Source organism: Salvelinus sp. IW2-2015, linkage group LG23, assembly GCF_002910315.2.
Source record: "Salvelinus sp. IW2-2015 linkage group LG23, ASM291031v2, whole genome shotgun sequence".
NCBI lineage: Eukaryota > Metazoa > Chordata > Actinopteri > Salmoniformes > Salmonidae > Salvelinus > Salvelinus sp. IW2-2015.
In genome coordinates, this window is record NC_036863.1 from 40,279,973 (window position 1) to 40,352,061 (window position 72,089).

Below are 72,089 nucleotides of genomic sequence, written 5' to 3' on the forward strand. Positions count from 1 at the left end.
CTTCTCCAGAACATGAATATTGTTCGGTTGTCAAGTTCTGTGAGGTGGAAGAAATTCATTTGTTCTCTCTATGAAAACTCACTCTCTCTCTATACTGTCTGGCCATTTAGGAAGATTCTCCTCTAGGAATTTACGACCTGAGGTCGCAGCAGCCTGGGTGTAGGAGAGACAGAGGGAGGGGGAATAGTGCTCGCTGTACCCAAAGAGGGCAACGTCATGACACCCTTAAACCCATACTTGAGACCACACACCGACTCCACTGAATAGCAGGCTAGTGATTGCTTTGCAATGCTTGCAGTTAGCCACTGATTCCTTCCAAAACACTCATTTTTGAATTTGCGATATCCAACTTGTTGTGTAATGTTTATGTCCAATGGCCGATGAGCACCGATATGTTTATCTATAATTTATCTTCATGTGACAAGGATCAAAAAGGATTTGCCAGTAGATTGTCGGCTTGATTCATGATGATGACTGCTAGCTTGTTTGTTAAGATTTTGAAAGTATGATGTTGACATGATCAGTCCAATCAAGGCTGCTGCAGATATGTGATTTGACGTCATTTTATCTGTGGCCAATGACCTTGAGCCTTCTTGGATGGTCACTTCTAATGTAACTCTATGGTAGCACCCAAGGGGCTTGACTTTTCGAGCTCTACCCTTTTTGCTGGGCTCATTTGATGGTGACAAAAGTCTCCGTGTCCCTGTGATGTGATAAGGTTGGACCCAGGTGCAGAGAAGAGACCACACGAGAAATCAGTGGTTAAGGATAAACATAATACTTAATACTTTACTGAGATACGGTAGCCGCAGGATCACAGTACACTTGAAAAAACAACAAACACTAAGTCTCGAAAACTCACTCAGGAAACAAACGCACATGGTATACAATTCAAGCTTCTGCAAAGGACCACAGAAAACACACCTCAAAACACAACAGGGACACAATCATGAAATAAGACACATCTGAGGCCTATAAAAGTCTCTAGGGCGGTCTCTGCCGCCCTCTGGTGCCACGAGGAACCATGACAGTCCCTATGAGTGACAGAACACTGAGCCAATCGCAACGCAACTAGAGAACATTACCAACCCCTACGCTCTATTTTCCGATGGCTTCCTCACCACCACAGAAAGCACTGAGCTAGAAACACCTGGATTGTTTGTATGCAGCTTTATTAATAACTCAATGATTTTTTAAATATTTTTTTTACATTGTTTGCAAACTGATTGTGACATGCAAAACAGGCATCCCCCCTCAAAAACAATAAAAATATATGTATGTACACTACCGTTCAAAAGTTTGGGGTCACTTAGAAATGTCCTTGTTTTTGAAAGAAAAGCGCATTTTTGGTCCATTAAAATAACATCAAATTGATCAGAAATACAGTGTTATTGTATATATATTGTTAATGTCATAAATGACTATTGTAGCTGGAAATGGCTGATTTTGAATGGAATATCTACATAGGCGTACAGAGGCCCATTATCAGCAACCATCACACCTGATATCCAATGGCATGTTGTGTTAGCTAATCCAAGTTTATCATTTTAAAAGACTTATTGATCAACAGAAAACCCTTTTGCAATTATGTTAGCACAGCTGAACTGTTGTCCTGATTAAAGAAGCAATACAACTGGCCTTCTTTAGACTAGTTGAGTATCTGGAGCATCAGCATTTGTGGGTTCGATTACAGAATCAAAAGGCCCAGAAACAAAGTACTTTCTTCTGAAACTCGTCAGTCTATTGTTGTTCTGAGAAATGCGAAAATTGCCAAMAAACTGAAGATTTCGTACAACGCTGTGTACTACTCCCTTCACAGAACAGCACAAACGGGCTCTAACCAGAATAGAAAGAGGCGTGGGAGGCCCCGGTGCACAACTGAGCAAGAGGACAAGTACATTAGAGTGTCTAGTTTGAGAAACAGATGCCTCACAAGTCCTCAACTGGCAGCTTCATTAAATAGTACCTGCAAACACCAGTCTCAACGTCAACAGTGAAGAGGCAACTCTGGGATGCTGGCCTTCTAGGCAGAGTTGCAAAGAAAAAGCCATATCTCAGACTGGCCAATAAAAAGACAAGATTAAGATGGACAAAATAACACAGACACTGGACAGAGGAAGTTTGGAATAAAGTGTTATGGACAGACGAATCTAAGTTTGAGGTGTTCGGATCACAAAGAAGAAATTTCGTGAGACGCTGAAAAGATGATGGAGGAGTGCTTGACGCCATCTGTCAAGCATGGTGGAGGCAATGTAATGGTCTGGGGGTGCTTTGGTGGTGGTAAAGTGGGAGATTTGTACAGGGTAAAAGGGATCTTGAAGAAGGAAGGCTATCACTCCATTTTGCAACGCCATGCCATATCCCGTGGAAGGCGTTTAATTGGAGCCAATTTCCTCCTACGAGAGGACAATGACCCAGAGTACAGCTCCAAACTATGCAATAACTATTTAGGGAAGAAGCAGTCAGCTGGTATTGTGTCTATAATGGAGTGGCCAGCACAGTCACTAGATCTCAATTCTATTGAGCTGTTGTGGGAGCAGCTTGACCATATGGTATGTAAGAAGGGCCCATCAAGCCAATCCAATTTGTGGGAGGTGCTTCAGGAAGCATGGGATGAAATCTCTTCAGATTACCTCAACAAATTGACAACTACAATGCCAAAGGTCTGCAAGGCTGTAATTGCTGCAAATGGAGGATTCATTGACGAATGCAAAGTTTGAAGGACACAATTATTATTTCAATAAAAAATAAATAAAAAAAATCTTGTCAAGGTCTTGACTATATTTCCATTTCATCTTGCAACTCATTTCATGTATGTTTTCATGGAAAACAAGRACGTTTCTAAATGACCCCAAACTTTTGAACGGTAGTGTATATATTTATTTATTTTGCTAGAAAGGTTCTGCCCCACCTGCCCTGAATGACGGTTCACCACTGTAGTTACTCCACAATACTAACCTACTTGACAGTCAAAAGAAAATATTTCAAAATATGCATCCTGTTTGCAACAAGGCCCCAAAGTAATACTGCAAAAAATGTGGCTAAGAAATAAACTTTTGGTCCTGAATACAAAGTGTTATGTTTAGGGCAAATTCAATACAACACATTACTGAGTCATGTTATGGGTATGCTTGTAATCGTTAATGACTGAGGAGTTTTTCAGTATAAAAAAGAAAAAGAATGGAGCTAACCGCAGGCAAAATCCTAGAGGAAAACCTGGTTCAGTCTGCTTTTCACCAAACACTGGGAGATGAATTCACCTTTCAGCAGGGCAATAACCTAAAACACAAGGCCAAATCTACACTGGAGTTGGTTACCAAGAAGACAGTGAATGTTCCTGAGTAGCCGAGTTACAGTTTTTACTTAAATCTGCTTCAAAATCTATGGCAAACTTAAAAATGGTTGTCTAGCAATGATCAACAACCAATTTTATAGAGCTTGAAGACTTTTCAAAAGAATAATGGGAAAATATTGTACCATCCAGCTCTTAGAGACTTACCCAGAAAAACTCACTGCTGTAATTGCTGCCAAATGTGACTCTAACATGTATTGACTCAGGGGTGTGAATACTTATTTAAATGAGATATTTCTCTATTTAATTTTCAATAAAAATTTCAATAAACAGGTTTTCACTTTGTCATTAAGGGGTATTGTGTGAGATATTTTTTTAATCCGTTTTGAATTCAGGCTGTGTAACTGTCGGGTTCACCTTTGGGTCATGATAGGGGCTATACCAAATGTTTGATGTATTATAATAATTGACTATGCTTATGTTGTATTAATATAAGGGGAGGGGTTATAAGACCCCTCCCTCCTTACATTTATAGGGTCCTAGACTACAGATTAACTATATATATTCATTATAAAGGTTTAATATTATATAAAGAAACGGTCTGAGAAATGTGTGACTGTGAGACAGAATTCTGCAGGGGAGTGTAAGAGATAAGAAACTAGTCAGACATTCCACTGTAAATCAACTTGAGGAGTGGACATTTACTGCTGAGCTTTTAGATAACACTGAACCTCTTGTTTATATAGCTGTGTAGGCATGGGCTTGTTCTCATGAGTAGAAGGTAATGACGTAGGCAGTGATATCACTAAGATATATGACTGTAGGCATAATAAAACACCTCGGACCCTTTTCTATTTTGCAGAACTTACTCGGAAACATGCGTGCTATGTTCCTGTTGTCAACTTCTGTCTGCAATTGCATTAATAAAGGTTTTTGAATTATTTAATTAAAGATATTGTCTGAATGCTAATTTCACCAATGAGCCAATGATTGACAAGGAACAAGGAACAAACCCCAACATAATGAGGATGCAGGGAGTCAGGAAGCAGGTGCAGATGGTGAGTTTAATAACAAAAATGGAACGTTACAAAACAAGAGAAGTGTCTGGACATGAAAACAGAACCAATACTGCCTGACGACTGTCTTTTTCTTCTTCGATGAGGTTTAACGGCGGTTGGCATCCAATAAATGTTGCATTACCGCCACCTACTAGACTGGAGTACAACTCCATTATACTTTGCTTGAAAAAATTCATAAATAAACAAATAACATAAATAAACAAAAACAAATAACGTTCCATTTTCGTTATTATTAAACCTACCATCTAACACAACACAACACACACAAAAATAAAAATAAATACATCTAATAATAAAAAGGAACACCAGCCTCTCTCGCACGGGACATTTCTGATCCCCAGCCCCATGGGCACCCCTACAATTAACACATACCACTACTTTCCCCAATGGTACACAGTCCTTTGTCTCATGCCCTTCTGCACACTTCTCACACCTAGGAGCCTCCCTCCTACACACTGCTGCCACATGCCCATAAGCTTGACACCTGTAACAACGTAATGTATTCGGGTCAAAGGCTCGTACAGGATAACTTATATATCCTAACATCACTTTGTCGGGTAAAGAATCAACATTAAAACTCAAAAGAACAATGACTTTCCGTTTCACCACTAACGCCGCCCTGTCTGCGTCGCACCAAACGACGAGCATCACAAACACCAGGAATCGTCCCTTCAGTTGGTCAACTTTTACTGCTACCCCAGTAATCACTCCTTTCAATGGCGCCCTTTTCTTGAGAGCAAAACAATTCACATGTCTTGCCCCCATTCGTTTAACGCAGAGTGCCTTCTCCCTCTGTCCAGCAGAAACACAAACAATTATCACAAGACCACTTCTGGTTACCCTCACCGATTCCACAGCACCCAACTCTGTTTTCACCCACCCTGAATCCACAAATGGATCAGACAAAAGGCAAGGGTCCACTTTTTCCAAAAACTTCACTCCTACTGTCACAGACTCATCTTTATCCTGACCGCCAGTGCAAGCCTTGGACTCCGAGAACTTCACCACACCTACCACCTCCGATAGCTTTTCTTAAACAAAACGTGGAGGAAAAAACTGGGGGGAAAAATGTAATATTAGGCATATATAGTGCATTCAGAAAGTATTCAGATCCCTCACTTTTTCCACATTTTGCTACGTTAAAGCCTTATTTTAAAAATGATTAAATAATTTTTGTTCCTCATCAATCCACATACAATACCCCATAACGACAAAGTGAAAACAGTTTTTTTAGAAATTTGGGAAAATGTATTTAAAAGAAACCCAGAAATACCTTAGTTACATAAGTATTCAGACCCTTTGCTATGAGACTTGAAATTGAGCTCAGTTGCATCCTGTTTCCATTGATCATCCTTGAGATGTTTCTACAACTTGATTGGAGTCTACCTGTGGTAAATTCAATTGAACATGTTTTAGAAAGGCACACACCTGTCTATATAAGGTCCCACAGTTGACAGTGCACATCAGAGCAAAAACCAAGCCATGAGGTTKAAGGACTTGTCCGTAGAGCGCCGAGACAGGCTCAGATCTGGGGAAGATTACCAAAAAATGTCTACAGCATTGAAGGTCCTGAAGAACACATTGGCCTCCATCATTCTTAAATGGAAGAAGTTTGGAACCATCAAGACTCTTCCTAGAGCTGGCTGCCTGGCCGAACTGAGCAATTGGGGGAAAAGGGCCTTGGTCAGGGAGGTGACCAAGAACCCGATGGTCATTCTGACAGTGCTCTAGAGTTCCTTCTAGAACAATAACCATCTCTTCCGCACTCCACCATTCAGGCTTTTATGGTAGAGTGGCCAGACGGAAGCGACTCCTCAGTTAAAGGAACATGACAGCCCACTTGGAGTTTCCCAAAAGGCACCTAAAGGACTCTCAGACCATGAGAAACAAGATTCTCTGGTCTGATGAAACTAAGACTGAACTCTTTGGCCTGAATGCCAAGTGTCACGTCTGGAGGAAACCTGGCACCATCCCTACGGTGAAGCATGGGGTTGGCAGCATCATTCTGTGGGGATGTTTTTCAGCAGCAAGGACTGGGAGACTAGTCAGGATCGAGGGAAAGATAAACGGAACAAAGTACAGAGAGATCCTTGATGAAAACCTGCTCCAGTGCGCTCAGGACCTAACAMTGGGGCGAAGGTTCACCTTCTAACAGGACAATGACCCTAAGCACACAGCCAAGACAATGCAGTAGTGGCTTCGGGACAAATCTATGAATGTCCTTGAGTGGCCCAGCCAGAGCCTAGACTTGAACCAGATCAAACATCTCTGGAGAGACCTGAAAATATCATTGCAGCGATGCTCCCCATCCAACATGACAGAGCTTGAGAAGATCTGCTGAGAAGAATGGGAGAAACTCCCCAAATACAGGTGTGCCAAGCTTGTAGCATCATACCCAAGAAGACTCAAGGCTGTAATCGGTGCCAAAGGTGCTTCAACAAAGTACTGAGTTAAGGGTCTGAACACTTACGTAAATGTTTTTAATAATAATAATTTACATTTTTTATTTTTAATACATTTTCTAAAAAACTGTTTTTGCTTTGTCATTATGCGGTATTGTGTGTAGATGGATGAGGGAAAAAAGCTATTTAGAATAAGGCTGTAACGTAACAAAATGTGGAATAAGTCAAGGGGTCTGAATTCTTTCCATATGCACTGTAGGTGTTAATACACACAGGGTAAAAAAAGAGTGATGAAAGGACTCAAGAAGGTTCAGATTACCGTGACAGTATTGCGGCCTTGTTGCCCAAAAGCTAGGCGAAACATGCAATAGGCCTAGTTATTGTACCTGTATGGTCTCTAGGCCTTTATCTAAAAACATAAAGGAGTCTAACCTGTTCTAACATGAACTGAAGCGGCTCCTCTGCCCTGTCAAAAAACAGGTTTTTAATCATCTCCTGTAGAGAGATCACAAAAAAAGACTGCAAACACTGCATGCCCATGTTTCATGATCACCAACTTTTGTTTCACCTCAGAAGGTGCTTGTTTTTCTCACCTGAAAGATCTGAAGAAAGTTATGGCTTTCCATGTATTTTACAGAGCGCTCAGATGGGTTCATGTAGGATGGCACAGAACGGAAAGACAGATCAGCAGTATCGATTATAAGCACTTTGTTGTTCCTGCCATCTGAGCAGAGAAGTTATTACATTTCCATTTTGCAATACTGCATATGACACTCCAAAAAGTGTATAGGTCTAGGAGTTACAGTGATGCAATTGGCACGAACAATGACCTCTGGGGAATGAAAGAGTAAAATGGTCTGGCAAATTGTCCATAACCTATTTTTCCTCTGGTGGTCGATATGCATTTGAAAGTGACAGGTTCTGGGAAGAAAGAAATAATGGGTATATAATTGTGTCTTCTCTCATTAGCCTACCGGTATATCAGCACACAGCTTTATGCACAGTAAAACCAAATACCTGAAATTGACACACAAGTGGTCTTTTCTATGCCACTGACTGATCTTTTGGCACAGTGGTAGCTGAACGTTAACTCACGCCAAAGAAATTAACCTCCCCTAATGTAGGTTAACAGTAATAGTCTCTGAGACACCGACAATAGTGTGCAACTGCAGCCCACAATTCGGGCGTTCCTGAACGAGCACCCCACCCACCCCAATCGAGCACGACATCTTCATGCTTGTGACGCTTTTGAATGTGGGTCAAAAGGGAATTAAAATATTATCTGAGTTTTTTCCGCCTCCTACCAGAGTCCTCCTTGCTAGCTATCAGGAGTGACACTGGTAGACCGTGACCTTCGCTCCTACCTGCCGAACACCTGCCCTCACCTTCGTTAACAGAACTGCAGGAAAACAGTGCCCGACAGGCGGGGGTGAAGGACACTGTCTACTGGTCACTCCCGCCTACCACTAGCACAGTAGGCGGAAGGTTGGGGTGACACCATGTGCTAGCTAACTAGCTTGTTTGCGACACCGTGTCATGTGCTAGCTTGCTAGTTAGCCTATCCTACTGCTAGCACAGCAGGTGGAAGGAGGGGGGAGCGTGTGCTAGCTTGCTATTGTGCATTAACCCCACCTACTGTACTGGTGCGCCACCGCCTCCCGCCTGTCCTAACTTAAAAAGTTACARATAATAGTATAAAGAGCGGCTCCCAAATGCAGGAATGTCCACATGCAGGAACTCCCCGAATTGCACTCTTCGCGACACCGAGCAAGTATGGGTAGCTGCAGCCCAACATGGCGACCAGAGTAAGAGTGAGCGGATGTATCGAAAGGAGTGGGTTTATGGAAAGCGAATCAGCTAATTGGGCAAATTTGTTGGCACTCCAGACTATTTTGCGTGGCGGATTGGACTGCACAAGYCGACATGAAGTGCTTCCTACTCTCTATCACGGTCCTGTCACCGGCGGTAACTAACGTGGCAATTTTTCTCGCACATGATTTTATTGTGTAGGACAGCAGCCTACACAAGAAATAACTAATATTGATAACCATCTAGATGTCACCTTGATGCATACAGTACCAGTCAAATGTTTGGACACACCTACACATTCCAGGGTTTTTCTGCAGAATAATAGTGAAGACATCAAAACTACCAAAAAGGTGTTAAACAAATCAAAATACAGTATATTTAATATTTTAGATTCTTCAAAGTAGCCACCCTTTGCCTTGATGACAGCTTTGCACACTCTTGGTATTCTCTCAACCCACTTCATGAGGAATGCTTTCCCACATATGCTGAGCACTTGTTGGCTGCTTTTCCTTCACTCTGCGGTCCAACTCATCCCAAACCATCTCAATTGGGTTGAGGTCGGGTGATTGTGGAGGCCAGGTCATCTGATGCAGCACTCCATCACTCCTTGGTCAAATACCTCTTACACAGCCTAGAGGTGGGTTTTGGGTCATTGTCCTGTTGAAAAACATATGATAGTCCCACTAAGCAAAAACCAGATGAGATGGCGTATCGCTGCTGAATGCTGTGGTAGCCATGCTGGTTAAGTGTGCCTTGAGTTCTAAATAAATCACAGACAGTGTCACCAGCAAAGCACCATCACACCTCCTCCTCCATGCTTCATGGTGGGAACCATACATGCGGAGATCATCCGTTCACCTACTCTCACAAAGACACGGCGGTTGTAACCAAAAATCTCACATTTGGACTCATCAGACCATAGGACAGATTTCCACCGGTCTAATGTTCATTGTTTGTGTCCTTTGGCCCAGGCAAGTCTCTTCTTCTTATTGGTGTCCTTTTATTAGTGGTTTCTTTGCAGCAATTAGACCATGAAGGCCTGATTCACGCAGTCTCCTCTGAACAGTTGATGTTGAGATGTGTCTGTTACTTGAACTCTGTGAAGCATTTATTTGGGCTGCAATCTGAGGTGCAGTTAACTCTAATGAACTTATCCTCTGCAGCAGAGGTAACTCTGGATCTTCCTTTCCTGTGGCGGTCCTCATGAGAACCAGTTTCATCATAGAGCTTGATGGTTTTTGCGACTGCACTTGAAGAAACTTTCAAAGTTGTTACGGACTGACTGACCTTCATGTCTTAAAATAATGATGAACTGTCATTTCTCTTTGCTTATTTGAGCTGTTCTTTTTTAACAAGGCACACCTGTTAATTGAAATGCATTCCAGGTGACTACCTCATGAAGCTGGTTGAGAGAATGCCAAGAGTGTGCACAGCTGTCATCAAGGCAAAGGGTGGCTACTTTGAAGAATCTAAAATGTAAAATATATTTTGATTTGTTTAACACTTTTCTGGTTACTACATGATTCCATGTGTTATTTCATAGTTTTGATGTCCTCACTATTATTCTACAATGTAAAAATAAATAAAAACCCTTGAATGAGTAGGTGTGTCCAAACTTTTGACTGGTACTGTATATATAGTCTATTACTCAATTGGGAGGGCATGAACGGCAACAAGATTGGGACCCAGTGCCCTTCGCTCTGCTTGACAAGCACTACTGTTCTGCCCTTGGGAAGTAAATACCTAGTAGCCAATATCAGGGTGACAGCTGCACACGCATAGAACGCATTAAGTACAACCGCCATCAATACTTTTAATCAAAAATAAACAATTGCCAGTTTTATAACTTAAAATGAACAATTATTTGTGTAAACCAAACAGTGAAATACGACTCAGACTCATCCTCTGGCTTAAAAAAAGAAGTCCAAACTCTCACGGTAAGGTAGCTCAATGTATGGTAGTTGCATGGTAAGAAACTGAAGAAAAAAAACACTGATCAATCAAAACCATCAAACCTATAGCAGAGCACTTTTGACTTCACACACTTTTCCACACGCCCAATAATTTCCTTTCGACACACCCACTCGCCCATAATCCAGTTGCAATATTGGGATGCAGCATCCAAAGATTTGTATAACTAACCCAAGATACACCACAGCCTGTCGTTTCCAACGGGAACAAATGAGTCATAGTGGGCAGAACAAGCAAGAATAGAGGGGGGGGGGGGGGGGGCAAGCACGAGCTAGCGAGATCCTATTGGCTAGTTATTTCATTGATTTGCGTATTTCCGTTAGGGAACGCCTACTCTGTGAAGTGCGCATGTGCATTAACTCAATTCACCATTGCACTCCTGAACAACGCAATTTCTTAAAACTTTGGCAAAGGGTAAAATCTACAAAACTTAGTCCACTAGTGTTCGTATAAGATTGTAGTTTTGGGAACAGAAAACTGTATTGAGATCAAACGTTTACTCGATGAGAAAATGTGCATTAARTCGGCCAAAATCCATTTCGCTCCATCTTCTCCCACTACCGGCCACAGAGCTTCCTCTCATCACCATATTTGTTGGTGAGCGGAAAAGCCCAACCCGATGCTTCACACGTATACATCTCGTAAAATTTCTGGCTCATTGTTCTATCTGTGGCTACCCCTTCTCACGCCGCGGGTGTCCTCCCCTTAACCCGCAATAAAATTACATAAAACAATATCCGCCAGATGGCGCTCATAATCAACAAAAAGCAGATGTCTCACAAAATCCGGAAATCTACAAKTCGGGATGAAAGTTTACCATGAGAAATGGCGATTGTTTGAGTACGTTGTAGTTATGAGATGTGTCTTGCTGGACTAAGCAACATAGGAAATACGCGTATTTAATGTTAATGAACTACGTTTGCTCAATAGTTATCGTCGTGTTGTCTTTCTTAGTCTAATTTCATAGTAGGCTGAAGCACGCGTATTATTTATTATTTAGGCTATGAGTCACACCTAATTATCCTACAACAGAGCATTATGCATGAAACAGAACCTCCTGATAAGCATCATTCCAAGTGAGAACGTGATAGCCTACTTCGGGTTCTGCAGATATGTTCGACATCTCATGGTGTTGCCGGCAACGAATAGCCCATGATGTTTAGAATATACAATAAACATTAACTTCAGCTTTAATTAAGGCTGATTATTCAAGTCTAGACATCAGACAAGCGCGCTCGCACACACACACACACACACACCTGTCACTGTCTAGACAGGGAGGGGGAATGAAGGCCGGAGGGGGGTGTGGGGACTTGCACGATCCACTATTGCTTTATTTCATGCCAGTCAGAACATATCTGTGAACGCATTGGAGAACAAAACAATTTAATATTGCATTACTCAATCTGATTGGCCAGCTAAACCGTCAGCATTTTTTTTTTTTTAAATCTTGGCTTGAGGTCAGCTAGGGACGTTAAAAAATAAATAAATGAGAAAATAGAAATGCGTAGAAAGTCAAAGACACGGCAGCCAATCTAGCTTGTTGGTACTAAAAATGATAGGCAGCTACGTCATCCAATATGAAGCTGCAAACCAATCGGTAGCAGTTACTGACAACGACTTTGTCCAATGCAAAGTACAGACACATGATAGACATAATTCTTCAATTGACTGCCCTTTTGATCAATGGAATATTGAAACTAGAGTTATTCTCTTTACATTAAAAACCAAGCGTCATGATTCCAATATAGGCCTATATAATTATATATATWTTTTTTTTWATTAAAAGCGTGTAAGACGAAATTAACCCTCGATGACCTGAATTAAAATTATTTCCTTAAATAACATTCTGCGAAGACGTACATTCTTGCATGGATGAACATTTCAAGACACAGAGAGTGGAATTTCATTAAAACTACGGCCTTCGGTTGTTCATATTGGATCAAACAACCCTGTCTGGGTAAGAGGAACATTTACTATTTCGGAGCCACAATGCCATGGAGACAGTTTCACCGGCCCACTGCACTCCGTAGAGAGGGTGTACGGCTCAATGATTGGGGATAAACCACGCTGACCGATTTATGTTCCAACCTACATCGCTCAAGAGAGGCTCTGTTCCAATCGTAAGTGAAAAGGCGTGCCTGTCCAAAATATTCAACGTATAGTTAAAAAATGGGAGGGCACACTTGAACTCGTTGAAGTCCTTTATGAAGGTAGGCTGCAGCGTGTGTTTATTGATGAGATGAAAGAAGATGGAAGTGAGAAATGAAATAAAGTAAGGGAAAATATTAAACAATTCGAAGCCTTGCCGGGGAAAAACCGGGGAAGCTGTGAATCGCTGTCGCCATTGGAGAACAAGCTTAGGACAGCAGGTAAGAAATAGGAAAAGTGAGGGAAGGGTCTGGTGTTAAAACTGTCTCTGTTAGGCTATTTCTAAGAATATATTACAGTTATTCCCTATATATGATATATACTAAACTTAATAGTAAGTGAAGCTTAAAACATACAGACAATTGTACGCTTAGTTCCATTGCCTCCATTTCTGGATTTCCCAACCAGATTAACGCAGAATCAGTAAACTTTTTTTCCTTACAGCATTCCAGAGCCTAATTGAATTAGAACGTAAATGCAGAATGATATATGATATTGTGGGGTCTATTGATTACAGATAGTATGGATTTACAATAGTCAGTTTACGTTACACCCGACAAAAAAGACGCTCTGCTCACTTTCATGACGTCCTAGGTTGCCCATCTGTCATTATTCTCAACATCAATGCTTATTTCCTTAGTTTTACTCCTTCCTATTCTGGACAGAGAAATTAATTGTGTTGACTGTTCTACTTCGGACTGTCACGTTATTATGAATGGGGCTCCATGTATAACACAAATTAGACAACATAAGGATAATTTACATGAAACATCTGGAGTTTAGTGCATGCGGTGTGGTGCGTAAAGCGGAATAAACAGATATATAAGGGTCAATAATTTGGGAATGAGAAGGAGCAGGCATACAATTTAAAACCACTATGTTGTATCTCCGTCTGTTGGCGGTTTTCTCGGACTAGTCCAAATGTGTCCAACCCCCTACCAAGTCAACACTTGTTGGAACGAACAATGGGCGAAATATAAGTAAAATTGCAATAAAGCCCTCAAATATTTTAGTTTGGCACATGCTGTACCTAAATTTAAATTAGGATGCAAGGTGTCAGACGTTTGTCAAATTAAATTATACATTAACATCTGCCTGACACAGAAAGGTAGCCTACATATTCAGTCAATATCCCAGGCGAAAAGTATGAAAGACACTGCGGATTTAGTTTCACCGATAGAATAAAAACTGTCCATCTGCTCTGGATTTTGGTGCCATGTTTTACAAAATGAATGCCCTCTTTTATTGTCACGATCTTTGTTGCGCAATTCCATCTATATTAACGTACATGACCGTATAGGAAATTAGAAGAGAGACCGTTTAAAAAAATATTGTAATATAGAAATATGATATCATTAGGCATAGGCCTATAGTCCTATGGGAGACAGTCCGGTTCGTTTGATAAATGACGGCACAGGGGTGCTTGAAGCAGTGAATTGGCTCACCAAGATGTTTGTTTCTACAACTTCAAACAGTTTCATTAGTTTTAACAATTTTATTGACGGTTGATTTGACAGTTGATCAGTGGGGCAAAACGTCCTATCCATCTCTCAAAGTTGCTGAGACTATTGCCTCTGCACCGCATGTTGGATGTCAGCACCAGACTTGGTCAACAAGGTTAGGAGTAGCCACAGCCTATATAGTCTATTAGAATGAAACATTGTTACAAATGTTGCAGGTTGAATAGATTTATGGGTGAAATCAGTCAGAGATGGTTCACAATGTCCTTTTCGGATAATGACATTTTTAAATATAACTGTTTCGGTGTGGCTTGTTTCCCATTCACCCCCTTATAACAGTCTTCTAATGGTCATAGACTACTGTTGAGGCTTATCTGCCCTATATAGAATAGGCTTACTATATATAGCTGGCATATACCGGTAACTCCACAACAGAAACTTTGCTTGGCACTCTGACTTGTAATGGATAACCAGCCACACGTTTTTAAACACATGTGCGTGCGCTGGCTGCTGCTGACATGAGTGTGTGGAGTTGTGCGTCTTATATCCTAAATGATCATGTGAATCATAGGCTGTAGACATAATGAAGAATAGTGTTGAACTGTAGGACAGCAAACACGCATTGAAGAATCCATACTTGCCTGTTGACAAGTAKCCTACGTTTACTGATCAGTACACATCTTGAGCTAAGATCAAACTCATAACTGAAATGTACATTATAAAGTTTACAGCCTACAAGTATGTTCCCTCCTATTTTTGATATCCATTTCCCTTTTGGTGATGAGATTGAGATATGCAGTTTTATGTTAAGTATACTGGTTTGATATGGAGAGTTTTTATTTAACACATCCACCATTGTAGTGATTGAGGCTGTATGCAGAGTGGGCCTATGCTATGATGGATGAAATTATAATTATTGTAATGAGTGCAGTATCACACATGAAGTATTGCAATTCAAGCCTGTTGGTTGGACATTTAGGCCTACTCTTTAGATAGATTTTGGCATCCAACAGCCTTTACTGCTCTTCGGTTTCAGTTCAATTCAATTTTCTTACAGAGTTCATTAATTCAACCACACCACATAGTAAACAGGCCCAGTTGTCCATAATTGTCACATTTTCATTGTAATGCCAATAACAGTGTAACTACATGCACATCGTTACATAGAACTTACAACTATTACAACACATTTTCAGGTTGTGAAGAAAAACCTCACTGTTTATTCAGGCTACAATTCAGAGGTGCTAGCAGAGTTGAAGGAGTTTGTTTGTTAACTATGTCTTACAATAACTCTTCATATGAGCAATCACAAAACAAATATTTTAAATGCAAAATGTCAAGTTTCGATTCATGATAATTGATTCAGTACTTTGTCCATAGCGATACGTCTGGATTGGCTCACGAAGACACTGCCAGGACATCAAATGTGATCTGTGATGTCATTGCAAGGTGGGGAGGTTTTTGGAGGTGTCCAGTTTAAATTGAAAGGTAAGCCATGTGCCTATTTATGCTCACAGAACAAAAGTTTGATGAAAATGTAATGGTATACCCTTCGGCTCTCAAGGGATTGCTTTGTGTGGCTAATTCCATAATCATGCAATGGGTACCACATCTTGATTAGATATACATTTTTTAAAGAATTGTAACTATTACAAAGCCAGAGGAAGAAGTTGTATTTGCCGTTTTAATATTGCTTCCTGTCCTCTTTTGCTCAAGCACATAGTAGAATGGTTTCAGCCTCTCAGTTTTTGTAGTTCCAGCTTCCAACCAACTTAGGCCTGCTGTTCAATCAAAGCTGCCCCCTGTGCAAATACTGTAGTATGTTCTACAGTGTTAGCAAGCCCAGCTGTCAGCTCTCTGGCAAATGGTCACTAAAATATTGACATATTGAGACATTTGTAAATGCATCCTCTCCACAGAATGCTGGGGCCTCCCGTTCTCTTCAACACAGCAAGCTTTTAAACTGAAGACGTAGAAAACTGTAAATTAGCTAAGCAACAGCTGTGTTGTTCTCATTTGCTGAATAAATCAGTAAGTGGCAAACTAATGCTCCCCGGCACATTATGTAATGATATTTTAGTATTAGGCTATACTCAGAAACATATATTGGTGTGGTATCTAGGTCACAGATTACAATATTGTGCATTTTTTGAAAGCCCATTATAGGCTTTTCAGGAGCATGCTGTAAGATGTCCTGCTGCTAATAGCTCCTTTTAGCCCTGAAACATATCCTGAAAATGTGATGAAGAGTTCACATTACCATGTCATGTCTTCTAGTCTACTTTATACTTATTTCCTTTTTAAAGCCTTTTTGTATATGAACGGGGGGGGGGNGGCAAGCATAAGATATTCAGTAGTAATTGTCTGAGCATATATGTAACATGTTTTAAGCTTAATAGTGCTATTGTGCCCAAATTGTGTGACAGATTTCTCTTACAGCTTTGAAAGGGATACTTCGGGATTTTGTCAATGAGGCTCTTTATCTACTTCCCCGGAGTCAGATGAACTCATTGATACAATTTGTATGGCTCTGTGTCCAGTATTAAGGAAGTTAGAGCTAGCAGATACCCATAGAYGTCCAGTCATTGTGCTAACGCTAGTTAGCATTGGTTCGCTAAACAACTCTAGCTTCCTTCATACTGGACACAGAGACATAAAAATGGTATCCACGAGTTCATCATTGCCAAAATCTCAAAGTGTCCATTTAAGGCCGAGCCTACATGCAGAAATGTGGCCACACTGCTACGTATGAGTTTGTGGATTATTTATATGAGTTGTAATTATTTGGAAATTCATAGTTTAGTATTTGCTGTTTAACATACTTCAACCTTACTTTGCGTATTGTAGCGACCTAGGCATTAGAAACCATTCATCGACTACTGCCAAGGACATATGCCTAGTAGGCCAAGGAAGTATTGAGGCCATGGAAAGAAAGTTGAGGGGTAGAGTGCAGTGCGCCTTCCATTGCTAAGTGTACTACAATCACTGCTAAGAGGTGGGTTCTCTTTTAATTATTCGTTTTGACATCTCATTCGTGGGATTCACCAGAATTTCCTAAGTAAATCAAAGAACCAATCATACATGTCTGTCGGAGACAGACAGGTCGAGTGGCGAATGAAGGAGCCCCTCCCCTGATATTAAAGAGCCACTCGCCTGACCTCTGATCATTCTCACCTATCTTCCTCACAGAAGACTTCTACTTAGTTTTCTTCAGCACAACTTGATCTGTTTTCCTGCTTAACTGTTCACCGGTGTGGAGTCAAGGTTGCACCAACAAGCACAGGGTTATCAGATCTCATATTTTGTCCTGGGTGACTTTCCTGGATGGATACTTTCTACTTTGGGTAAGAATTAGCTTCACCGCTTTTCTTCCTTCATCTCCTGTTCTAGCTAGTGTCACACGGCTAGCTACGGAGTCTTGACTAGCTTAGCTGCAAGGCATAGCTAACCTGGCTATCGCACCACAAGGCTAGCTATCCTACCGACTAGGTTTTATACCTGCAATGGTAGAATTACTAGTTCGCTCTCTTGTTTAGTTTAACCCACTACCGGCTGTGACTAGATCGACCGTCCTGCTTATCAGTCGAGAGCCATGCTTTTGTTCRTCGCAAGATGAACATAGCGCTAGCTTCCTTTGGCTAACTTTGTGCTAATTAGCTAGGGTACTAGCCCACTTGGTGAACACTAGCTATGTTCATATTGTTTTATAATTAGCTTCTCCGACCAGCACTGTGTTAACTAGCTAGGCTACTAGCCCACACCTGTATTTGGGGAGTTTCTCCCATTATTTTCTGCTGATCCTCACAAGCTCTGTCAGGTTGGATGGGAAGCATCGCTGCACAGCTATTTTAAGGTCTCTCCAGAGATGTTGGATCGGGTTCAAGTCCGGCTCTGGCTGGGCCACTCAAGGACAGTCTGAGACATGTCACGAACGCCACTCCTGCGTTGTCTTGGCTGTGTGCTTAGGGTCGTTGTCCTGTTGGAAGGTGAACCTTCGTCCCAGTCTAAGGTCCTGAGCACTCTGGAGCAGGTTTTCATCAAGGATCTCTCTGTACTTCGTACTTTTCTGTACCATCGGGTTCTTGTTCACCTCCTTGACCAAGGCTCTTTTCCCCCGATTGCTCAGTTTGGCCAGGCGGCCAGCTATAGGAAGAGGCTTGGTGGTTCCAAACTTATTCCACTTATTCCATTTTGGTACCCTTCCCCAGGTCTGTGCCTTGACACAATCCTGTCTCGGTGCTCTACGGACAATTCCTTTGACCTCATTGCTTGGTTTCTGCTCTGACATGTACTGTCAACTGTGGGACCTTACAGTATATAGATAGGTTTGTGCCTTTCCAAATCATGTCCAATCAATTGAATTTACCACAGGTGGACTCCAATCAAGTTGTATAAACATCTCAAGGATGATCAATGGAAACAGGATGCACTTGAGCTCAATTTCGAGTCTTATAGCAAAGGGTCTGAATACTTATGTAGATTTTATTTTACCTTTATTTAACCTTTATTTAACTAGGCAAGTCAGTTAAGAACAAATTCTTATTTTCAATGAAGGCCTACCAGAAGGCAAAAGGCCTCTTGTGGAGACAGAACAGTGGGCTAACTGCCTTGTTCAGGGGCAGCACAACAGATTTTTACCTTGTCAGCTCGGGGATTCAATCTTGCAATCTTTCGGTTACTAGTCCAACGCTCTAACCACTAGGCTACCTGCAGGGATTTTTTTTATTTTTATACATTTGCAAAAATGTCTAAAAACCTGTTTTCACTTTGTCATTATGGTGGAATTGTGTGTACATTAATGCGTTTAAAAAAGAAATCATTATTTTATAGAAGACTGTAACGTAACAAAATGCACCGTATTCCCGGTTCTTTGATATTATCTCACCTAGGATTGCACATTTTGGGGAATATTCAGAGGTGGAAACTTTCCGTGGGAATTAACGGGAATACATGGGAATTAATGGAAATATATGCAAATTAATACAATTTAAATGTAGATGTTTTTTGCATTGGATATGTTTACCATATCATATGGAGACAGAAATATAAACCTTTTACCTTATCATAAGTAGACATAATTGCAAATGGTTAAATCCTTCCAATAGAAATAAAAAAAACTATTTAGTTACGAATTGAACTTTAATTAAATTAGTTGACTCTTCCCGTGGGATGATTTCACTGAACAACAGAAGAAAGGGAATATTGAATGATCCCCAATGATCCATCGCATTTCCCCAAAACATTTTCAACATACATCTGTAAAATGATAGTCAAGAAACTAAAGCTTTGGCTGTCTCCCTCTCAGGCTTCCATGTCTTCTCCCTGGACCTCCTCAATATCCACCTCTTGAACATCAGACTCTGAGGCCTCATCTCACTGTCACTTTTCAACCTTGTTGAGGATAGCTCGTTGTCAGGCTCAAAAAGCCTCAAATTTGCCCGGATGGCCACCATCTACAAGCAGACTCTGAACATCAGACAGGATGGCATTGTCTCCCTCAATCCGTGCAATGGATACTGCTATAGGTTTCAGGAGTTTCAGGCTGCTTACCACTCTCTCCCAAAATATATCATCCAGGAGGATCCTCTTGATGGGGCTGTCCATATCGGCAGACTGTGAAATGGGCATTTCTTGGGAGAGACTCCTTCCCCTCCAGGAGACTGTCACACATGATGACAACACCACCCCAATGGGTGTTGTTGGCAGCGTCAATGTGGTGCTCTTATTCTTCTCACTTTGCTTGGTGAGGTAGATTGCTGCTATAACTTGATGACTCTTCACATACCTAACCATTTCCTTGGCTCTCTTGTAGAGTGTATCCATTGTTTTCAGTGCCATGATGTCCTTGAGGAGCAGATTCAATGCATGAGCAGCACAACCAATGGGTGTGATGTGAGGGTAGGACTCCTCAACTTTAGACCAAGCAGCCTTCATGTTCACAGCATTGTCTGTCACCAGTGCAAATACCTTCTGTGGTCCAAGGTCATTGATGACTGCCTTCAGCTCATCTGCAATGTAGAGACCGGTGTATCTGTTGTCCCTTGTGTCTGTGCTTGTAGAATACTAGTTGAAAGGTGGAGATTTAGTTAATTATTCTTGCCCACRAACATTCAACCACCCATCAGAGATGATTGCAATACAGTCTGCTTTCTCTATGATTTGCTTGACCTTCACTTGAACTCTGTTGAATTCTGCATCCAGCAAATGAGTAGATAAAGCATGTCTGGTTGGAGGGATGTATGCTGGGTGAAGAACATTCAGAAATCTCTTCCAATACACATTGCTTGTGAGCATCAGAGGTGAACCAGTTGCATACACAGCTCGAGCAAGACATTCCTCAGCATTTCTCTGACTACGTTCCTCCATTGAATCAACAAAAACGTATGATTCCAGGAGGACCATGAGCTGTTGCTATTGATAAGGTGTCTGATTCATAATTTTCCCCTCGAATAGAAGTAGAGGGACTTTTATCAGAGGTTGTGAGCGCTGAGGGAACTTTATGCACTTGGCCAGATGATTCTGCATCTTTGTTGCATTCGTCACATTTGGCACAGTATTTGCAAATGTACACAGCTTTTCCATCTACATTAGCTGCAGTGAAATGTCTCCACACATTTTCCTGTAAAGAGTAAGAAACCTACAAGTACAATTCCATGTATATACAGATAAATAGTTAAGCAGTTAGATTAAACAACTCCTTTGTAAGATAAATGTTTTAAAATGAAACATGTATGGAAACAGGTGAATTAACACTCCTCAGTTAGCAGGCTAAAAACCCACATGGTAGCCAAAACTAACTAGCAGAAATTGCTAACAAGTTAGAAATTATTTTAACACACTTTGCTGTAGGCTACTATTTACTAGTTAACAAAAAATCATGTATGTTATATAAAATATATTCACCCCACCCAGTATTGTAATCAAAACTTACCAGAAAACATGCAGTCCTTGGCTCAGACAGTGTAGTAGTGTGGGCTCAATAGCATCTCATTAGTGTGCAATATCTTGAGAATCAGCTGTACATGTGATGGAAGAATGCACTGTGCATGCAGAGGGTTGCAATTCCATTGAATTGGRGAAAGTTTAACCAAAATATGCCACAAGACCTAGAATTGCCTTATGTGTATCCCCAAAAAAGATTCACTGTTATAAGCTAACTTTTTTGACGAATTTAAGAAAAACTCCCGGGCTTAACCTCCCATGGAAAAAAATTCTGGAAAGTTTCTGACCCTTTGCAACCCTAATCTTACCACATTCCCATACTCGCAAGACTGTGAGGAAGTTCGGCATGCTTGAGAATGGTCAGAGGGCAGGCTCTTTAGTATGAGGGGAGGGTCTCACTCATTCGCCACTCTCTCACAGACAAACAGTGCATTCGGAAAGTATTCAGACCCCTTGACTTTTCCACATTTTGTTACATTACAGCCTTATTCTAAAATGGATACACTTTGTCTCCCCCTCATCAATCTGCACACAATACCCCATAATTACAAAGTGAAACCAGGCTTTTATAAATGTTTGCAAATTTATAAAAATCAAATACAGAAATACCTTATTTACATAAGTATTCAGACTCTTTGCTATGACACTCAAAATTGATCTCAGCTGCATCCTGTTTCCATTGATCATCCTTGAGATGTTTCTGCAAGTTGACTGGAGTCCACCTGTGGTAMATTCAATTGATTGGACATGATTTGGAAAGGTACACACTTGTCTATATAAGGTCCCACAGTTGACAGTGAATGTTAGAGCAAAAACCAAGCCATGAGGTAGAGGGAATTTTCCGTAGAGCTCCGAGACAGGATTCTGTCGAGGCACAGATCTGGGGAAGGGTACCAAAAGAGTTCTGCAGCGTTGAAGGTCCCCAAGAACACAGTGGTCTCTATCATTCTTAAATGGAAGCAGTTTGGAACCACTAAGACTCTTCCTAGAGCTGGCCGCCCGTCCAAACTGAGCAATCGGTAGAGAAGGGCTTTGGTCAGGGAGGTGACCAAGAACCATATGGTCACTCTGACAGAGCTTAAGAGTTCCTCTGTGGAGATGGTTGTCCTTCTGGAAGGTTCTCCYATCTCTGCAGCACTCCACCAATCAGGCCTTTATGGTAGAGTGGCCAGACGGAAACCACTTCTCAGCGGCAGGGACTGGGAGACTAGTCAGGATCGAGGGAAAGATGAACGGAGCAAAGTACAGAGAGATCCTTGATGAAAACCTGCTCCAGAGCGCTCAGGACCTCAGACTGGGGGAGAATGTTAACCTTCCAACATGACAACGACCGCAAGCACACAGCCAAGACAACTTGCCTTCGGGACAAGTCTCTGAATATCCTTGAGTGGCCCAGCCAGAGCCCGGACTTGAACCCAATCGAACATCTCTGGAGAGACCTGAAAATAGCTGTGCATCGACGCTCCCCATCCAACCTGATAGAGCTTGGGAGGATCAGCAGAGAAGAATGGGAGAAACTCCACAAATACAGTTGTGCCAAGCTCGTTGCGTCATACCCAAGAAGACTTGAGGCTGTTATCGCTGCCTAAGGTGCTTCAACAAAGTACTGATTAAAGGGTACGAATACTTACTAAATGTGATATTTCTGTTTATAATTGTTTATACATTTGTAAAAATGTATATAAACCTGTTTTTCCTTTGTCATTATGGGGTATTGTGTGTAGATTGACGAGGGGGGAAAACAATTYCATCCATTTTAGAATAAGGCTGTAACATAACAAAATGTGGAAAAAGTCAAGGGGTCTGAATATTTCCCCTAATGCACTGTATTCCATTGGTTCTTCAAGCTACGTAGGAGAATCTCACGAATGAGATGTCGAAAACAAATAATTAAGAGAACCCACTTAACAGGGATTGTACTACAGAGAACTAGGGTTACGCAAGTAACCTTAAGTTACCCTATTATCAGATGAAGAAGAGTTGTTAACACATTTTATTACCCAAAAAATGTACAGGGTCAAACCACAATGATATTGATCACAGGCTATATTGTTTTATTTGATAAACTATCAAACTTCACAATAGTGATAAGCTTGAAAACTACCAAACTCTGGCAGCTGACTCGCAAGTTGGAGAGCACGCTATCTGAGCAGATCACTGGATAGTGTTAACATTCTTGCCCAGTGACAGTCACTTCTGACTTGTGAAATATGCATATAACTCAAATAATGCTTGAGATGGCAAACCCAACTGGTTCACCAGGGCTATGTTTTAGCACAAAGGTACACAGTGTATGCTTATATGCCTACCTCTAATAGTCATGAACTGTGTGAATAGATTGCCACTCCCTTTCCAATGTTTAGATTGCAGTTATAAAAAAAAGAACCAAAAGTCCAACAGGAGACTTTGTTGAAAGGATTTTCTATATGGTGTCAAGCAGTAGGCCTATATTATCTCTCTTGCCTCGGCTTATGTCTTTGACAGTACAATGTAAGTCAGTTTTCTGTGCCAGATCTAACATGACTACTTCTTACAATGTATAGTGAATCAGCTTGATCGTCAGATAATAAGGCTGAATTACAATCAAACCCACACCGCAGCCAAGGGGCACACTGGAAAATAATATTGTTACCATGTTTATGTATTGGGATTTATTAGACAATGTTTGAGTTAAATAAAGGGAAACAAAGCCATTATTATTCAAACCATGCATTTTCTCAGCACACTCAAAAGAAAATACCTTCGTGGGGTTATGATGGAGTAGAACATGTAGCGTTAACACATATTTAGTGAACTTTATGGTAGATTGCCATTGATCTAAGGACTTTGTAACCTACAGTAGTTTATTGTTTTAGAATCTCTTTTAGCCTTTACGGTAGTGTCTGTACGTTCTTGCTGTGCTGTTCTTGAATTCCTTAAAAAATKATTTGATTTAGGCAAAAGACAGGGTCATGTAATGCCTTTTTTCTCCGTCTTACTCTTTAAACACATCCACGAGGGCTCGGGCATTTCACTGATGTGAGAAATGTATCTTGGATTCTAATAGGGAAGTTGTATGTTTGCCAAGGTGCATGTGTGTCCTCAGCTAACCCCGCCAGCCATATGGTTTTCTACAAGTCATGGTGAGATCACTGTGTATTCAAAAGGGAAAGTTTCTGAAGATGGTTTTAGGAAATAAATAAAATGGTTTCTTCAGGAAAATTTGTGGATTATCCCATAGTAAGTTTAGACCTATATTCTGCTTGTTTACACCTAGACCTCCTGAAAAGCCTTTTACACCCCATGCGAGTGAACAACACTTGTAGCCAAAACTGTAAGACGGACTATATCCCATTAAAAAACGCACAGGGACATTGGTGTGCAATGGAAAAACCGGAGACGTATAATCTGCACAACAGCATTTGTGTTATAAAACCAGAGTTGACCCACAAAGTAAATGCTATTTGGACTTTCCACACCTTGTTACTTTTTATTAATAGGGTAGCAATTATATTTTAGGAAATAGCTGGCAGTCATATCTTTAGATGTTTTGCTTTACCGATGAAAACAGTTAGGCCCTACTTCTTTTATGAAATTATTTTGGTATATGCACAAACAAATCTATTTTTGCTTTATGAATATCCACTGAAGAAACAGACACTCTGCTTTTGCATTCTTTCTCTAGCCGAACACTTGCATGAAATGGATCAGGATTGTGAAATGATACTCATAATATACTCTTTATATAAGCTAGCTTCTCAGTATTATTTTTAGAAAGTGTGCTGACTGATTCAGAGTATTTAACATCTAGGTAGCGAACCTTTTTAGAGAGATTGTGACAAGTGTGCTTTCTTGTAGGGGTAAGAGAAAACAGGTCACAATGAGGATATGACCTAGTGATCCAGACACATTGTTATTCTTCTTTCAAGAATTTGTAAGAATTTCTGCTCTCTACTTGCTTTTACATGTTGCAGCAGCTTGCATGTCAAGCATAGTAAAACTAGTTGTCTCATGTGTTGTTTAAGCTCTGTTCAATTGTTATACTGTGTGAGATAATACATGACTGTAACCTATGTTCATGCAAGCTTTGGTGGTCTACTGCAGGCCACTTTACATTCTAAAGGACAATTATCAAGGTATCGCAATTACATTTTTGGCAAATTAAATATTTGATAGAATGACTTGTACATTTGAGCAACATTGCTGGTCAAGGTTTTTTTATTTGTCCTCTGATTATCTGTGTCTGCAACAGCCTTACACATTAGCCAGTAGTTGTGCAAATTATTGTTTTGTCCTAGCCTAAATTATGAAGTCAAAGAGGATGTAGTTCGCTCAAACGTATTGTCATGAAATGTATTGATTTTAGAAATATCTTTTATGCATTCTTGTGAAGACAATAGCAGGCGTTTAGCTATTTCATGATTTGGTTGTCGCACTTTTCTTGACAAAGTCTCTGTTGAGCAACAACAAAATATTTGTTATCACGATTAGCTGACATGGCTCTTATTTCATTTTTTAAGAGTCCCTCTGTCATTATAAATTGGAAATATTGAGACAATGCCAAATGGTTTATGGTTTAATGATTACTAAACTTTTAATACACCACCGTAGTCATCGCAGTTCACTCTTGCTATTAGCCTAAATCACGTTGCTATTATTTTCTCAAACAGAAAAAACAACAGCGAGCTTCTGGCTCGTTGCTTCATTCTTGTGAAATGGCTGGCTTTCTTAACTAGTTCACCTTGCAACACCGTTATTAATCTATGGGTCAAGTTTATAAAGACCTTATATTTTCAGGTTGGCAGTTTGCGTCTACCCCTTCTGGATTAACAACAAACAATCCCTTGTTTCCTGAATGACACATCCTTTATAAATACTTTGTGTAAGTGTTTGTGTGTGTGTGAGAGTGTGTTTGAAATGTTCTCTATCTCTGATGCAATGTGTAAGCTTTTGTAGCTAGTTACAGTAGCTGGATGAGAAGCTGGCCAGCAGGCCATTGGCACCGAAGTAAGATGAGTCTGCCAGCATAACTATTATAGAGAGGTCAAAGGTTATAAGAGCTAACAAGATACAATATGACTGTATCTTTTAAACAACATACCCTTCTTCAGAAGTCTGTGTTGGGTTTGGCTTTGGAGTGTGGTATGGTGTAAAGCAATGACAGAACGCTTTGTATGTAAAATCTATGACTGTTTTTTTCAGAGATTCCTTATTACATCCTATAGGTCAAGTGTTTATACTGTTTCTCTTGAATTAAATATTTTTCTTCCTTTTTTTCTTCTTCCAAATTTGGCAGTTGCCATGGACACCTGCTGTGCCAAAATAATGAGACTGCAATTGTGCAAATATCTGCTTCAGGGTTAAAGCATTTTAAAGACGGTCACATGAGTGGTCAAATGGTTTGTTTTCTGAATGGCTTTGTGAAACACGAAACCCACTGAAATGCATATCAAAAGGCAACCAAGCCTGAGATTCAAACAGCATCCTGATATTGACTGCTTTTACAAGTACTGTTTGTAGGCTACCTCAAGATGGACTTGATCAATGGTTTGAGAATAATTTATGGTTAAGCCTCAACTTTGTTTTGAGTTCCTGTCTTGATTAATGTTGAGATATTCAAGATACTTGGGTCATTTGTACAGATGTAGGATTTTGAGCCAGTTTGAAATAAGCAACAGGAAATGTGAATTATTATTATTATGTTATAATTAATGGACATTTTTGTAGGCGTTGATACATTTTTCATGAGGGAAAATCCAGTCTGAAATTTCTTTAGAAGCCTTTTTAAACCTCAAATCCAAGTTTTGAATTGTTCTCCTGCAACAGGGTGATCAAATTTAAATCCTACATCTGCAAGTATTTATGATAAACCTCATGAATGCAAAGTAAATCATGCTAGGAATATTAAGTAGAAGGGGTGTTGGCTGGGAGTTCTTGACATGCAATGAATTAAGTGAACAAGTTGTTCAGCCAATTTTYTTTGTAGTTAGACAGGCTTATGCTTGCGTCACTCATGATGGAATAATTGCCTCAAACTTTGATGAATTGTTATGTCATTGCATGTTTTCAAGTAGCCCTAGTCTTTACTTTTGTTATCTCAAGATCACGGGAAACTGTCATGTTCTGGTCACGTAATAAATTTCTCGTAATCTCAAGAAAAGTCTTGTGTGTCTACGCACACAAGTCACACTCATTACTAAGACGCAGGACTGTTAGCATTTCCCATAGGAAAATATGTCCTGATAGATGCAATAGTGCCATCGAAAGAAAAAGAACAAGGAAAAACTGCCTTAGCAAAGCATATGGGTGCCAATCTACATCTTTGGCAATGTTTGATTGAAGGACTAGCTCTATGAGCTCACCCACCAACCCCTGCCCARCTACTGATCTCCTGGTATACCACAATGCAACCGTTTTTCCCATTACGGCTAATGCTAATGAGTGGACTCTATTGGTTTACACCCTATTTGGCTACCTTGCATACTTGCATAACTCATCAAGTCTCAGAAGAAGATTCACAAAATGTTTACAGAAGAATGCAAATATACAGAACCTTATTTTGTCATGTTTCAAATAAAAATAAAAACTGAAGTACAATGGTTGAACAGACTACAGCACGCTGTGTGTAGGCTACTTGCAAATAAGCACTTGGTCACACAATGTAAGCTGTAGTCCATTCAATCATTTTTTATTTCACCTTTATTTAACTAGGCAAGTCAGTTAAGAACAACTTCTTATTTTCAATGACGGCCTAGGAACAGCGGCTTAACTGCCTTGTTGAGGGGCAGAACGACAGATTTTTACCTTGTCAGCTCGAGGGATTCGATCTAGCAACCTTTGCAATTACTGGCCCAACGCTCTAACCACTAGGCTACCTGCCGCCCCGATCATTCTACCTAAAATGTTCCCATTATATTTCCAGCTCATTCTGGAGATTTTTTTTAAAGCAATGCAGGCTACAGTTATGTCACAACCAAATGGGAGCTTTTAACGCAACATCCCCTCTAATGTATTTGTTATAGATTGTTGCATAACTTTCAGTAGTAGTGCTTTCCTAACAATTCTGAGATGGCATGGCAACAGTGTTCCTAACCTAACATTTTGCTGTAATTTTACTGGAACCGCAATTAGTAATTACCCTGAAATGTAACCACTGTCAAATTCATAGATATGGATACAAGGACTGATCAYTTGATCATTTGAAACCATTTTTGAAGCTTATACATTGTTGGCAAAAACTCAAATGACCCCAAAACATTAAGAATGGAGAGAACTTAGATTAGAACAGGGCAATGTTTATCATSTTATTTATCATTGATGAACTCATTCTGATGTGTTGAGTGGTGGCATTGCTTTGACTTAAATGACCTGTGCTATTGGCACGTACCAATTACTGTACCTTTTTGGAAACATGAATGGTTCGGCTTCGTTAAGTCCGACACATGTTTTGAAAATGAGAAAAAGCTAGTAAGGATTGTAGACAACTCAGCACATCTCGTCATGACAATGTGACCTTTTTTGGGGGGGGGGATTTTTAGATATTTGTAGCAGTGTGTAGGTGTTTTGTTCATGTTGATTTTCAAACGTGATGGATTTTCTGCCAACAAAGTTCATAAGCAGAACAAAGGATAAATCTATTAAAACCTGAGATTGAGCTTCCAGTCATTCTACTAAAGAGTTTTTGGGCGCATTAAACATGTTATCAGGTAATTTTTATGTTTATACTTAATAGAACAAGGGTTTGATTTTAAACCACTCAACTGTAATACGAGATGTAGTACTGTATATTGCTCATTAATTTAATTACCCAACAGAATGTTGTTGGGAGAGAACTGAACAATCAATTGGCCAATAATGTATTCAGATCAGAGTGTCATTTGCACTATTGTTCCATTTACCTTCTGTTTATTTATGCCGTATCCAGATTTAGTATACATTTTGGTGAATTTATGTGCAATGTAGCTCCTTGCTGTGAATGAATAGATGTGACCTATGTGTATTTGGTTATTCACGTTAGTCAAACAATTTAGAAAATTGTGTGAAATTATAGAAATGCCTTGATGAAACAGTAGGGCAGCTGCTAATGGGTTTGATGTCTGTCAGACCATACCTTAGTTAACATCAACAATACCGTTACAGGAAACAAATGAGGTTTGAATGAAGTTTTCCACTCGTGACATTTGTGTTTATAATTATTTCATCTGGTGTAAAACATTATTTTTTTTAGCAATTTCGTCAGTGTGCAAATACCATACAATTGTTGAAAGCGGACCCATTTTCTTAGGCTTTATTTTCGGCACGGCAGTATGAATTACATGGTGATGAAATGGTTGAACCAGATTGATAGTACTCAGGTGCAACAACAAAAATAATTAAAACACTACGTGCTGCATTAATGGATAATAGCTATTAGCAGTAAATAAAATCAGAATAGGTGGGAATATTCTTCTGAATGGCACAGTATGCACAACACAATACACATCCCAGATTATTCATCGCCCAAGGAAGCAAATGGGTTGGTTCATTTCCATGAAAATCTCTCGCCCCGCCCCCCTGTAGGCTCACATGTATCAAGGAGAAAATATACGCTTGTTGTGTGTATTGAAGTCACATTTGCATATTCAAGATGTATATTATTCACATGGCTGACATCGTCTCCTTTCACAAACCCGCCTCTCATCTCTGTCCTCAACCCCATCCCCCACCCCCACCTTTTCATTTCCCCCCTAGATGAAACTGATTTCCAAATTCAGCACAGTATTCGTCATGAGRTTGCCAACTAATTAAAGCAGCTCTGATTATCCTGAAGTCAGACTGGTGATGCTGCTCTCTTCCCATTTCTCCACCTTTTTTTTTCTTCCTGTGGTCTTTGTTGTGGCAGCAGGGCATGGCACTGGCAGTCTATAGCATTGTGTCTGATTTCTAGCAGACGAACTGACCTCTGGGGACTTATTGACAGCTAACTACAGAGGGAAACACAGTGCAGTGCAGGGAGAGAGATAGAGTGAGAAAGGGAGAGCTGTGGGGAAGATCGATATCAGACAAATAAATGCACTTTTGTTTTTAAGAACATAATATTTCGCAAGTATAGTTGGATTCCCCCTGAACGGGGATGAAAAGAAAAAAGCTACAGATTTTGGCAGAGGCATAATGAGTGAAAGAAAATGGCTGCCTCCAAAAAGGATCTAATTAATTTTGAAGGATCATCAGCCCCTTTCGTCCAAGACAGGGGAGGGAGGAGGGAAGGAGGCAGAGATACAGACCCCTGGACTGATTAGCATTCACTGCAGGTAGGAGCTGGCTGCTGCTCACCCACTGTGTCACAGCTAAAATGGAATCACTGTTGTGAGTGACAGTCTGAGCAGCTGAAGCCTTTGTTGCCCGTATTCACCTCACTTCACCCCTCAGGCAGGTGGCTTTACATGTCTAGATTGCAACTGAAGCCAGGGAGGAAATGTATATGCTCGTGTTGTCTAAATCTAGCCATGCAGGGGCCTTTGTCATCAGGTCATCATAGAATGACCCTGACCACACTATTACACCTGCATTGGCTGGCTTATTGTAAACTAGTGTAATTTCCCTCATGATTTCAGCACTTTGTCACTTTTCCAAAGCACTATGGTAAGAATAGAAAAAGGCCCCTTTATGTGCTTTCAAATGTGAGTGAGTGAGAGAGTGAGTGCATACCGTGTGTGCGCTTGCATGCGTGCATGATGATATGTACATTTTATGACACTCCTTAATATAGAATGTACTATTGTACTTGAATTCAAATTCATATGGAGATATTTACCACAAATTACCTGATAGTAGGAATAGGAAGGTCTGACGTTTAGTCAGTGTTGGGCAATGGGCATACTGGATAGGCAATAGAGAAGTCAAAGAGTGACTACTGTCCTGGCAAGTGTGCTTCATCAGGGGTCCGCAAGTGTAGCTGCTGGGACCTTATTGTGATTGTATGGATTATTAGGGGTCACTAGACAATTGAGGATGTCCTATTGGTATTGGTGTGTTTCAGCTGTTGCCATGCATCACTCAACATCTTTTCAGCTGCATAGCAATGGCTTCAGACTTGGTTAATGGCTTCAGGCTTGGTTCATGGCTTCAGGCTTGGTTCATGGCTTCAGGCTTGGTTCATGGGTTCAGACTTGGTTCATGGCTTCAGGCTTGGTTTATGGCTTCAGGCTTGGTTCATGGCTTCAGGCTTGGTTCATGGCTTCAGACTTGGTTTATGGCTTCAGGCTTGGTTCATGGCTTCAGACTTGGTTCATGGCTTCAGACTTGGTTCATGGCTACAGACTTGGTTCATGGCTTCATTGGAAGGTCTTTTGCAAAGTCCCTATATCAAAATAATATGGCTACCATGAGAGAATCATCAACATCTTAGCTGTGATTTTAACACCAAAAAATGGCCATAATGTGTCTGTGAGCAATTGAATTATGATGTAATTTCTTGATGGCTTAGTTGGCGAGGCTATCCAAGCTTGTTTCCTTTGAGCTGTTTGACCTAAAACCCTGTGATTTAGTACAAAGCAATGGCTTGTTATGGAACCATGGTGCCATTTTGTCCAACATAGAAAACAAACAACACATGCTCACAGCTTTATTTACTGTGCCGCAAACTATAATTCAGTAAGACAATGGAGATAAACATTATTCATGTCGTGGCACACAGCTATTGGCTTAGAGGGGTGATGCTGTATGTCAATCTTCTGTAGTGTCACCACCACAGGTATTTGGTTGTTAGGAAACAGGTTAATGAGGTCCACATGTATCATGTCATATTTTCAAGGAAATTAAGATTAATGAAGCTTACTATCTCTCTATTTCTTTCAAACGTCACACTGACATTCTTACTCCAAACCATGCCTTCTACAATAGAAATTATAAACAATGACTCTCTTCTGTAAAAAAAAGTGTTATCTAGGATCTAAAAGGGTTCTTCGGCTGTCCCCATAGGATAACAGGATAACCTTTTGGAGAACCCTATTTGGTTCCAGGTACAACCCTTTTGGTTTCCTTGTAGAACCCTTTACACAGAAGGTTCTACATGGAACGCAAAAGAGTTCTATCTGTAACCAAAATGGGTTCTCCTATGGGGACACCCGAAGAAGCCTTTTTGAACCCTTTTTTCGTTTAACTAGTCGGGCATTACATTGTGTTCTCTTGGTTTATGTCAATTTGATTGTTTTTCCGAAGGTTGTCTTTGACTGCTGCTGTGCATCTACAAATCAGTGTTTAATTATGTTCATCTGGCTGGTCTGCCAGGGGCATAGGCCTACTAATACAATGGAAAGTATGCAAGGATAAATAAAGCCCTTTTTAGAAAAATAAATATCTCAGAGCAGACTGGGTAAGATAACCAAAAGCAGAAAATAAAATCTGATGAAAAGATAAATTACATAAAGTATTTATGGAGACAATTCTGTATTCATTGCCGTCACATGTTATGTCTTCTTTGTCTGTTGCAGTCATGAACGGAAGTTAATACAAGTTGTGTAACTTGATGCCAGTACATTTCCCCAGTCAAATAAATGTAAGGATTGTTGGCTCCTTAGAATATTAAAACTGTTGTTGGTTACCCAGATACCCCTCTACTGAAATGTAAGGGTTTAATCAAGCCTCAGTGCTTAACATAATATTCCTACTATATACTGTATGATCCTATTCATGAAGACCATTCAGCAAAATAGATTGTAATAGATGAAGGACACATATGGACAGAAATTGTATTACATTTTTTGAATGGGAAGACATGKACACATTTGGCTGAGTTGATGAGAATACATTTGTTTGTGTTGTACTATAAGTATATCAGTCACAGCATCTAAACAAGAAAATCACAACAGAACGGGTTCAAACTAAATATGAGTATTTATGTATCCTTCAGAAAACTTCATGATATGATTAGGTTTATTTTGAGTTTGACATATGGACATTTCCTCCATTCTGTGAACAGTAAAAACCTGAGGATGCATAAACTGGCCGTAGTTGGACCCTTACACTTTGTGGTCGTGCACATAGAGTATGATCCAAAATGATTGACACCCTTGGTAAAGATGAGCAGAAATGACTGTTATAAAATAAATAAATAAAATACTGAGCTATATTGTATGCTCAAATGTTTTTCTACTAATACAATTGCTCAGATAAATATTTTGTTTAACAAGTAACAATGTCTCTAAACGGTAGGGGTCATATTTTTTTTCTTCATGTCACCCAACAAATGTACATCCCTGGAGTTGGCACTTGGATTGGAACCAGTGCTTTGGTCAGATGACATGAAAATAAAGCTCTTTGGCCRCTAACACCAGTGGTGGGTTTGGCGTCCAAATGAGAATGTATGAGCAGAAAAGAACCCCATACCTACTGTAAAATATGGTGGTGGATCTTTGATGTTACAGGGCTATTTTGTTTCCACTGGTCCTGGCGCCCTTTTTCAGGTCAACGGCATCATGAACTTTACCCAGTACCAGGACATTTTAGCCAAAAACCTGGTTGCCTCTGCCAGGAGGCTGAAACTTGGCTACAAGTGGATCCACAAAGAAATGCTTAATTGGCCACAAAATCGGCATTTCGCAATTGCCATTTTAGTCTCCAGACTTGAAACCCGTTAAAAGCCTTTGGTTTGAATTGAAGAGGGCAATCCATAAACGCAGACGAAGGATATCAAGGATCTAGAAAAATTCTGTATGGAGGAATTGTCTACGATCCCACTCCATGTGACCAATGTGTCCTCTTCTAGAAAAAGGCTCAGTGTCGTTATCCTCGCACGGTGAGCTATTGAAAGGTATGGAAAACAGAGGTGTCAATCATTTTGACACTTACCTTTTTTTCCTTTAAAAAGGTGTCATTTCTGGTTAACTCATGGGAATTGGCCTATATGGATAGGGCTAAATTGAAATGTTTCTTACATAATAAATATAAAAGGTATAACCATGGTAGCAATTGAAAGGGAACAGTTTGGAGATTATGGAAATRATTAGACCAAAGGTGAGGACACAACAGGTCACCTGACACAAGACTGAATCCAAACATTACACTGTTGATTTTATGTGCATTTGACATTTCCTGTACTTTTCGCCACATTTGTTGATAACGAAATCTGAAAATACTCTGGATACATTCAGTAACATGGTAAGAACATTCCTGAAACATGTGGTGTAGGTGCAACACAAGACAAAATAATTACAAGAGTTTGAGTGAGAGGACTAACTGGCGTCTCCAAGTGGCCACACACCTCTCCAAAGTGTGCAGATTTCCTAAGTAATCTCAAAAAAGAGTCTTCAACTATAAGGTGCTTTTTTTGAGCTCTCCTAGGTGTGCCGTTGAGGAACTAGAGCAAGCACACTTGCAGCTGTTTGGAACACAACCCTGCATCTCCGCGTTCACACAATTTACTGTTGTTGTTTACACAATCCCAAAAAACGGTCCATTATAAAACACTATATTGCGGTCTTAAGCTTTCACAAGGCAATTCAGGGGAACAGATATAGGTGCGCATAGAAAGGAGTTACGAGTCCATTCAAGTGCGTGTGTCGCTGCAAATGTTCATCACAATAGACAAACATAGGCTAATTCTGTTCAGAATAACCCAGGGTATAATAACATGTCGTCTTGTAACGGGACATCAAACATAGTGATCATAAACATGGACACTGTATATGACATGAGTTTATGATATGGAAATGTGAAGTGCACATTTGGACTTCCTTGTCTGACATCAAAGCAGTATTTCCTTTTTAGTCCTCAACGTCTAATCTTTCAAACATACATCGAGTCCTCTTGATTTACAGAATTTCCCTCACTCGGTCAGCCCCAAAGATTTGCGACWGTTGCCCAATTAGAGGGAGGGATGGGGGGAATTTCTCGTTGCGCGCAATGCTCAAGTTTAGAGCGTCTGTCAGTCAAAACCCATACGGAGCTGTGAAGCACAGAGCCTGAGCTCGGACGTTATGTATAGCATGTTACTGTACCAATCTAGGCATTTATCAGTGCCCATGTCATTTTCAACTCCTATACAGAGACGAGTGTAAAGGGTTAAACAAAATGTATTTCTGAGCAATTGTATTAGTATAAAATAATATAATTTCCCAAAATGTTTTGCGTTGCAAACAGTATTTCAATTATTTATTTCATACAGTCATTTTTGCTCATCTTTATCAAGGGTGTCAATAATTCCGTACCCCACTGTATACTTGTATAGCTTAGAGTCTCTGTAAACCTGAGAATCACATGCAGGGTGTAGCTGAATGCCTTTTTGTGTTTCTCCATGAATGCCTTATGTGTTAGGGTATATATGATTTGACTGTTTATTTTTATTTAACCTTTATTTAACTAGGCAAGTCAGTTGAGAACAAATGATTATTTACAATGATGCCCTACCAGAAGGCAAAAGGCCTCCTGCGGGGACGGGGGCTGGGATTAAAAATAAAATAACAATAAAAGAAAATATAGAACTAAACACACATCACGACAAGAGAGACAACACAACACTACATAAAGAGAGACCTAAGACAACATCATAGCATGGCAGTAACACATGAAAACACAGCATGGTAGCAACACAATGTGACAACAACATGGTAGCAGCACAAAACATGGTACAAACATTATTGGGCACAGACAACAGCACAGAGGGCAAGAAGGTAGAGACAACAATACATCGCACAAAGCAGCCACAACTGTCAGTAAGAGTGTCCATGATTGAGTCTTTGAATGAAGAGATTGAGATAAAAGTGTCCAGTTTGAGTGTTTGTTGCAGCTCGTTCCAGTCGCTAGCTGCAGCGAACTGAAAAGAGGAGTGACCCAGGGATGTGTGTGCTTTGGGGACCTTTAACAGAATGTGACTGGCAGAACGGGTGGATGATGAGGGCTGCAGTAAATATCTCAGATATGGGGGAGTGAGGCCTAAGAGGGTTTTATAAATAAGCATCAACCAGTGAGTCTTGCGACGAGTATACAGAGATGACCAGGTTACAGAGGAGTATAGAGTGCAGTGATGTGTCCTATAAGGAGCATTTGGTGGCAAATCTGATGGCGGAATGGTAAAGAACATCTAGCCGCTCGTGAGCACCCTTACCTTCCGAAAGTTTTGTCATGTGCTACTGATCATAAGCTCCTAATATGGTACGCCATAGTAACACCATTTTTTATATTTACAGTTGAAGTCRGAAGTTTACATACACCTTAGCCAAATACATTTAAACTCGCTTTTTCATAATTCCTGACATTTAATCCTAGTAAAAATTCCCTGTCTTAGGTCAGTTAGGATCACCACTTTATTTTAAGAATGTGAAATGTCAGAAAAATAGTTGAGAGTGTTTTATTTCAGCTTTTATTTCTTTCATCACATTCCCAGTGGGTCAGAAGTTTACATATACTCAATTAGTATTTGGTAGCATTGCCTTTAAATTGTTTAACTTGGGTCAAACGTTTCGGATAGCCTACCACAAGCTTCCCACAATAAGTTGGGTGAATTTTTGCCCATTCCTCCTGACAGAGCTGGTGTAACTGAGTCAGGTTTGTAGGCCTCCTTGCTCGCACATGCTTTTTCAGTTCTGCCCACACATTTTCTATAGGATTGAGGTCAGGGCTTTGTGATGGCCACTCCAATACCTTGACTTTGTTGTCCTTAAGCCATTTTGCCACAACTTTGGAAGTATGCTTGGGGTCATTGTCCATTTGGAAGACCCATTTGCGACCAAGCTTTAACTTCCTGACTGATGTCTTGAGATGTTGCTTCAATATATCCACATAATTTTCCTCCCTCATGATGCCATCTATTTTGTGAAGTGCACCAGTCCCTCCTGCAGCCTCCGGTTGGGATGGTGTTCTTCGGCTTGCAAGCCTCCCCCCTTTTCCTCCAAGCATAACGATGGTCATTATGGCTAAACAGTTCTATTTTTGTTTCATCAGACCAGAGGACATTTCTCCAAAAAGTACGATCTTTGTCCCAATGTGCAGTTGCAAACCGTAGTCTGGCTTTTTTATGGCGGTTTTGGAGCAGTGGCTTCTTCCTTGCTGAGCGGCCTTTCAGGTTATGTTGATATAGGACTCGTTATACTGTGGATATAGATACTTTTTAACCGGTTTCCTCCAGCATCTTCACAAGGTCTTTTACTGTTGTTCTGGGATTGATTTGCACTTTTCGCACCAAAGTACGTTCTTTTCTAAGAGACATAGCGTGTCTCTTTCCTGAGCGGTAGGACGACTGCGTGCTCCCATGGTGTTTATACTTGCGTACTATTGTTTGTACAGATGAATGTGGTACCTTCAGGCGTTTGGAAATTGCTCCCAAGGATGAACCAGACTTGTSGAGGTCTACAATTTGTTTTCTGAGGTCTTGGCCGATTTCTTTTGATTTTCCCATGATGTCAAGCAAAGAAGCACTGAGTTCGAAGGTAGGCCTTGAAATACATCCATACGTACACCTCCAATTGACTCAAATTATGTCATTTAGCCTATCAGAAGCTTCTAAAGCCATGACATAATTTTCTGGAATTTTCCAAGGTGTTTAAAGGCACAGTCAACTTAGTGTATGTAAACTTCTGACCCACTGGAATTGTGATACAGTTAAATAAGTTAAGTTAAATAATCTGTCTGTAAACAATTGTTGGAAAAATGACTTGTGTCTTGCACAAAGTAGATATCCTAACCGACTTGCCAAAACTATAGTTTGTTAACAAGAAATTTGTGGAGTGGTTAAAAAACGAGTTTTAATGACTCCAACCTAAGTGTATGTAAACTTCCGACTTCAACTATATATATATATATATACTGCATCACCAAAAGTATGTAGACACCTGCTTGTCGAACATCTTATTCCAAAATCATGGGCATTCATATGGATTTGGTTCCCCCCTTTGCTGCTATAACAGCCTCCACCTTTCTGGGAAGGCTTTCCATTAGATGTTGGAACTTTGCTAAGGTGACTTGCTTCGATTCAGCCACRAGCATTAGTGAGGTTGAGCATTGATGTTGGGTGATTAGGCCTGGCTCGCAGTCAGTGTTCCAATTCATCCCAAAGGTGTTCGATGAGGTTGAGGTCAGGGCTCTGTGCAGGCCAGTCAAGTTCTTCCACACCGATCTCGACAAACCATTTCTGTATGGACCTCRCTTTGTGCCACAGGGGGCATTGTCATGCTGAAACAGGAAAGGGCCTTCCCCAAACTGTTGCCACAAAGTTGAAAGCACAGAATCATCTAGAATGTCATTGTATGCTGTAGCATTAAGATTTCCCTTTACTAGCCCAAATTATTCCTCGTTACAGTTGGCACTATGCATTGGGGCAGGTAGCTTTCTCCTGGCAACCGCCAAACCCAGATTCGTCCGTCGGACTGCCAGATGGTGAAGCATGATTCATCACTCCAGAGAACGCGTTTCCACTGAGTCCAATGGCGGCGAGCTTTACACCACTCCAGCCGACGCTTGGCATTGCGCATGGAAACCCATTTCATGAAGCTCCCGATGAACAATTCTTGTTCTGACATTGCTTCCAGAGGCAGTTTGGAACTTGGTAATGAGTATTGAAACCTAGAGAGACGATTTTTACGCTCAAGACATAGGGACTGGGAAAAACAGGGATTTGAAATCACGTTCAGTACGGCCTTGGTATACGCACAACGCGCACGACACACACACACACCACACACCACACACACACACACACACACACACACACACACACACACACACACACACACACAATCCAGTTGGAGACTTTTATATTGGCGAGCAATCCTTTTGCGATTGTTGCAACCTTTTATTAAATTGATTCAAGCTCCCGTGTCCTCTGTAGGTCCGCTCGAGGCAGGTTGTAGACATTTCTGGTCTCTAAATGCTTTTCTGATAACGATCAGACTGTGAGCATAACGGCATGTCTATAGCCTTTGACATTTTATTCAGAACTGACAAATATGATATGAGGAGATATAATATAATTGTGGGTACATCAGACCGAAAGGTGGATGGGTCTCCTTTGGCTGTGTGTGGTTCACTGACCAGTGGTTTGGATAACGACTGAAAAGAGATTTGGCCACGTGATTTCCAACCTTGACGTATAGTTGGCGGTTAACTGTCCACTAGAGTATTAGTCTAGAAGGTCCACTCACTCTTTACGTTGGAAATTAGAACATATACATTGCCTTGCATCCACGTCACCACTTCAAAGTTTCCCAGTTGCCTTTTGTAAGTTACGAGTACAGTCGCTTGAGTCGGTCTCTACGTATCAAGGTCAGACACTTCTTTCTCAGATTGAGCATGTTGATTTCTGAATTGTTTCTTGTTCCCCCTATAGGGTGGTATTGAAGAGACCACTGTGGCAGAGCGACCTATGATAGAGGCAGCAGAGAGGACGGAAGGTATTGCCTAGCACTGGTCTTCTCTCAGCCACCTCCACCAGGAACCTGTAGCAGTGTGTCCCGTGCCTCATCACCAGCCTCACACACATCTTCCCAACCAAGCGTCATCTGACTGTGTGAGTATATTTCTGTGGTCAGTCGGTCAGTGCCCCTCATAGTTAGGCTACACTAGCAGTATGGGTGTGTTTCGCATTTATTAAACAGACATTGAATATGGTTTTATTCATACATACCAAATCTTTCCTGCATGTTGCAATCATTAACATTTTCTGTTTGTGATTATAGTAATCCTATTGGATGTGATTTGGTTTGTTCTCATTCTTTGAATTCGTTTTTTTTCTGTTTCATTTATTTATATATATTTACGATAATTTGGTTCCCCAGGAATTAATAACAATAAATGGTATTCATTAGTCCTTCCCTTGGTTTTCGATAATACCTTATAGTAAATAGTCACCTAGATACAAGGCTTTCATCTTCACTGACAGGTGGTCAAAGGTAATCACTTGAGAGCTCTCCTTTTTGTTGACCTAAAAGCAAGGCGTGGCCATGAATATACATTATCTAGATAGATCTTGATGATCGTGTTTAACATCAAGGGGAGGTGTTTTTTTTCTTTCTGTCACCATGGTTGCATAGTAAAGTAGCCTAATTTCATTGTAGTTTTACTGCGAAGCATWTGATAATTACAAGGGTGATAGTAGTGAAGAGGGGTCAGGTGCTATATGAATAAACGTGTGTGTGTGTGTGATGTACAGTATGTACCCAGTGAGTAAAGGGAGAGGCGCTGTATTATAGCAGTGGTTAAGAACCCTTGCGCTCCGGGTGTGGGTTATGTGGATGAATGAAAATATGTAAAACGTATACAGATTGTATKAACAGGTGTTCAGTCTTACAGAGAAGCCATTCATTTTTGTTGTTGTTGAGGATAGTATAATGASGCTGTTTGCTGGAGGACTAATGCTAAATAATATTTAGTGATTTGATACAGATGAGGTTCAGAAAATCGATGATGTTATATTGAGATGAGATGTAATGGTAAAATAGTAGAACACCCTGTTTAAACCATTCAATGAWTCTAGCGTCCATGTGTGGAGTGACAAAGCTATTGGATGCCATTGATTGTCATTGTCATATCCAGTCTTGTTAAACTGATCTACAAATGTCCGTGATAAAAGTAAAACATTCAACAAGTAAGTCGTATATTGTTTTGTAGCAATTTGTTAATTCGACATGTAGATATCTAAGAAGAGCTTTAACAATGCATGAATTGAGAGCAATACTGTAACGCGTGAAATATTAGGAAGCCTATAGCTGAGCCATTTTCTAGATTTGTAGTTTATTATGTACAATTTGTGTTAAGGGCAGTCACTACTCCATTCGTGAGTTTGACTTCTACATTTTAGCCAAGGAGATGGGCGCAAATACAAACTTAAACACTGCTTAAGCCTAGCTGTGTAACGTCCTGAAATTCGGAGAGTAGGGTAGTTAGGAACCACTTCACAGTGCACGCTGAAGGCTGATAAACGAGGCTTTATAGTCTAAACCCACACCACCACCTACTGGGCGTTTGGAGTCTCATAGAAAATATATCACCAGACTTGTAAGATAGGAACAAAACTAATTGGATGGGAACCATCTTGGTTGTTTCGTTCTCGCTATTGCCCTACAGATCCTTTGTTGTGCTGTTTTGTGCAGACATTCATCCAACTACTAACCAGCTAGTTTACCTCGAATGATATGATTGTTTCAATATCAAATGCAAACATACCATGAAATAACATAAAAGAAGATGATCACCGAAATGTGAGGAAAGCACATGGGGTGGATGGGAAAGGTCATATGTTGAAGTGGATTAAATTGGGCATATCTGTGCTAAATATCGTGATTATGTCCCTACAACAGTGCAGCTGTGTTGCTTCTCAAAATGTATTTGATAATCAATTTCACATTTTTTTTTTATTAGATTGTTGCTCATCATGTGGCCCACATTCCTAAAAATTGAGTCATCATTTAAAACGTTTGGTGTTTTCTTCTTCTTGTTCCAGGKGACATCAGTTGCAAGGGGATGACCGAGCGCATTCATAACATCAATCTCCACAACTTCAGCAATTCTGTACTTGGGACCCTCAATGAGCAGCGCAACCGTGGGCACTTCTGTGACGTGACTGTTCGGATCCATGGAAGCATGCTGCGAGCCCACCGCTGCGTGCTGGCCGCTGGGAGCCCCTTCTTTCAGGACAAGCTGCTCCTGGGCTACAGTGACATTGAGGTCCCTTCGGTGGTCTCGGTGCAGTCCATCCAGAAGCTGATAGACTTCATGTACAGCGGGGTCCTGCGGGTTTCCCAATCGGAAGCTCTCCAGATCCTCACTGCTGCCAGCATCCTGCAGATCAAAACGGTCATCGATGAGTGCACCCGCATCGTGTCCCAGAATGTGGGCCTGGCCGGGCCAGGGGGGTTCCCTGTCAACCCAGGGGACTCTGGGCAGGAGACTCCCCGGGGCACACCGGAGTCAGGCACCTCTGGGCCCAGCAGCGATGCAGAGTCAGTGTACATGCAGGCCACGTCCCAGCAGAGCCTAGAGCGAGCGTACACATCGCATTACTCCTACTCCGGCCTTTCACTGCAGAATGGAACCCGTGAGCGCTCCCACTACGTAACCAGTATGACAACAAGCTACGACCCAGCCCTCGGCACGCAGAAGGACCAGCATGACCAGGACCCGCCGTGGATCACCCGCATCCATGAGAGATCACAGCAGATGGAACGCTTTCTATCCACTCCTGAGACCACCCACTGCCGCAAGCAGCCCCGACCGGTACGCATACAGACAGGAGGCGTTCACATAAAGCAGGAGGCAGAGGACGAGTACAGCAGCTATGGTATGGATGAGTGCACAGGAGATACAGACCACGTTGAGGGTGTGGAGAGTGAGCCGAAGGGTGAAAGCTTTGACTCAGGGGTAAGCTCCTCCATCGGTACTGAGCCAGACTCCGTGGATCAGCAGCAGTACCTGCTTGGCTTTGGGAGGGAAGGGGTTGGAGAGGGGCAACAGTGCGAGGGGACCCCAGTGCAGATCGATGTCAATGACTCCTCCCCAGAGCAGATGCWTGAGATGGAGGACAGGGGCACATCCCACGGCACTAGCGACAGTAATATGTTGCAGCCCCTGCCCAACCCAATCATGGCCCAGTCCCTGCCAAGTGCCCCACTCTATATGCGTCAGGCCGAATCCCTTACCAGCAACCTGAGGATGCCGCTCACCATGACCAGCAACACCCAGGTAATGGGCACGGCCAGCAACTCCTACCTGCCCAACCTCTTTGCCACACAGTCGGCCAGCAACAACAAACCCTTCCTCTTCAGCCTGCCACAGTCCATGGGAGGCCAACAGCCCCAGTTTGTGGCCGTGCCGCCCCCTAGTATGCCCCCATTCTCTCAGCAGTTGATGGTACAGCAGCAGGCAGCGCGGGAACAGCAACAGGCGGCCCAGATGGGACAGGGGGAGAAGAAGCCCTATGAGTGCACTCTATGCACTAAAACCTTTACTGCTAAACAGAACTATGTCAAACACATGTTTGTGCACACTGGTGAGTACACTGGCTCCTCTTACCATTTTGCATGTAACACTAGTATATTGCCATGAGTGGTTTGTGGTTCAAATAATTTCCCTGTACATTTGCAAATAAAATACACAAACGCAATGAATGGTTCTTTAAGTTAAAATGTAGCCATGGATAAATGTTTATTTTGTTTAGTGGCTTGAAATATATAGGCTATTTCTTGATGGATGGCTAATAGCAAACAAATATTTTACTAGCATAAGGAAAATTACATAGGTTTTCTGTGCATGAAAGAAGTATTAATTTTAGGGATTGACATCAAGGGTTCCCCTACTGGCCGGGCAAGTTAACTTTCTGGTTTCTCCCCTCATTGAATTCATGGCAGTCGGGCAAGTTAACTTTCTGGTTYCTCCCCTCATTGAATTCATGGCAGTCGGGCAAGTTAACTTTCTGGTTTCTCCCCTTATTGAATTCATGGCAGTCGGGCAAGTTGAGCCTGCTCTGTGGTTTCCCCATTGGTCAGGTAGATTTAAAACAACTGAAAACAACCRAACTGCAAATAATTCCAGTAGCTTAAATATTATCTTTTTGGTTCCTGCCCATTGTTTAAGTGAAAGACAGAACATTTCTGGCATTTTATGGCCCTAGTTGTTTACACACAGAAATGCCATCAATTGTCTTCACTTAAACAATGGGGAGGAACCAGAAATATCAGTTTTAGGCTACCTTAATGTCAATCCCTGATTTTGATTCAGCTGAGYGGTACAAATTAGTTCTAAGGCTCTGTCACATTGAAAAATGAACTTTGGCAGCCTGCATCATAACTGATATTCTGTATTTGATTAATACAGTGAGTGATATTTCAGGTCCTGTATGGTTGCCAATGAAGCTAGTCCTGTAAAATATGACACATTGATTACTATTTGTAATTTAGAGTTTTATCACTGGGTGGGGGTTGGTGCATAAATATTAAAAAGGTCAAAAAGAGGGATGGCAACTACCACTGAGCAGGACGTTGGAAGGGGTTCTAATTCTACCAGAATTCATAATCGGGCTCTTTATATTCCAGTTAAGAGCAGAATGATGTTATTTTAAATAGTTTCAAAAATATATTCAAGCCGAGATACTTATTCATAAACAGATGGAGGACGAGTGTGCCGATCAACAATGGCTGCTTGGCAGTGAGGTCAAACTTTGTTAGGGCATTGGGTTTAACTTGTTTTGTGACGGGCACAGTCCTCGTTCATTTGCAAAATTACATTTTCAAGGCTACATTGGAAGAATTGAGTTGCGCTGTCGGTGTCCTTCGTTGTTTAGCACGGTTTTGTGTTTTCCTGTCTCCCATTTCTCCTCCTAATGACTGTGACTTCTGTGTATATTCAGGTGAGAAACCACATCAATGCAGCATCTGCTGGCGCTCGTTCTCCCTGAAGGATTACCTAATCAAACACATGGTCACACACACAGGGGTGCGTGCCTACCAGTGCAGCATCTGCAACAAACGCTTCACCCAAAAGAGCTCCCTCAACGTCCACATGCGGCTGCACCGTGGAGAGAAGTCCTATGAGTGCTACATCTGCAAGAAGAAGTTCTCTCACAAGACCCTGCTGGAGAGACACATGGCTCTGCACAGCACAGGGGGCGCCATCACAGGGCTGTCCGGGGCAGCAGGCGCCGGTGGCCCCGTCTCCATTCCCATGGCCGTGCCCGAACCCGGCACCGGAGTGGTGGCCCTCGCCATGCCCGTCAGCGGAGGCGCCGGAATAGGGGGTGGGGTCGGAACAGGAGTGGGTGTGGCTGCGGAGGCAAGCTGCCAAGAAGGGACCACCTATGTGTGCTCCGTCTGCCCTGCCAAGTTCGACCAAATTGAGCACTTCAATGACCACATGCGAATGCACGTCTCCGATGGATAAGTACAAATAGATGCACTTCTTTAAAAAAAGAATGAAAAATAAAAATGGCACTAGATTTTTTTTTATTTTGGGGCATGAAGAGTAATGAGTATAGACACTGGCACATTAAGTTTCCCAGAAAGGAGTTTTTTGTTGTTGTTATTCTAAAAGAAAAACAAGATGGTGGCCTTAAGGCTTTGTAGTTTGATATTGATCCACTGGATGGATCCTTACTACAGGCCTCTAAATGTATGCTTTCCTAAAATACTGATTTATGTGTTGAACACTACCGAAAGGCCTATGAAAGAAACACACACATACACAAATTCAAACTTACACACCTATATACAGTATAGATATATGTTTGTATGAGTGTATGTGTTCATGTGTGTGTGCTTGTGCTTGTGCTTGTGTATTTGTATGTGTGCGTGACTGCTTGTGTGTGTGTGCGCGTGTGCAAACATTGCCATGGAATTTCTAACATGGTAAATGTGATCCCATATTGACCGTTTTGGGCACTATAGGCGTCCAAGCTTACTGTGGTATAATTTTCAAATAAACAAAAAAAATATCTGGCTTGGGCTAAAGATTCCCTCTTAAAAAATATTGTCGGTCACAAGTTTGCCTTCTTATGTCGGATAAGAAAAGTTGAGTAATTCATTTGACACTGGGTTTTTATTTATTATTATGGTATCGAGGGATTAACATGCAGCTGTTGTGGAGGTACAAGTTGATTTGACTAATTGTACTGAACTTCCTGTGAGTGGGTATAGGAATGGTTATTTGGTTAATGTTTTATTGTCCATGCATTTTGATGGTTCAGGTTAAGTTGACGAAATTAGGGTTGTTGATAAGACAGTATTTGAGCAACAAAAAATAAGTAATATTGTTAGGAGTTTATTTCGTTTGCATACACTGCCACTAATATCTTAGAAGACTGTTAAGGCTTTAACTTATTAACAGAAGACAGAAGAAAGTTCTTCTTGACTTAATCCGTTTCTAAATTATTGTTTAGTTCTATGAAGAGGATTTGACATGTGCAGTTGTGGCAGGCTTGAGTATGCCACCAGACTTATCATGATTGCTGCTCCCACAACTTGCACCAGACTGTTATCAGCTGTAGATTACAACATGATTCTTCATTATTACTATTATCGTTCAAATGATTCAAAAAATATATATATTATTTGATAATGGAATGATTTACCAAGGAAGTTTAAGACAGCCGTCAAATGGATTACCGGTGAATTGAGAATGATTCTGTGAACTTGCATTGGACAGAAATATCATCCTATGACCTAAAACTCTTGTCTACCCTGTTCCTAAGGACATGACCCAGCTATTTGAGCAGGTGGAGAAAATAAAATGCACTATACCTGAAATCTTAGCTCCACCTGGTGGCCCAAATGGCATGTCATGTTCGGACATGACATGCAGACAAGAGAGACACGAGGCAAAATAAAGCATGATAACATATACCCGGGCCAATAATTAGCCTACTTCATAATATACCACAATTTGCAGATGGACTTTCCAGACAATAAGATACATTCCTGTTTTCACCGGATACCTAGACACAAGTGTGTACAGAATAGATTTGGGAGTAGGGAGCGGGGATGCCGTTCAAGTGTCACGTCACTCAAAGGCTCTGCTCTGATATTTGTCTTGTTGTCCTTGCATTTTATCCAAAATAAGACAGACACGTCTGCCTGCAACTGCAATCTAACGTTTTTGCTCATTTCTTTGAGTAGACACTTTTTTTAGTTACAATGATGAGATCGTAACTAACCACAATTACAGTACAGTCTGAAAACAATATGTTGTAGATAAAAACAAAGTGCTGCATTGCAAATTGTCTTCAAATGCCTGTGCTTAATATTGAATTGTTATACTTAAGAAATTAAATTCTATGATTTTCATTTTCTAAAGGAAAAAAAGATTTCTTAAAAGCTTGATAAGAGGACTGCATTATTTTCTTGCATATATGTTGCACTGCTTAAACCGATAAGTGCACTACTGTTACCAGAGATATTTTAGTTTTAGAGAATAATAATCATTTTTTATCGAATGTTTGGTTGTAGAATTCACGTGTTAGAATAGCTTTGTTCTATTTTTCGATAAGGTAATTCAACGTTTCTTGGCTTTTGTTATTGCTTGCTATTATATGTACTTACTTGTGCTGTGTTTGCGCAAACATTTATTTTTTATTCAAATCCGAACCATCGCGTGAGCTTCTCTCTGTTTTTACCCTTTTAATGTATTCTTTTCAGGAGTTAAACCCTTGGAACAGCAGTTATCGCACTGCATACATTAGAACAGATGCTGAATTTTCATACAAAAGCATTCATGCCAAATGATATCCCCCCCAAAAACAAACTTTTTTTTATATAGTGTGCGTGGACATAAATGATACACATAAATCATAGGCGTGTTTTAGACATTTCTTTGGGAATAAGAGGGTGGGTGGGAGATTGTACGAAGCTTATTTGCTATTTGTAAATTGTTTCACAACTGTGTGTCTCTTGTGTTTTGTATGTCTGTGTGAGTGTTTGTGTGTGTTGTATAATCAAACTGTTGTTGTCCCAAGTGGATGTGTAATACCTGAACTGTAGGGCTTCCTTTGCAATATGCAGTGCAGGTACTATGAGAAGCAGCTTTTGCTAACCCTCATGGGCTAACAAACACATTTGTGATGCACATTTACAAAGACATCTATTGATCAAATATTGATACTGGTAAATACATTGCCCCTATTGGAAGAAGTATATGGCATTTTATGCCTAGTGCTTTAGTTACCTTCCTTCAGCTGGTTGCTATTTGAAAAGGCAACCTGAGAAAACTCTCCTGCCAGCTTCACTGTGTTCTATCTTTGTCTCTTTCAAATGGGAAAAACAAGGAAGTGATGAGGACTGTTATTAACATGGATCACAACGTTAGGATATCCTCATATCAGAAACAACGGACCTACTACTGCATGCATCAGAGAGGGGTCTTCATATTATGTCGTAGAGTTTCCATCTGGTCACTGAATAGCATGTGGTTGTCAAGCGAAGGAACAATATACACTCTCCTACGTGTTTTGTGGAACAGTGAATCTACGTGTTTAATGTGTCTCTATACCCCAGCGTATTTTCATACATATTTGTTTTACCGTTTAGAAATGAAAGCACATTATGTATGTAGTCCCCCCATTTGAAGGTATTAGAAGTATTTGGACAAATTCCCTTATAGTGTATTACATTTAGTCAAAAGTTTTGTATTTGGTCCCATATTCCTAGCACGCAATGAGTTCATCAAGCTTGTGACTAACAACTTGTTGGATGCATTTGCAGTTTATATTGGTCGTGCTATTATGCTATGCCCACTAGAAATGAATGGTAAATAATGTGTAGTGTATTTTGGAGTCACTTTCATTGTAAATTAGAATATCATATTTCTGAACGATTATACATTAAGGTGGATGCTACCATGATTGTGGATAATTATGAATGAATCATCAATAATGATGTGTGATAAAGTTACAGAGACATAAATATCATGCCCCCCCCCCCCCCCCCCCAACGGTAACCTCCCTGTTATTGGTAATGGTGAGAGGATAGCATGTTTCGGGGGATCTTTGTGCATCTGTAACTTGGTACATTAATGTAAAAGTGTTCAGAAACATATTATTTTCTCATTTACAATAAAAGTGACTCCAAAATGGCACAATAAGTATTCACTATAAGTGAATTTGTCCAATACTTCAAATGGGGGGACTAGATACATAAAGTGCTTTAGTTTCTAAACAGTAAAACAGATATGTACAGTATGAAATACCTTCAAATAAAAGGTGATATTCTGTACTGGCGCTTCATAAGACAATATTAAACGTTTTAGCTTCACTGTCCATATAAATACGTAGGTGAGTGTATGTGACTTGTGATTGGCCGGCAGTTTGTTATCCTCTGCTGCAGAGGTCTCTAGGGGGATCATAAGCCTAAACATGCTTCTACTCTATAGCTTCAATTGCTACACTAAGACAAGGAACACTGAATGGCTGCATGCGATGTTCATTTGTCTCTACTCTTGGAGGACTCTCTGTAGTCGTAGGTTTGATGAGGCAAAGTCCTTAACAGATGGCTACAGTATGTAAGGGACTGCTGAGATCTATTTTGATCACATGTTATTGCTCTGGCATACAGTTGTTGTTGGTGTTGGTGGTAGTGTTCAGGGCCCGTAAACCAGGGTCTTAGTTTTAGTGAGGTCCGGACTGTTTTAAGAAAGTTGAAGCTCATTTACTGCATTTCGATACAGTTTAAAAACTCTAAAATGCTATTTGGAGAACAGCAAACGTCATTATCACACTGGTTGCTGTAGCTTCATTCACCTCAGTCCATCTCCAAACACATAGCCTACTAGCGATACAATTAGCCGCTACACATGAACTCAGAACTGGGATTAAAAACTATAATTGAATACGTACAGAGGGATATGTTGGCAGAAAAAAGTATTTCATTAACGAAAAGTAAACAAATGAGTTTGTTTTACAGAAAAATTGTTTTTGCAGTTTTACATCTAATTTCCTGCCATTCTCCACATTTTGCCATGACTTATTCCACGTGAATGATATCTGAGTGAGAGTGACTAACAAAATCAATTGGAATCCCCCTGGAGTGGCCTGCTTGCCCAGTCGGTAATTCAGCCACGATCACTACAAGTTTAGATAGCTGGCTAGACTAACTAGACTAATTTACCAATCTAAAAATGTGTTACTGCCATGGGCTAATTGAGTGACTGTCAGTGAGTGACATATAACAACAGGAAAACTACTGATGCACAACTAAGTTTTGAAATTGCACCTTGTGTATTCTACTATTCTAACTCTCAACAGTCAATTGAGACCCCGACGGAGTTCCACCTTTTAATTTTTTCCCTTCTTCTATGTAGTTACAGCCCTGGTGATTGTCTGCTCTATGGAATAATATAGAAATGGTCAACCAGCTAGGCAGAGCAGTCCAGTCACCAAATTAGCCCCAGTAAACACAGTGTGTACCATGCACCGTGAAAGCAAGTCCATCCTTCAGTTTCACAAAACAGAATAATGAATGCACTCTGATAGCCATGGAGCCATCACGTATTTATAATGAAACCAAGACCAGACAATAGCTGCTTCCAAATGCATTATCAGCGAGATAATCTAGCACTATTTTGTGATTATCAAGATTATCAAGTGATTATTTTGACCACTTTGCAGTCTCTTACAGTCAGCCTAAATGATGTTTATGTAATACATGAATCAAATGCACTGTTGACTGTCGATGTTTGTCTAAAGTGCGTMATTTTCTCGTTGTCACAGGTTGTTTAAAAAGACAATAGCGATGTAGATGTTGGTTTCTGAGAGACAGCGTTTCGAGAGTGGATTTGGGTTATAAATCATCCATATTATCACACGGCTTATGAGAGGTTCAATGGAAAAATGACATGACATTGACAGTACTGAGGTATAGGCCTGTTGGTTACCCATAGACGGTTGACCTCACTCATACGTGTGTTTTAAGGCAAACTTGACTTACAAGCAGAAGTTTAGCATTAGTATCATCTTATGATACTATACATTGACATGGCTTAAGAACTACCTAGGATTTTTTTCCAACAGCGCCATTTTTCCCTCTCCCTGGCCTTACTTATAACAGCTCTCTTTTTGTTTCATTCACTTATTGTACCAGTGGCTGATGTCCCATTATTGTGTTCAATGAATAGTCAGAAAGTTGTGAAAACATGCAATGCAACCCTGAAATACACCCCTGTCATAATTGTCCAATTTATGTTTGTAAGATTGCTATAACAATGTATTTTTCAACTATACAATATATTCACAGGTATAGAGTTACGTAGAATTAAGCCTATAGCTTTTCGTTTGGAGTTTTAACGGTCATTTTCTTATATTTCACGTTTTCTCTTAAGTGTGGACACACAGGATCAGTTTTGCAGTGTTTGAATCATCTGTGTGCTTGTGTGTTTCAGGGCTTTACTTTGCCCTTTTTTCTTGCAACCATTGTGTACCGGTGTATTTGTCATTCGTTTTTAGATAGTGGGCCAAGGATAGACAGCCATTGAAGACATCACAGCTTGGCAGAAGCGCGTATCTTCTGGGTGGACACAAACCTCTTTTCAAATGAGAGATCTTTGGGGAAAATATAAGAACAAAAGTAGTGATGTAATCGATATACACGCTTAGGAAAAAAGGTGCTATGTAGAACCAAAAAAGAGTTTGTCAGCTGTCCACATAGAAGAACCATTTGAAGAACCCTTTTTGGTTCCAGGTAGAACCCTATTGGGTTGCAGGTAGAGCCCTTTCTACTGAGGGTTCTATATGGAACCCAAAAGGGTTCTGCCTGGAACCAAAAAGGGTTCTTCAAAGCGTTCTCCTATGGGGACAGCCGAAGAACCCTTTTGGAGCCCTTTTTTCCTGAGTGTAGTTCTAATTCTAGAAGGCTTAGAAATACTCATGCTATTTGTCGAACAGCTTACATCAGTGTCCTCACATTCATTTCATGCGCTTCCATAGTATCTTGCATAGTAACTCAGACAGTAACGAACAGTTACCCTGACAGTAAACCTGCTGGCACACATTATATAGATCGATTCCAACTACATGGTATCAGTTGAATCTAATGGATATACAGTACATACACCTCTTCATCAACAACACGTATAATATAGACTTTTTGAGATACAGACAGAACTGCAGCTAAATGAATGTGCTTTGAGGGATATAAGGAGTGTGCCTATCTATCAAGTGCCTATTTGTACAGTGCTATACGAAATCTTCATAAAGTAGTTTTGCTCTCCTACAGTACATTTTCCAAATATATACAGTATATACACATGATAATCTATACACAAATGATAACAATATTTATACTACTATAACAACAATGTTGGTCATAGTCTTAACACAGTGCGTCCTAAGAAAGCCTTTTTAAAAGATCTTTATCCGCCTCAAATCTTCTATTTATATAAAGATAGATTTGTGTTTTTATTTCCTGCTGTCATACATAGTTTTGTAACTAATACAAGAAGAGAAAACCGCTCTGATAAACAACTGGAGTTACTGTAATACAGTAAGGGTCATAGCCCACCCAACTCTTCATTAAAACAATGAGTAAGCATGTACAATAATATCATATAGTAGCTGGTCCCTATCTTCATATTTGCCATTACACACACACAGAATTGTTCTGTTTGTCTAAAACGATGTAATCTCAAAGAGTTTGCCCAGGTCTGTAAGCACACCTAAATTGTCATGACTTTTGGCTTATCAGCTTTAGCTATCATTCTTCCGCCATACTGAACGTCCATAAATACATTTGTTTGTTTTTTGTTTTGCTCTTCTAAAAAACAAAATAGTAGTCACTAAAACCCTTTTCACATTTTGTTTTGATGCAAAATGCCAACCACAATCAAATGTTGTCCTTCGACATAGCCTAGCTGTTCTCTCAGAATTCAGTGATTACGATCTCACTTCAGACATCCCAGTCAGTTGAGCACATACCGTGTGTTTGTTCCCTGCCTGTAGTTCATATTGATGGATTGCGTGTATACTTGTGTCTTTGTGCTGGTTCGGGCGATGATAGGCAGTCCGAAATCTGTTTCTGACCTCGCAATCAATTATGCTTCTCTGTCCCTGCACATAGCTACACGTGCACCTGCATTTCTGTGCATGATCAGTGACACAGATGCAGTACTACATTTGATTCAGCTACTCCAGTCTACAACACCACAGCAATACCAGGTTAGAAGTGCAAACAAGTTTTACGCGAAGAGTAGCAAGCCTTTGTCCGAGTGTTGACTGTAATTCAAAGTGTCCTTATAAACCAGAATCAGACAGCTGTCCCATTATTAGCCTCTCTTCAGCGTTCTTCTCTTTACTATCGTTGTATGAGAGTGTTACTCCCTAGAATATGATTTGGAGATCAATCGTCATCTTTTTGTTTGTTTGTGTATCTCTGACTTGAATTGATAGGGAAAAGTTCATGTTATGTATTATCCAAACCCAATACCCCGCCGCATATTTGAAATATTGACATTCCTGTATTGTCCAGAACATTCCTAACTAGTCTGGCATCACTTTACGTGACTATGTTGTAACAGATGACGTGACCCCCAACAGCCTTACTAGGACACCAGATCATTGACTTTGTTTTCACTATTTGCTGGTCTGCTGGTTATTCTGTCCTGGGACATTTTCCCCTTTAAGTTGGTTTATGTTGAGTATCTGCAATAAATCCCACTCGTATTGCTGTTCATTTAAATGTCACTGGCTAGCTCAAATGTAGATGATTACAGGTCAGTCTCAGAAAAGCACTGCTTAGCACCTCTTGCATTGATGATTCCATCATTGTATTTGCTATAGCTTCTAAACCTAGGGCAGAATATGCCCCTGCGTACACGACAATGGTCTGCTTGCTACCATGGCGTGCTCTCCTGGACCATGGCGTGCTCTCCTGGACCATGGCGTGCTCTCCTGGACCATGGCGTGCTCTGGTGCCTATCTGATTGGGTTTCATATGCAATATCTCAACCCCCCCCCCCCCCCCCCCCCCCACCCCCCCCCCCCCCCCCCCCCCCCCCCCGGTAAATGTTGTCTTTTAGTTATAGAGAATACTGAGTCATCCAGAAGCTGTGGCGTTTGAAAGGTGCTTGAATGAAAGAGCCTCAACAGTTAGCTTGCCTTAGCACCCTGGATGTCTTGGGCTTTCGGCAGGTCTCTTGAACTTCTAACATGTCCAAAAGATAGTTTATGTCTATGGTAAGATTAAGTAACATGCACTGCACTGTATTACCATATGTTTTTCTAAGTTGGTCCCTTCACCTAATAGGTTCGGTTAACACGTTTCTGTCCACTTTCGGCTGTTCCCCTCCCCCCCCCATACTTTTTGGTCTCAATCAGCATGCAATCATATATAATTAGTTTTGAACATGCAGAACTTCCATGACAATACGTTGCTTTGTGTTGTTGTTGAAGGTGGCGGTAGTTGTCATTATTTTTGTCTGTTGTGATATGGATCCAAGAAAACCATTAGGGGGTTATCGAACATGTTGGATGACATGTTTTTGTTGTTGTTGCCGTAAACACCAAGAAAATCATAAGAATATCACAGTGTCTTGAGTTTTCAAGCAAAAATAACATAATCTGTTTTGAAGCGATAACAAAAGACTACCAAGATGTACGTTTCTGAACATTTGTACGTGTTCAAAATCTGGCTAGATGGCTTACTGTTCTATTTATTTTGATACTAAAGACAGGGTGCTTGTGAAAATGCGTTACTGCTTTTTATACTCTGATCACGATCGGTAGACTAGTTGAATAGTTGTGTTGATGTGCCTACTGTAGACCAAAATAAGCTTTTCTAAAGAAATTCAGCAAAACAGAAAAAATCTGACACGTAGTAGCTGGGGTGTAAAACTATAGCATGTTATTACATGAATAAGATTTAAATGTTGCATTGTCTTCTGCCTAAATAATACTCATACTATTAGTTATTTTTTCTACATACTCTCAGCAATTGATTTAGCCTTTCCAATACGCGCATTTGGTTTGATTCATCTTGTTTGTCTTTGTTTGATTCGTTCGTCTGCTATTCCAGTTTTCAGTAGTTGATTTCTCCGCCGTATTGTTGATTTCAAAGCTTTTATTCTCTGATAAACAAAATGCACTGGATTGGTGGAAACTGATACTAAACTGAAGTGCCATGCACAATTTATCTATTTGCCTGACTAATATTCAAAAGACACAATGTTCTCAAAATGTTTTTTCAAACATATAGTGGAGATCCATACCGAATTTATACTGTTTTTCATACTTTGAGATGGACCAAGATGGCTAGTTGCTTTTGCACATATTTGTTTATTGGTTTTGCAATGTGTTGATGCCATTGAGTAAAAGATTAGGAAGATTAAACTTGCCGCTGCCACATAACAACCAATTCAAGTAACGCAAAGAGGCCTAAATCAGATTAAGGGCTTTTTTTTTTTATCCCACAATACGATATTATTACATTTTGATTGGCTACCCTAGAGCCTGCTACAGATACATTCTTCCCAGAGAGCATTGAACCAATAAGCCAGCAGACATTTGATGAATAATTACTGCAAAAACCAACAAAACAGTGTATAATATTCACATTAATTGAGTTGTATTAACATCTTGTAGATGTGGACCAAATTTCTTATCAGTTGGTGGCATACATGATGTCGATTACTACATGATATATTTCTGTAATATTAATTGTTCATATCAAAGAAGAATGTAACCCCTTGGATTTTGTTGTTGTTAATATTCACTTATGGATGAGGTATGGCCTTTTGAAAGCTTTTTTCAAGCTGGATGTTTGAAATATGATTAGTATTTGTGTCATGCTTCTTTGTGTAGTTAGTGTCATAAAGTCAGTGTCTCCCTTGGACATTGTAAGATCCCCTCAGTGATAAATCAGAAATTCAGTGTGCTCTCGAAGTGTAGCTAGCTGTATGTTACAGAAAGCTTAGGTTTTTAATCAGTTAAGTTTTTTGAGAAAAAAAATGCACCTGCAGTGAAATATGAGGTGCATTTATATATACACATGTATTAGTTAAGATATTTGTTTAGGTTTTGTGCCTTGCTTTGGCTTGCGATTTCATTACTTCCTGATCAAATACTCCTTATATATTATTAAAATAATGAACTTGGCAGAAAGTGGAGCTGTTGTAGTACAGGTAGTTTAACATCACAAGTAAGCAACCCTGACTTATATGCTGCAGTAACTGTTGTTTGTCAGTTTTCTTTTCTTTTATGGTGTGCTCCAAGTTGGTTTTTATTTTTATATTCTGTTATGAAACAACCTTGTTTGAATTGATGACTTGCTGTTTTTTGAAAATAGGTGGATAACGTTTTATTTTAAATTTTTATAAATGTACAAGGAAGTTTTATTACTTTTGACTTGTCAAAACACTGGACTGGACTGAGTTTTCCAACATTTCCAAGTTGAGAGCTGTTATATGAAGAGACATGAACCGACTGCACAAATAAAGGCCTTATTCACCAATTACCTGACAGTGGCGACATGTCCACAACTGCGGAGAAGGTAATAGTGACAACATTTTTTAAATTGGAAATTGCTAATTATATTTGCCACCATTTTCATTTAGTTCTCATAAGGTGCTGAATTATATCTGCTAAATTGTTGCATTTTGTCAGGCTTATAAAATCTGTCCCGTCATTATTATACAATAACAATTTCAAATTCGCTGTTCTAACGAAAGACTGCTTTCTAAAGTATATGCTAAAATAATTCAAAAGGGATACCACTTAATAGCAATATCAAACTAAAACACTCAGTATATGTTGTCTTTAATGTTAAAGTCTTTTGCGAGTCAACTACCACTTATCAAACCAGAAAAGAGATTTGCACTAAACATTATTTTGTCTTTGTTGATGGAAAGCAATACAACACAGAACAATTTGACACATACTTCAAGCCACAGTATTTGAAATAAAAACGCCGTCTGTGTACAGGTGTAATGCTGTGTGAAAAGGTTATATTTTGAAAAGTTTTTTGTTTTTTTTCATGATTTTTGTTTAAAGGTACAGAATGGAAACCGTTTCTTTGAGACACATTATGAACTTGGACACGCACATATTGTTGTTTAGAGTTGACATGTTTGACCAATCAGACGTTCTGTTTCCTTGTAATTGTTTTGGACTAAATGAAATTGCTCTTACAAGCCCTAAGTGAGGGGACAGGAAGGAGTTGAGAGTCACAAGATGTCCCATAAACATGCACTCATTGTAAAATGTCCTCATCAGAAAAAGATGGTGGTAACGGAACCAAAGGGTAATAAAAGGTTTATGTTATGTAGACAATATTTTCTTTCAAATGATGCCAACATAACACATATTAAACTTCCTCCATGTTAAAACATTCAATTTCTTCACTGATTTACTCACTTTTTCTGTTTTAAAAACACTCATATTGTAAAGATCTGAGGCAGGTCGGAGTACATTTTTCTGGGACATTATTGAAAACATTTTTGAAAATGGAAAAAAAGGACTACAACCATTTCTGTAGAAAAACACTGAATGATGGGAAATGCATCTTTCCTTGTCAATTTTAACATCAGTTTAGTCATCCAAAGAATCAAAGTCCACCCAAATATATTATAATTCATAATTATCCATAAGGAAATAGACATCAAGAGTAGTGGGGCTGGAACATTGTTGAAATCGAAATGTTTCTCTATTGATAAATTATGAACCATCAATCATTTATGATACAATCATGATAATTATAATTTTTGGTATCTGGGAATAGTAGCTTTCTGCTTATAACTGCTTTGTGGTGTTATTGAAAGGTGTTCAGTTTGGTCTAAATATGAAGCATTAAGTATGTTGCCTTCTTGTAATCTCCTTGTAGCTTGTTATTATTGAGAACTGAAGCCAGCCAATAGTGTTTGCACTAAAACAAATTGCTTTTGTGATGTAGGCTATTTAAGCAAGCTTGTTGCATCACTTTAAACCGTACAGTATGCATGAGGGTGAAATTTGGTAAGTTCTAGGACTAGTGCTCCCATTGTTAACTAGTGCAGCTTAGTTGAATACCCCGAATATATATATCAGCTTTGTACTGCGTTCACTTTTTGATTCCATCTCATTTCTTACTCTTCTAATTTCTCAGACGCATGTCCACATTAAATAACCCCGTGGAATATCCATACTCTAAAAGACAAGCAAATGACATAACAAATCAAATACAGCTCTCCTTTTATATTTTTCATAGTGCCACAGCTGAAGAGCTGCATTAGTGTTAGTAAAGATATTCAACCATTTCTCTCAATCCATGGGGATGCATGAGTACAAGGCTACTTCGAGACTTGGTCAACTTATTTTGATTGTTTTTTTTAAAGTTTGTGTTTCTAAGTTATTTTAGACAGTTGAAATCTAAGATAAATAAAACCTACATGCTTTGAGTCTTACAAATGCACCTTATTCATGTCAGTCTGAGTGGGAAAAGGCTGGTTATGTAATATCTTCTGATTTAGCACCTTACTACACAGCATGTTCACTATATGCCAGTTTTGCTATTCTTCCGTGCATTAATGATTTCCAAAATAAACCTTATATATTTTGTGAAAATGTTTAAAGGGATGTGCCAAAGTTAGGAAGGCGATTCTCCCGAGTGTTTAAGGCTTATAATTTTTTTCTTTCTTCCTCCTTCAGTTATCACAATGGTATGTCAAACTTTTCCTATCAATGTGTGAAAGCAAGTTATTTCAGCAAAACAGTATCATTACCTGCATTTTACAGTAAGCCCTGTTATTCACGTATATTTACCAGTGATGTGTATTTGTTATTATAAAGAAAAATTGCCGTAAAGCTTCCATTATGTTACATAATATGTGACTTTTTTTCGAAAAACTGTGAAGACTTATCTTGCATATACTTTATACAGAAGTATTAAGCCTTAATACAAAATACTAAAAAAGTGTGGAAGAATAAACTGATTGTTGCTAAGTAAGGATGATTTTTGTGTAAATGTTTACCAGCACTTTTTTTGTAATTTTCACTCTCTGAGGTATTGTACAATTCACGCTGTTGTGAAGTTTGATTATGAAGGAATAAAAAAACTAGTACTTTCCTGTACTTCACAGAAAGTAATGTTGTGTGTTTTTATTTCATTAAAGGATTGCCTAGTAGATCAGACATACGGTGCATTCGGAAAGTATTCAGACCCCACTTTTTCCACATTTTTGTTACGTTACAGCCTTATTCTTAAATTGATTACATTGTTTTTTTCCCCCTCAATCTACAAAAAATACCCCATAATGACAAAGCAAAAACAGGTTGAGAAATGTTTGCAAATTTATAATAAAAAAAAAATAATGAAATTTCACATTCACATTTTCACATGCCCATTCTCCCAAGCAGATCCTCTCAAGCTTTGTCAGGTTGGATGGGGAGTGTCGCTGGACAGCTATTTTTAGGTCTCTAAAGAGATGTTAAATTGGGTTCAAGTCCAGGCTCTGGCTGGGCCACTCAACGACATTTAGAGACTTGTCCGTTCATTTTCACTCGATCCTGACTAGTCTCCCAGTCTGAAAAACATCCCCACAGCATGATGCTTGCCACCACCATGCTTCATCGTAGGATGGTGCCAGGTTTCCTCCAGATGTGACGCTTGGCATTCAGGCCAAAGTTTCAATCTTGGTTTCATCAGACCAGAGAATCTTGCTTCTCATGGTCTGAGTCCTTTAGGTGCCTTTTGCCAAACTCCAAGCAGGCTATCTGGCTGCTCTACCATAAAAGGACTGATTGGTGGACTTGCTGCAGAGATGGTTGTCCTTCTGGATGGTTCTTCCATCTCCACAGAGGAACTCTGGAGCTCTGTCAGATTGACCATCGGGTTCTTGGTAACCACCCTGACCAAGGCCCTTCAACCCCGATTGCTCAGTTTGGCCGGGCACCAGCTCTCGGAAGAGTCTTGGTGGTTCAAACTTCTTCCATTTAGAATTATGGAGGCCACTGTGTTCTTGGGGACCTTCATGCTGTGCCTCGAGTCAAACCATGTCTCGGACTCTACGGATAATTCCGTTGACCTCATGGTTTTGTTTTTGCTCTGACATGCACTGTCAACTGTGGGACTTTATACAGACAGGTGTATGCCTTTCCAAATCATGTCAAATCAATTGAATTTACCACAGGTGGACTGAGAAAACATTTTAAGGATGGAAACAGGATGCACCAGAGCTCAATTTGGGGTCTCATAGCAAAAAGTCTTGAAATACTTACAGTTGAAGTCGGAAGTTTACCTACACTTAGGTTGGAGTCATTAAACTCGTTTTTCAACACTACACAAATTTCTTGTTAACAAAACTATAGTTTGCAAGTCGGTTAGGACATCTAATTTGTGCATGACACAAGTAATTTTTCCAACATGTTCTACAGACAGATTATTTCACTTATAATTCACTGTATCACAATTCCAGTGGGTCAGAAGTTTACATACACTAAGTTGACTGTGCCTTTAAACAGCTTGGAAATTCCAGAAAATGATGTCATGGCTTTAGAAGCTTCTGATAGGCTAAATGACAAAATTTGAGTCAATTGGAGGTGTACSTGTGRATGTATTTCAAGGCCTACCTTCAAACTCAGTGCCTCTTTGCTTGACATCATGGGAAAATCAAAATAAATCAGCCAAGACCTCTGTCAAGCCCTGACCATAGATAGCATTTTTATTCTCTATGTTGGCCTGGTATGGTTCCCAATCAGAGGCAGCTGTTTATCGTTGTCTCTGATTGGGGATCATATTTAGGCAGACATTTCCCCACTATGTTTTGTGGGATCTTGTTTTTGTGTTGTTGCCTGTGAGCACTCCAGAATGTCACCTTTCGTGTATTCTTTATTGTTTTTTGTGCGGTTCACTTCAAATTAAAAATCCAACCGATATCACGCTGCGCTTTGGTCCCAATGTTACTACGGCGATCGTGACAACCTCAGAAAAGAATTGTAGAACTCCACAAGTCTGGTTCATCCTTGGGAGCAATTTCCAAACGCCTGAAGGTACCATGTTCATCTGTACAAATAATAGTACGCAAGCATGAACACCATGGGACCACGCAGCCGTCATACCGCTCAGGAAGGAGACGCGTTCTGTCTCCTAGAGATTAACGTAATTTGGTGTGAAAAGTGCAAATCAATCCCAGAACAACAGCAAATGATCTTGTGAAGATGCTGGAGGAAACAGGTACAAAAGTATCTATATCCACAGTAAAACGAGTCCTATATTGACATAACCTGAAAGGCCCCTCAGCAAGGAAGAAGCCACTGCTACGGTCTGCAACTGCACATGGGGAGAAAGATCATACTTTTTGGAGAAATATCCTCTGGTCTGATGAAACAAAAATAGAACTGTTTGGCCATAATGACAATCGTTATGTTTGGAGGAAAAATTGGGAAGCTTGCAAGCCGAAGAACACCATCCCAACCGTGAAGCACGGTGGTGGCAGCATCATGTTGTGGGGGTGCTTTGCTGCAGGAGGGACTGGTGCACTTCACAAAATAGATGGCATCATGAGGAAGGAAAATGTTGTGGATATATTGAAACAACATCTCAAGACATAAGTCAGGAAGTTAAAGCTTGGTTACAAATGGGTCTTCCAAGTGGACAATGACCCCAAGCATACTTCCAAAGTTGTGGCAAAATGGCTTAAGGACAACACAGTCAAGGTATTGGAGTTGCCATCACAAAGCCCTGACCTCAATCCCATAGAAATTGTGTGGGCAGAACTGAAAAAGTGTGTGCGAGCAAGGAGGCCTGCAAACCTGACTCAGTTACACCAGCTCTGTCAGGAGGAATGGGCCAAAATTCACCCAACTTATTGTGGGAAGTTTGTGGAAACGTTTGACCCAAGTTAATTTAAAGGCAATGCTCCCAAATACTAATTGAGTGTATGTAAACGTCTGACCCACTGGGAATGTGATGAAACAAATCATTCTCTCTACTATTATTCTGACATTTCACATTCTTAAAATAAAGTGGTGATCCTAACTGACCTAAAACAGGGAATTTTTACTGGGATTAAATGTCAGGAATTGTGAGAAACTGAGTTTAAATGTATTTGGCTAAGGTGTATGTAAACTTCGACTTCAACTGTAGATAGATAGATAGATAGATAGATCACAAGAAGATAAGACTCACTCATTTATTATGGACTGGATGGTCATGATTAGAGAGCCAGGAGTTTTTCTGAAGTGCAGAGTTTTTCTAAAGTGAATGTTAGAGCAGGGCAAGGGGTCAATTTCATCAGATCTCGGCAGAGAGGAAGAGAAGAAGCGAAAGGGTCTACTCTGGAAAAATTGTCAGTGCAGATTAAAACTTCTTCGGGCTAGGGTCTAGTTTCCTGAATTTCTGCCTGACTGACGTGCCCAAAGTAAACTGCCTGTTACTCAGGCCCAGAAGCCAGGATATGCATATAATTGGTAGCATTAGATAGAAAACACTTTGAGTTTCTAAAACTGTTAAAATAATGTCTGAGACTATAACAGAATTGATATGGCAGGCGAAAATCTGAAGAAAATCCGACCAGAAGATTTTCTTTTAGCTCCCAGGCTCTTATTATGGAAACCTATTGTTTCTTTGTAACTGCGTCACCCAGATTGCAATTCCTATGGCTTCCACTAGATGTCAACAGTATTTATTCAAGGTTTCAGGCTTCTTTTTTGAAAAACGAACAAGTATTTGGAGTTTTTGTTAGGGGACCACCTGAAGCAAATCAGTCTTTCGGCGCGCTCTTACGCATTTTCCTTTTCTATTGAACATACTACCTTCCATGTAAAATATTATAGTTTATTTACATTTTAGAGTACCTGAGGATTAAATAGAAACGTCGTTTGACTTGTTTGGACGAAGTTTAGCGGTAGCTTTTTGGACTCCTTTGTCTGCATGTTGAACGAGTGGATTACTGAAATCAATGGCGCCAACTAAACAGACTTTTTGGGATATAAAGAAGGATTTTATCGAACAAAACGACCATTCATGTTGTAACTGGGACCATTGGGATTGCAGAGGAAGATCTTCAAATGTAAGTGATTTATTTCATCGCGATWTGGGAGTCCAAACTGAATCAGGTTAGTTACAATTAGGGTTGGAGTAAAAGMSTAGCTCTCCAGGAACAGGGTTTGAGAGCCTTGGGCTAGAATGTTCCCACCTGATTTCGCGTCCTCCCTCCAGGCTTTCGCCTTTGCGTACATGTATTTCCATCGTTAGAGTGGTCAGCCAACCAAATTGTCAATATAGATCATCTTTGATCTGGGCCATGTGCACTGACTGCAGTGCGCAGCATTGATGTCCTCGAACACGCCAGCTGTGGAGCACGCATTTTTACGACAATGCACAACAGAATTGATTCCTACACTGTACATTGCACATGTGAGTCTAGCTAGTCAAAATGGCTAAGTCAAAAACTGCACTAAATGGTGCATAAACTATGAAGATTACAAGGTTTGTGCAACGAACTCCAGGCTTTTCAATAACTTGGGTTGTTACTGATATTTTTTGTTGTGCTACTGGTTAGTTGAAATGAAAGGTCGAGAGGCACTGATGGTGCCGGGGACATCTAAATTATGTTCGCTAGCTAGCTCATATTAGCGTTGTAGCTACCTGGCTGACCAAAGTATGCGTGACAATTTTTCCTTGTCCATATGGAAGACCGTTGGCTAACTAACAAGCTACACCCTGTAACGTTACACAAAAGTCCAGGGCCAATGATGACGATCTTTGTTAGCTAAATCAGATATTGATGATACAATAACAACAAGCGAGGGGCAACATAAGTAATGATTGTTGCCCCTGTTAGGATTTATGTTTATGCACTATAGCCCGTTACCATCTTGTAGGAAGAGGAATATTGTTTTGTTACATCTGCATTGTTTGTGTGTGAGTGTATATGTGTAAAGACTGAGCAACATAGAGTGACATGCTATAAAAGCTGTGGTCAATCTGGAGAGGGGAGGGGTGCATATCTCTAGGCCAACCAGGGAGGGTAGGACACTGGACAATACCATAAAAGGAACTGTTTGAGTGTAGCATCTGGGGAGCGGAACAAGACAGATCTAATCTACCCATAGACCAGATGCGGACACCTGAGAGCACCAAGAGACTGGGACCAGTCTGAGTGCCAGCGATAGGCTGAGCAAAGTTTAAACCACGCTCAGCCTCTACTGTGATAGGCCAACGGACGGGTTGGAACTATGGCTGTCATAGTATAATAACTGTTGTTTGCGCACATTCCAGAGTTCTCTGTTTTACCCTGCGCGGTGATACAGTGAACCCGTATATACGAAAATTGCATTTGCCATTTATTGCTTGCGTTAATTAAAAATAATTAAAGAAAGTTAGCAGACCTTGCTTTTTATTTATCCTGATACCGGATTCGATTAACGCAGTGCTTACACCCCTCACTCCAGTGCAACGATGGTCCAGGGGATGGATGAAGAGGAACTTCATCAAGCACTAGCAGATTACATAATTAGTGCCAGTGAGGATGAGGTGGGATGCACACACCACTGCAGTTATTATCTTGAGAAAATAAAACAGTAGCATATGGGCATTTCCATCTGAAAGGACCCATAAGCATCAATATGTAAAGTTCTGAGTAGGGATGAAACGGTTACCGGTATCACGATAAACCACAGTAAAATTCCCAACGGTTAGCATTACCGTTTCAAACATTAATTATCAATAAAACTGTGTTTGATTACCGTGGTTTGAAAAACTCACTGTAAATACTGTCCAGCATCAACCAAAGTTAGCAACAGTCTGACGCGGGCGCAGCACGCAACGTGGGTTTTGTTTTGTGTGAAAACATGGCGGAAGGCAGTGACAGCGCTCTGGAGATTTTTCAGCCTTCTAAGAGGACCAAATCTGAAGTGTGGTCGTATTTTGGGTTTTACAAGAGTGCTGAGGGAAACTTAATTGAAGATGGTCACCCTGTCTGCAGAACATGCAACAACAACAAAATCACTGCGAAAGGGGACAACACTTCAAATCTCTTGAGTCATCTTCATGACCAACACCCACTACTTTATAGCGAATGCAAGGTAAGTTAACTTTTAGCTCAATGCATGATGTGGGGACTTCGGAATGGGGGAAAATGTCATGGTTTGTCTGTCTAACTTGCTGATACCTTGTCAATCATGTAAACTGAAGCTTTCAGTGTTACCTACTCTTGTAAAAACACTACCCGTTGTTCTGCTGCTGTATGCGTCGTGTGTCTGCAGACTCTATTCGCCCATTGCACACGATAACACGTTATGTAGTTTAGTCACCCAACCAACATATTTTGTTTATTCAAAATCCGGCAGTCGTCGACTTGGTTGTAAAAGTGTTCCAACAGGAGAAACACTATTACAACCAATATTTATGTCAACTGTTGGGCTCATTGCAATTACTATCACTGTCTTCTTAAGACTCATTTGTATTTATGTAAATTGTGCATGGGATCATTGCATATACTCAAATGTAACACAGAAGATTGTGTGTGTGTGTGTGTGTGTGTGTGTGTGTGTGTGTGTGTGTGTGTGTGTGTGTGTGTGTGTGTGTGTGTGTGTGTGTGTGTGTGTGTGTGTGTGTGTGTGTGTGTGTGTGTGTGTGTGAGTGAGTTAATCATAATAATACATTTGCTATTTCCTTGTTTACAGAGTGGGCGTGCAGCAGGCAAACCCAGTGATGCTACTATTCCCTCCTCATCTACAGCTGGGATACAGACACTCCAGCAAGCATTTAAAAGGCAGGCTGCTTATGCACCAACATCAAAAAAATGCTCAAGGCCTCACTGCAGCCCTTTCATATTACATTGCAAAGGACATGATGCCGTTTCAAATTGTTGAGAAGCCTGGCTTTCTGAGGCTGATGAAGGTTGCCGTGACTCACTACAAAGTGCCATCACAAACATTACTTTCCAAGACTGAAATCCCAGACCTGAACAACCAGGTTAAAGCTGATGTTGGAAAAAGTTTGGCTCAAGGCACATGGTTTGCTGCAACTACTGACCTCTGGACCAGTAAAAGCGGGGGTGGTCAACCCTACATCAGCTTCACTATCCATTACCTCACCCCAGACTGGCAACTGGAATCAAACTGCCTGGAATTACAGTTCTTTCCAGAAGATCACTCGGCTCACATCATCAGAGGATTTTTTGAGAATATGCTGGAAGAGTGGGGGATCAACAAGAAAGACCTGGTCTGCATAACCACAGACAACGCAACAAACATGATCAAGGCTTTTGAAGAGTTCCCAGATCTGTGGCTTGGGTGCTTTGGCCATAATTTGAACCTGGCCATCTCAAAGGCTCTGAAAATTCAGAGTTGACACAGCAGTTAAGGCCTGCTGTCATCTGGTCCAAGGCTTCTGACGGAGCTGGAAGAGGAGAGAACTGAGAGAAAAGTAAGCTGGCCTCAACATGCCACAAAAGGCTCTGATCCATGATGTGGTGACCCGATGGGGATCTACACACAAGATGCTTGAGCGTTTCCTCAGCCAACAGCAGCCAGTCTGTGCAACACACTGGCTGGAGAAAGAGGAACATGGCATCTGATGCCCAAGGATGCCGACATAAGTGTCATAAGGGAGTAAGTTTACAGATGCACTTGCCTCAGAGACACGAGTGATACTGTCAGCCATCAAGCCTGTCCTGGACCACATCACCCGTGATGTTCTGGTGGAAAACGATACGGAGCCATCCCTGACCAAGGAGATGAAAAGGGTAATGAGAGAAGACCTTAACAACAGATACACAGAGAAGGCAAAGAGAGTCATGCACATGGCTTGTTTCATTGACCCCCGCTTCAAAAGGAGCCTTTTAGATGAGCCTGAGGCTGCAAAAGTTGACACTGACAGCTGTGTCCAGGAGGCCTTGAAGCTGGCAGCTGAACAAGAAAAGGGAAGAACCACAAAGCACCAGCAGCACCACCAACACCCCCGCAGCGGCATCGGAGGGGAAAGGCCTGGCTGGGTTACTGAGAAAGAGGCAGCGGAGAGGTGAAGAGGGTCAGATTCCGACCACCCCAGAAGACAGAGTGAAAGAATCAAATCAAATCAAATGTATTTATATAGCCCTTCTTACATCAGCTGATATCTCAAAGTGCTGTACAGAAACCCAGCCTAAAACCCAAAACAGCAAGCAATGCAGGTGTAGAAGCATGGGATCAAGGGATCAAGGTCTACCTGTCTCTGCCAACCATTCCAGYAGAAGAGGATCCCCTGGTGTGGTGGAGGGGCCATGCATCAGAGCTGCCTCATCTTGCCAGGGTTGCCAAGAAGCTTTTGTGCATCCCAGCAACCAGCATGCCATCAGAGAGAGTGTTCAGTGCCAGCGGGCACATTGTCTCCCCTCGCAGATCACTACTTAAACCGGACAGTAAATATGCTGACATTTTTACATTTCAATCTCTAGTGAACAAAGATGCATATATACAATACCGTTAACAACATTAACAATACCGCGATAATACTGATAACCGTGATAATTTTGGTCACTATAATTGTGAAATTACATTTTCATACCGTTTCATCTCTAGTTCTGAGCATGTCAAATTGGGTGTCAAATGAAAGCTAAGAGTCAACATTAAAAATATATATATATATACATTTCTGAAAGTTTCAAACCTTAAAATTAAGAATAAGCAAAGGCTTTGATTTCTGGGCAAACAGATGGATTAGAAATTCATCACTCTGCCCAGAGTGGGTGAATATGCGCTTTGGTGATGAATTTCACCTCCCTATGTTATAAAATATATATTTTTAAATACGTTTCACCAAGACACATTTGATTCTTCTGAATCGTTCAGTGGGGTTTTTCTCAAAATATTTAATTAACACTATATCCAAAAACTCGTAATCAAATACATCCAATAACAATCTCAAAATTATGTCCTGTGGCTCCCGAGTGGCGCAGCGGTTTAAGGCACTGCATCTCAGTGCAAGAGGCGTCACTAGAGTCCCTGGTTTGAATCCAGGCTGTATCACATCCAGCCATGATTGGGAGTCCCATAGGGCGGCGCACAATTGGCCCAGCGTCGTCTGGGGTAGGCCGYCATTGTAAATAAGAATTTGTTCTTAACTGACTTGCCTAGGTAAATACAAATAAAATTTAGAATAATTATGACGAGTTCAACTCGAAAGGGAATCCTGTCAGCTAGCCTTCGTTCTTGCACAGCATCCAGCCAAGCTAATTCAATGCTGTGCAATTTTTCTTATTTTTGACCACTTTTTTTTGTGGCCTCCATTGATTTAGTCACCCTAATTCTGACCATCCAACAAGGGAAAAAAACTCCAATTTTTTTAAGGATTATCATAAAGAGTATTTTAGGGGATTATCTACACAATGAACATATTATTTTACCCATTGGTCAAAATAGGCGTTTTTGCTTTTGGACACCCTAAATAATGTTGAAGTAAGAACTCCTGCCAACTAATAGCAACACTAATATTTAGTTTTGGAGAAATTATTTGCCTTCTGTAAGCTTAAGAAAGCTCCCAGAAGTAACAATTAAGGTAGACCTACCAATTAGTTCGTGTTTTTACTGATATCAAGGTTGTTTATGAATTATTACGTGATTAAAACTCATTCTGTTACCAAATTGTTAATTACTGCAATTGAATTGGCTACAATGGGAAATCATTGTAGTCACAAACCACAGTTGGGTCACCTGCTACTGTCCTACCTTCCACTGACTGTTATRTTCAGCTCATGACAGTTTTTCCTCTCTTTCTGTCATTTGGTGGACAAAGCAAGACTGTCAAAAGTCTGGACGACGCCTCATTCTCCCTATCGCTGCCACTCTTCTCACTCGCCCAGTTAATGTCACATCTCATGGCTCTTACTGACACCTACCACCTACCCTCAATTTACTGTAACAAGCATCCTCCCCCCTGAGTGACCGGCTAACAAGGGACGCCATGGACGTTGAAGGAAAAAGCAAACCGCACACTGCTCTTGATAGTATCACTGATCTTTAATAAGCTTACGTATCAGCCTCACGGCCTTCGTCAGAAAAGTTGTTCAAATTTGGTCAGTCCACTCCAGAACTGTCCACTTTACTTTTCCTCTGGAAACAAAGTAACAATAATGACTTGAAAAATTGGACAACCCCATAGTAGAATAGTTTATTTACATTGTCTGCTTGTGTGTTCTATATGAGATAAATATTCATCTCGAGTCGCATTCAAGGTACGAGTCAGAGGGAAACCTGCATTCTGACAAGCAGTCAATGCCCAACAATTCTTGCAGTTGCACAGGAAACAACAGTTTCAAGAGGAAGTTCCTAGCTTTCCGTTCCTACTTTATTTATTTCTCAACTCCTAAATATGCGTGAACTGTACCATTTTAAACCCAGAGTTTTTTTTAGCAGCGTCATGGTTAAGCACGTTACCACTCCGCAATTCGCTGTGAGTGCATAGGGGAGAGTGGGCAAAATGCCATCCTACCTCAATCTGACCATGACTACTCTCCTGTTCAAACAGGAAGTACCAGTGATACGAACGTATCCAAACCAAAAAACATGGATTACAGGCAATATCCGCGCTGGACTAAAGGCTAGAGCTACCCCTTACAAGGAACGGGACACGGACATGGGCGCATACAAGAAATCCCGCAACGACATCAGACGAGACATCAAAAAATGCAAAAGGCCAGTATAGGAGTAAGGTGGAATCCTATTACACAAGCTCCGATGCTCGTCGAATGTGGCAGGGCATGCAGACGTTAACGGATTACAAAGGGAAACCCAGCCATGAGTTGCCCAGTGATGCAGAACTCCCAAACGAGCTAAATGGCTTTTATGCTTGCTTCGAGGAATATAACACTGTGCCTTGCGTGAAAGCCCCTATTTTTCCGGATGACTGTGTGATCTCGCTCATTTAAAAAAGGTTAACAGTCAACAAGGTCACCGGACAGAAATCCAGGGCTCATTCTCAAAGCATGCGAAGACCAGCTGGCAAGTGTCTTCAGACATTTTCAATCTCTCCTTGTCTCAGTCTGTAATCCCAAGCTGACCWTCATTGTCCCTGTTCCCAAGAGCCCCAAGGTAACTTGCCTAAATGACATCTGTAATTATGAAGTGCTTTGACAGGCTGGTCATGACACACATCAACACCATCATCCCAGACACCCTAGACCAGGGGTCTCCAACCTTTTCTAGCGTTAAACATTTCGCAATCTTTTTTTAGCTTTCAAATGGTCACATTCTTCTCTTCTCTCCCCAGCAAAACGTCCTCTTATTGTACAAGAGGAAGTAGTACACTATGTTCTCAATATACACTATATATACAAAATAATGGCCTTACTGAATGGCCTTACTGAAGTGCTCAGTGGTTTTCAACRTGGCACCGTCATAGGATGCCACCTTTCCAACAAGTCAGTTTGTCAAATTTCTGCACTGCTAGAGCTGCCCCGGTCAACTGTATGTGCCGTTATCATGAAGTGGAAATGTCTAGAAGCAATAACGGCTCAGCTGCAAAGTGGTAAGCCACACAAGCTCACTGCTCGTTGAACATCTCATTCCAAAATCATGGGCATTAATATGGAGTTGGTCCCCCCTTTGCTGCTATAACAGCCTAAACTCTTCTGGGAAGGTTTTCCACTAGATGTTAGAACATAGCTGTGGGGACTTGCTTCTATTCAGCCACGAGCATTAGTTAGGTTGGGCGATTAGGCCTTGCTCGCAGTCGGCCTTCCAATTCATCCCAAAGGTGTTCGATGGGTTTGAGGTTAGGGCTCTGTGCAGGCCAGTCAAGTTCTTCCACGCCGATCTCAACAAACCATTTCTGTATGGACCTCGCTTTGTGCACAGGAGCATTGTCATGCAGGAAAGGGCCTTCCCCAAAGTTGGAAGCACAGAATCGTCTAGAATGTCATTGCATGCTGTAACATTAAGATTTCCCTTCACTGGAACCTAGGGGCCTAGCCCGAACCATGAAAAACCCAGACCATTACCATGAAAAATCCAAAACCCAGACCATTATTCCTCCTCCACCACTAAACTTTACAGTTGGCACTATGCATTGGGGCAGGTAGTGTTCTCCTGGCATCCRCCAAACCCAGATCCGTCCATCGGACTGCCAGATGGTGAAGCGTGATTCATCACTCCAGAGAACACGTTTCCACTGCTCCAGAGTCCAATGGCGGCGGGCTTTACACCACTCCAGCCGACGCTTGGCATAGCGCATGGTGATCTTAGGCTTGAGTGCGGCTGTTCTGCCATGGAAACCCATTTCATGACGCTCCCGACGAACAGTTCTTGTGCTGACGATGCTTTAAGAGGTAGTTTGGAACTCAGTAGTGAGTGTTGCAATCTAGGACAGATRATTTTTACGCGCTTCAGCACTCTACGGCCCTGTTCTGTGAGCTTGTGTGGCCTACCACTTCGTGGCTTGTTGCTCCTAGATGTTTCCACTTCACAATAACACCACTTACAGTTGACCGGGRAAGATCTAGCAGGACAGAAATTTGACGAACTGACTTGTTGTGAATGTGGCATCCTATGACGGTGCCACGTTGAAAGTCACTGAGCTCTTCAGGAAGGTCATTCTACAGCCAATGTTTGTCTATGGAGATTGCATGGCTGTGTGCTCAATTTTATACACCTGTCAGCAAAAGGTGTGGCTGAAATAGCCAAATCTACTAAYTTGAAGGGGTGTCCACATACACTATATATACAAAAGTATCTCTCAGATATAGGAGAGGCACTTCAGAACAAACTTCCTTTTGATATTTTTGGGGGATTATCTGTTCCATGTAGTGAATCTGTAATGCAATGTGTTTACATGGGCTAATAGCAGTAAGACACAAAAAGAATTCATCATATACATTTTGGGGATATATTTTTTTTATACATCAAATAGCTAAATTGTCCTTCTTAAAACAATTCCATATAGCTTAGTAGAATTTTTGGGGGACCTTTCCTCAAATCTGTGCCTTGACACAATACTGTCTCGGAGCTCTACAGACAATTCCTTCGACTTCATGGCTTGGTTTTTGCTCTGACATGCACTGTCTACTGTGGGACCTTATATAGACAGTTGTGTGCCTTTCCAAATCATGTCCAATGAATTGAATTGACCACAGGTGGACTCCAATCAAGTTGTAGGAAAATCTCAAAGATGATCAATGGAAACAGGATGTACCTGAGCTTAAATTCAAGTCTCATAGCAAAGGGTCTGAATTCTTATGTAAATGTGATATATCTGTTTTTATTTTGTATACATTTGTAAAAATGTCTAAATCTGTCTTTGTGTTGTCATTATGGGGTATTGTGTGTAGATTGATGAGGAAAAATAATAATTTWGTACATTTTTGAATAAGGCTGTAACGTAACAAAATGTGGAGAAAGGGTCTGAATACTTTCCAAATGCGTTGTATGTGAGAATGCTGTTCATTTACAGCTCAGCAGAGGTAGAGAGAGTGGTGACATGAAGTGGTTTCTGTCCTTTTGCATAGTTGTATAATTTGTAAATGTTGAAATCAATGGTTTTTGTTTGGCATACATTTTAAAGGGAATAATCTGAGTCAAAGCGTAATTCCGTTAACCTGGAATTGCTCATATCTGTCTATTTGGGATTTTAGAAACATGTAGAAGCAGATCACTATATTGAATCTAACTTTTTCAAGCAAA

At 40.6% G+C, this 72,089-nt stretch overlaps 1 protein-coding gene across 1 annotated transcript; it reads left to right on the forward strand.

The window, feature by feature from the left end:
• The first annotated feature begins 12,710 nt into the window (after positions 1-12,710).
• Positions 12,711-53,476, forward strand: LOC111951133 (zinc finger and BTB domain-containing protein 20-like). Its single transcript, XM_023969160.3, has 5 exons — positions 12,711-12,925; positions 15,545-15,652; positions 39,384-39,563; positions 41,496-43,040; positions 44,397-53,476. The coding sequence occupies exons 4-5, from the start codon at positions 41,516-41,518 to the stop codon at positions 44,924-44,926; spliced, it is 2,055 nt and encodes a 684-aa protein (XP_023824928.1). The 5' UTR covers positions 12,711-12,925; positions 15,545-15,652; positions 39,384-39,563; positions 41,496-41,515; the 3' UTR covers positions 44,927-53,476.
• The last annotated feature ends 18,613 nt before the right edge of the window (positions 53,477-72,089 follow it).